The sequence below is a fragment of the Rhinoderma darwinii genome, chromosome 3 (assembly GCF_050947455.1).
Source record: "Rhinoderma darwinii isolate aRhiDar2 chromosome 3, aRhiDar2.hap1, whole genome shotgun sequence".
In the NCBI taxonomy this organism is placed as follows: domain Eukaryota; kingdom Metazoa; phylum Chordata; class Amphibia; order Anura; family Rhinodermatidae; genus Rhinoderma; species Rhinoderma darwinii.
The window spans coordinates 36,946,040-37,018,128 of NC_134689.1; the positions used below are offsets into that span (position 1 = coordinate 36,946,040).

The 72,089-nt window shown below is 38.3% G+C and overlaps 2 protein-coding genes across 2 annotated transcripts; both read right to left on the reverse strand.

Moving 5' to 3' along the window:
- Nucleotides 1–1,107: 1,107 nt before the first annotated feature.
- Nucleotides 1,108–24,936, reverse strand: LOC142748893 (protocadherin alpha-2-like). The gene is made up of 2 exons (XM_075856267.1): nt 22,917–24,936; nt 1,108–2,200 (listed from the first exon to the last, which is right to left on the reverse strand). Exons 1-2 carry the CDS (start codon nt 24,849–24,851, stop codon nt 2,192–2,194), a joined length of 1,944 nt encoding a protein of 647 aa, XP_075712382.1. The 5' UTR covers nt 24,852–24,936; the 3' UTR covers nt 1,108–2,191.
- A 199-nt stretch (nt 24,937–25,135) lies between these two features.
- LOC142748892 (protocadherin alpha-13-like) lies at nt 25,136–32,799 on the reverse strand. Its single transcript, XM_075856266.1, has 2 exons — nt 30,335–32,799; nt 25,136–25,315 (listed from the first exon to the last, which is right to left on the reverse strand). Exons 1-2 carry the CDS (start codon nt 32,705–32,707, stop codon nt 25,220–25,222), a joined length of 2,469 nt encoding a protein of 822 aa, XP_075712381.1. The 5' UTR covers nt 32,708–32,799; the 3' UTR covers nt 25,136–25,219.
- Nucleotides 32,800–72,089: the final 39,290 nt, after the last annotated feature.

Sequence of the window (72,089 nt, forward strand, 5' to 3'; positions counted from 1 at the left end):
CTATTGCGAGCAGCACTGGGGCAGAGATCGGTTCATATTGATAAATCAATTCAAAATTCTAGTTGGAAGTAATTCCTGTTATTCTCTACTCTGCTGAAGGAGTTTTATAGTTTCTCAAATAGAAAATGTTTTTTCTACTCTTTTATGTGTTAAATTATAGGAATAATAATAATACTAATGTTTAATAATATCATTGTTAATGATAATATGCCAATGTAATGTCTTGACTCGCTAAGACTTTCAATTGCTACAGTAATTCACTATGGTTGTGGGGATTTAATAAATATAAACTGTGAATCGAACTCATCACACAACTAGAAACAAATATATAGTTAGAATTAAAAGAAAAGTACTTAAAAGTGCTTAGAATAGATTACAGTTATGGGGTATAATTAAGACTATTTCATGTTGTATTACACTATATAGTACGAGGTCTAAACTATAATTTATAATAAATTCTAATAAACTTACATTATTTAATATTATTCACTCTTTTTGATGCTTTGATTTACATTACAAAGGTAAGTAAACTTGTCTTTACCGTCACAACCATTAAAAATATTATATACATTGTTTTTATATCTTTTTTTTAATATAAATTTTACATTTTGTCTAAAGCAAATAAAAGACCAGTTTCATATTAATGCTGAAAACTATATTTTCTTGAGTGTTTTTAACTTATTTTTTTAATTGTTCTACAGGATTTTACATCCAGTGTCATTTATTTTCAGCTATAAAAAATCCGGGCCCTTTTTTTTAGTGGGCCCTTTAAAGATCAAATAAAATATTTGATATTATATCAAACATATTACATGTGTCTTTTACAAACTAGCATAAAAAAAATGACAATTAATTGGAATCTATTATTATAAAAGCAGAAAAAATTATAAAACAGAAAAAAGTATAACATTTTACTAATGCTAACATTTATATATGCTTATTGATCATTTTTCTGTTAATATTAACTGGTTTATTTGTAGAATAAACATAAATAAACATAGATAAACATAAAAAAACGATATAGTTAGTAAAAATCTGTGTGTGTGTATATATATATATAAATAAAGAAATCATGCAGCACTCCGGTATGGCAAAAAAAAGGTGGTTTATTTCAACAACAAACAGGATGCAACGTTTCTGTCCAACCTTAGGACCTTTTTCAAGCATAGTGATACATTGATGACAGTGGTATAAATAGCATGTGTATCATTTACATAATGCACCAGCAATAAAGAATTGTACAAGCTTTGAAATCCATAAGAGCACATAATAAACACAGTTCATTAAATGTGTAAGCAATAGAAGTGTATATGTGACAACTACATAGTGTAAAAAACACAATTCAACATTAAATTAAAAACATATACGCTTGATTATTGTCTAATCAAACATGCAAAAACATGCGTTTGAGTTAGGATTCTAGGGCCACTCACCAATCAGGGCTGCAATATGTAAATCCGTAGCGGTGTACTATCAATATCAAAAGACCCTGCTCTAGTTAATTCCATGGCGTTCCTGGCGCATGTCAGTAGTCTCAACCGGAAGTAGGTAGTTGCTATGCAACCACATGAAACACATCCTACTGCACAGGCACCGGAAGTGGTATGTATCATGGTACACGACTTCCCATAATCTCAAAAGGTGATGAATCTCATACATTCACTAAATGAAAAATTTGGCTGTAATGGGAAGGATAATCATCCTAATGTCTATTATATCTGTTTATCAATAGAAAGGGAAGAAATATAAACAGTTCTCTTCTGAGCTTATGTGCGCAGATTGCATTCTCCTAAGGCATAATTGTACCAACTGTCCCACACGTGGACCCGGGATTCCCGATTCACCATTACGTGTATCGTGGTAACCAAAGTCAGGACCTGTATTCTATCCATTTTCATGTATCAGGTCTACTATACAGTACCCTATACAACGTGTATCGGAACAGAGGGTCCACTTACAAAGCGATTAAACTTATATATAGCTCATAATGTATGATAAAACTGACATCTAAGTCAATATTTGTTCTTTCATTTTCTAGAGAATATACAGAATTAGAAAAAGATGTTTATAAACAATACTATAAGAACCCCTGACAGTCGAATTAATATATACAGGAACTATATAGTATGTAAACCACATTTAATATGATGTATAGAAGTATCCATCGTTGCTAAGTGGTCCCGAATTCCCACTATTCTCTCTACAACAAGAAAAGAACAGTAAGTTAAAAAAAATTCAGAGATAAACATTACAATCACATAAGCAATGAATCACATTAATCATATGTGTATGAAAACATTACCCTTACACATAGGGAGTATAAAATTAAACACTTCCTGACGTGTTTCTCCGACTGGGTTATTTACGTGCAGTGGTGTCCCTGCCTTCTGCTTTATGTGGGAGAAACCACTTGCGACTTCAAGTGTAAGGGGATGTATGAAAACATTACCCTTACACATAAGACGACAATTAATACATCGAAGACAGGGGAAGTTGCACAATTTTTTGGGTCCAAATATTGTCTGTTGTCCTGTACTGTTAGCTTTTTTGATCTGTGTTTTCACGAGTTTGTCACACAAATTTTGTGGGCGTCTATATGACATAAGGGGCACATCTTTAAATTCCTCTATCTGTTTGTAACTATTCTTAATGATGCCCCAATGTTTATTGAGTATTTTAGACACATCTCCACTGTAGTCATTATAAGTTGAAACTAATGGAATGCGTTTTCAAATTTTTGGTTCTCGTTGTTTACCAATCACATTCCCCATAGGTGTTAATTTAATTTTTTCTTCTTGTGTCTATACCAATTTTCTGGGATAACCTTTCTGTGAAAAATTAGACATCATTTGATTCAACACCTCATCCAAATTAATTTCATCATCCACGATATGCTTTGCCCTAAGCATTTGGCTACAAGGTAATGGTCGTTTCACTCTTTTAGGATGGCAACTTTCGTATCTAAGGAGAGTATTATTGTCTTTTTTTGGGGGAAAGAGAATAGTTCTATAAAACCCATCCTCAATATATATCAGGACATCCAAAAATTGAGTCTTTTCATCAGAATGAGAAATAGTGGATTGTATATCAGGATCAATTCCGTTGAGAAATGCATGGAAACTCAAGATTGACTCCTCCTTAAATGTCCAGATGAGGAAGGTGTCATCTATGTATCGCCACCACCTCAAAACATGAGCGAAGTGGTGGGATACATGGATCGACATCTCCTCCATCATGTCAACAAAAATGTTTGCATAGGTGGGCGCCATATTGGAACCCATGGCCGTTCCTCTCCGCTGTATATAAAATTTATCATCAAACGAAAAATAGTTAGAGGTCAAAATCAGTTCTAATAAAGACATGATCAGTTCACAACTTGTTGTATTATAATTTGATGTCAATAATTTTAGTTTAACTGCCTCAATGCCCCTTTCATGCTTTATAGACGTATAAAGAGACATCATGTCAAATGAAACAAGTATGGAACCCTGAGGTGGTGAAACTTGTTTTAATTTATATATGAAATCTGAAGTATCTCTGATATACGATTTGGTATTTATAGCAAAGTCTCTCAGGGCTCTATCTATCAAAATAGAAGTGTTATTTAGCAATGAGCCCCTGCCCGATACAAACGGGCAACTGGGGGGATCAATAAGATCTTTGTGTATCTTAGGCAATAAATAAAAATAAGGAGTGCTGGGATATTTAATAATCACTATTCAAGAGGAAAAGATCAGCACTCCTTGTGGAATTTGGAAAATAAATCTTCTTTTTTTATTTAGATAGCCAGCGGAAGGCTGAACAGCTTAAAGTGGACACAATACATAAAACATCCGTCCTCTCTGACATGTTACTAGCTCACAAGAGCCATTACTCATAGAGTAATACACTTTAACCCCTTCAGGACCAAGCTCATTTTGGCCTTCAGGACCAGACCCATTTTTTCAAATCTGACATATTTCACTTTATGTGGTAATAACTCCGGAACACTTTTACCTATCAAAGCGATTCTGAGATTGTTTTCTCGTGACACATTGGACTTTATGATAGTGGAAAAATGTGGTCGATAAATTCAATATTTACCAGTGAAAAACACCAAAATTTGGTGAAAAATTGCAAAAATTAGCATTTTTCTAAATGTAAATGTATCTGCTTGTAAGACAGGCAGTTATACCACACAAAATTGTTGCTAATTAACATCCCCCATATGTCTACTTTAGATTGGCATCGTTTTTTGAACATCCTTTTATTTTTCTAGGACGTTACAAGGCTTAGAACTTTAGCAGCAATTTCTCACATTTTCAAGAAAATTTCAAAAGGCTATTTTTACAGGGGCCAGTTCAGTTGTGAAGCGGCTTTTAGGGCCTTATATTTTAGAAACCGCCAAAAAGTCACCCCATTTTAAAATCTTCACCCCTCAAAGTATTCAAAACAGCATTTAGAAAGTTTCTTAACCCTTTAAACGTTTCACAGGAATTAAAGCAACGTAGAGGTGAAATTTTAAAATTTCATTTTTTTTTGCAGAAATTCATTTTTATTCTATTTTTTTTGTAACACAGAAGTTTTTACCAGAGAAACGCAACTCAATATTTATTGCCAAGATTCTGCAGTTTTTAGAAATATCCCACATGTGGCCCTAGTGTGGTAATGGACTGAAGCACCGGCCTCAGAAGCAAAGGAGCACCCAGTGGATTTTGGGCCTCCTTTTTATTAGAAAATATTTTAGGCACCATGTCAGGTTTGAAGGGCTCTTTCGGTGCCAAAACAGTGGAAATCCACCAAAAGTGACCCCATTTGGGAAACTACACCCCTTGAGGAAATTATCTAGGGGTATAGTGAGCATTTTTACCCCGCAGGTTTTTTGCAGAAATTATTGGAAGTAGGCCGTGAAAATAAAAATCGTCATTCTTTCAAAGATTATGTAGGTTTAGCTAATTTTTTCTAATTTCCACGAGGACTAAAGTAGAAAAAGCACCACAACATTTGTAAAGCAATTTCTCCCGAGTAAAACAATACCCCAAATGTGGTTATAAACGGATGTTTGGACACACGGCGGAGCTTAGAAGGGAAAGAGCGCCATTTGGCTTTTGGAGCTCAAATTTAGCAGGAATGGTTTGCGCAGGCCATGTCGCATTTGCAAAGCCCCTGAGGTACCAAAACAGTGAAAACGCCAAAAAAGTGACTCCATTGAGAAAACTACACCCCTTGAGGAATCCATCTAGGGGTGTAGTGAGCATTTTGCCCCCACAGGTGTTTCATAGATTTTATTAGAATTGGGCAGTGAAAATAAAAAAAATCCTTTTTCTTCAATAAGACGTAGCTTTAGCTCCAAATTTTTAATTTTCTCAACAAATAAAGGAAAAAAAGAACCCCAACGCTTGTAAAGCAACTTCTCTGGAGTACGGCAATACCCCACACGTGGTCGTAAAATGCTGTTTGGGCACACGGCAGGGCTCAGAAGGGAAGGAGCGCCATTTGCTTTTGGTGTACAGATTTTGCTGCATTTGGTTTCTGGTCGCTATGTTGCATTTGCAAAGTCCCTGTGGGACCAAAACAGTGGATCCCCCCCAGAAGTGACCCCATTTTGGAAACAACACCCTCAAGATATTCACCTAGGGGTGTAGTGAGCATGTTAACCCCACAGGTGTTTTGCAGAAATTCGTGTGCACACGATGTGGGAGAATGAAAATGGGAATTTTTCCTTAGATACGCCAATATGTGGTGCCCGGCTTGTGCCACCATAACAAGACAGCTCTCAATTATTATGCGGTGTTTCCCTGTTTTAGAATCACCCTACATGTGGCCCTAATCTTTTGCCTGGACATTCGACAGGGCTCAGGAGTGAAAGAGTACCATGTAAAATTGAGGCCTAATTTGGCGACTTATAAAGTATTGGTTCACAATTGCAGAGGCTTTGATGTGAAATAATAAAAGAAACCCCTGAGAAGTGACCCCATTTTGGAAACTGCACCCCTCAAGGCATTTATTAAGAGGTGTAGTGAGCATTTTCACCCCACAGGTCTTTTCCATAAATGATTGCGCTGCGGAAGGTACAAATTAAAATGTTCCCTAGATATGCCAATTCAGTGTCAAATATGTCATGACCAGCTTGTGCCACTTTTTTTTTTATATACACCGTTCACCGTACGTTATAAACTACATGTTACCTTTATTCTGCGGATCAGTACGATTCCGGCGATACCAAATTTATAGAACTTTTTTATAACTTTTTGCACAATAAAATTACTTTTGGAAAGAGAATGTATTTCTTCTGTCGCAATGTTGCGAGAGCCATAACTTTTACATTTTTTCATCGATGGAGCTGTATGAGGGTTTGTTTTTTGCGAGACGAGGTATAGATTTTATCGGTACTTTTACTCGGTATTTTTGGATACATGCGACTTTTTGATCACTTTTTATTTCAATTTTTGGAAGACAGTGACCAAAAAAACAGTAATTATGGCAGTGTTTTTGAGTTGTTTTTTTACGGCGTTCACTGCGCTGGATAAATAACATAATATTTTTATAGTTCAGGTCGTTACGGTCGCTGCGATACCAAATATGTATGGCTTTATTATTTTTTTCAATAATAAATGACTTGATAAGGGAAAAAGGGCGATTGTGTTTTGTGTTATTATTTGAAACTTTTATTGTATGTTTTCCAACTTTTATTTTTACTTTTTTTACACTTTTTTTTACACTTTTCTTTAGTCCCACTAGGGGACTTGAATGTCCAACTGTTTGTTTGATGTTCTAATACATTGCACTACCTATGTAGTGCAATGTATTGGAACTGTCAGTTGTTCACTGACAGCAAGCCGATCAGGCGCCGCCTCTGGGCGGGGCCTAATCAGCTTACGTAATGGCAGACAGGAGTCCATTGTTAGGGCTCCTGTTGCCATGGTAGCAGTCGCCAGCCTTGCCATCGCATGGCAAGGCTGCCGATTTTCTACAAACCTCTAGGATGCAGCGATCACAATGGATCGCTGCATCGAAGGGGTTAATGCCAGGAATCGGAGCTAGCTCCGGTTCCTGGCGATAGATCGGGGTGTCCGCTGTTACATACAGCGGACACCCACTGCTGATGACGCCGGCTCAGCTTTTGAGCCGGAAGCTGAGCCGGCGCCATCTTGCCGATGTTACCGGAAGCCTCCTGGGCCCCGCCGACGACGGGGCACAGGAGGATTCCGTTACAGGCTGATCGGGAGGTAAGCATTAGCCCTCCGATCGCCTTTGCAGCCACCGGCAACCCAGCGTTCGCGTTGCTGGGGTGCCGGTGGCTATAAACTCCTCACATGCTGCGATCTCTATTGAACGCAGCATGTGAGGGGTTAATCGGTCGGATCGGAGGCTAGCTCCGGTCCTGGCCGATACCTTAGGGTGCCAGCTGTAACATACAGCTGTCACCCGGCGGTGATGTCGCTGGCTCAGCTCCTGAGCCAGCTTCATCTCCATGACGTACATTTACGTGAAAAGGCGGTAAGCCACCGATTTTAATGACGTATATATACGTGATCCGGCGGGAAGGGGTTAAGCTGTTCAGCCTTCCGCTGGCTATCTAAATAAATAAAGAAGATTTATTTTCCAAATTCCACAAGGAGTGCTGATCTTTTCCTCTTGAATAGTGATTATTAAATATCCCAACACTCCTTATTTGTATTTATTGCCTAAGATACACAAAGATCTTATTGATCACCCCAGTTGCCCGTTTGATCTTTTCCTCTTGCTTGAATGCTGTTCCTATAGCGTGGAGATCGCTGTCTTCTTCGTGCACCTGGGAGGGTGAGCTGACATTTCTATTCATTTATATATTCAATAATCAAAAATCTTTTTACAGACAAGTCGATGATCCCATTGTCACATGCTTGATTAACTATGTTAAATATTTTTTTTCTCTATATCAGGCTTAGGGTCACTTGGAAGTACTCTATAGACGTTAGAGTCATTCAACTGCCTATAAGCTTCTCTCATATATGTTCATGTGTCCATAACCACGACCGCCCCACCTCACTAGTAGCAACTCTAGGGTTAATATCAGAAGCATGTATATCAAACCATATTTTCACACTTCTAATGAAGTAAATCAGGTCTAACGCTATTTTGAACCAGTCCATTTTTTGACTAGGACAAAAAGAAAGTCCTTTAGAAAGGACTTGTAATTGTGGAGGTGTCAAACTAGTGGAGGAAATATTTACCACAATTTCTGGGGCACTTTCCCTTTGTTGTAAGGATTCCTCATTGTTTGTTGACTCTAGTTCCTTTGAAAGCGTGTTCTTCCTTGTTCTGTGTCGTTTCCGACCTCCTCTCCTGGTATTCTTTCCTGTTGTGGGATATGTGTTTCGCTGTTCCCTAAAAAATTCTCCATGTGTGGATTCTGTCTTTGATGCGATTCCTCATCATTATTTGCTCTACCAAAATCGCGTCTCTTGTGTTCCTTTTTTGGAAAATTCGTAATGGACTCAGAAATATTCAACTAGGAGTAAACACGTCCCATTTTATAATCACTCTGGTCTCTATACCATTTTCTCTTTTTAGCTTCTTCTATTTCTGTCTTAAGCTTCATCATAGATATGCGTAGCTTATCCATATGTACGTTAAATTTAGCAATGGACATTAATGTTTTCAGTGTGGTCTCGAGCTCTTGTATCCTGGTTTTTAAAGCCAGGGAGCCTCTATGGGGAAAGTCCATGTAAAGCAAGATAACTTCTAAAGCATATCTGTTAGAGGGTTGTTCATATTTAAGATGAAATTCTTTGTGATTTATATGCATAGAGGGTCTGAGCTGAGATCTCATCCCCCTTGGGACCATCTGATTCCTGTAATATTGACCCAAAGTCAAGAGATGTAACTCTACATTCACCAGTCTTTTCGACTCCATTTCCATGTTTTGCGTTTCACATCCAATATTGAAGGAACACTTAAAAAAGACACATCACCATCTGCTCCATTTAAAATCCTTGCAATGTCCTCCTCAGTGAAGACAAAATTGTTGGTTGAAGACGTACCATGACAAGTTTTAAGATATTGGCACACTCCTCAATAGGGCTTGTGCCCTGTTGATTAATCTATTGCGAGCAGCACTGGGGCAGAGATTGGTTCATATTGATAAATCAATTCAAAATTCTAGTTGTAAGTAATTCCTGTTATTCTCTATTACGCTGAAGGAGCGTTTTATAGTTTTCTCAAATATAAAATGTTTTTTCTTCTCTTTTATGTCTTTTATGTTTGTTAAATTATAGGAATACTACTACTACTACTACTAATGTTTAATAATATCATTGTTAATAATAATATGCCAATGTAATGTCTTGACTCACTAAGACTTTTAATTGCTATAGTAATTCACTATGGTTGTGGGGATCTAATAAATATAAACTGTGAACAGAACTCATCGCACAACTAGAAACAAATATATAGTTAGAATTAAAAGAAAAGTACTTAAAAGTGCTTAGAATAGATTACAGTTATGGGGTATAATTAAGACTATTTCATGTTGTATTACACTATATAGTACGAGGTCTAAACTATAATTTATAATCAATTCTAATAAACTTATATTATTTTATATTATTCACACTTTTTGATGCTTTGATTTACATTACAAAGGTAAGTAAATTTGGCTTTACCGTCAAAACCATTAAAAATATTATATACATTGTTTTTATATATATTTTTTTATATAAATTTTAGATTTTGTCTAAAGCAAATAAAAGACCAGTTTCATATCAATGCTGAAAACGATATTTTCTTGATTGTTTTTATTTCATTTTTTTAATTGTGCTACAGGATTTTACGTTCAGTGTCATTTATTTTCAGCTATAAAAATCCAGGCCCTTTTTTTTAGTGGGCCCATTAAAGATCAAATAAAATATTTGATATTATATCAAACATATTACATGTGTCTTTTACAAACTAGCATAAAAAAATAAATTACAATTAATTGAAACTATTATTATAAAAGCAGAAAAAATTCTAAAACAGAAAAATGTGTAACATTTTACTAATGCTGAAATTTTGATAATTTTGATAATTTTTCTGTTAATATTCACTGGTCTATTTGTAGAATAAACATAAATAAACGTTAAAAAACGATATAGTTAGTAAAAATACTCATAATTAATGTATATATATATATATATATATATATATATATATATATGTGTATTTAATACGTTAAGTAATTATAGTAATATTTTTTTAATTTATACAATTAAATTGATGTACTGTTTTTTTACTGAATAACTAATTATATCTAGAATTAATTGAGATGTGACTCCAAAATGCTCTTCTTCTATTATCAGAAATGTAAGTTTTTATATTAATATATCCAAATGATGATGATGACGATTCTTACAATTAATCTAGTTTAAAATGCTGCTTGTTGTCTGTGTTTTACTTTATCTCTCAATTAATTTTTATTGTTAGTGCTTTATTTTTAAATGTTAAAATAAATTCCTTTACCAATTCCCATAATAGCATTAACATATTAGAAATAATATCAAGAACATATGAAATAAATCAGAAAATAACATAATCATTGCTAGCAGCATATGCTACACTACAGCATGAAATCCTTACTTAAATAGATGGTTTGTTTTAAAGGTAATAATAGAATGGACAGTTATAATATATTATATTTTCATTAGGATAGACAGATTGTGACGTTCTAAAACAGTGTTTCTCAAACTGTCTCAGTCAAGTTCCTCTAGTTACAAGAGGTTGCAACCGAGTACTCCCAAGGAAGCGATCAGTTGTAAATGTGAACTAAATAACATATAAATCATAAAATTAATAGATCATTGTCATTGTAGCACTTTTAGAACAAAAAAAATATTATTCAACTGTTAAAACATAATTCTGATGCCTGCTCTACCACTATATTGTAGCGGTGGAGCGGGCAAGCCATTTTATGTATACCGCTTATATTATTTTCATATAGTGTTAAAGCAGGTAGCCTTTTCATGTAATCCCCATAAATATTTCATATGGTGACTTTATTAACCCCTTAACCACTTCAGGACCCGACCTGTTTTGGCCTTCCAGACACAGACGATTTTTTTAAAATCTGACATGTGTCACTTTATGTGGTAATAACTTCGGAATGCTTTTACCTATCCAAGCGATTCTGAGATTGTTTTCTCGTGACATGTTGTACTTTATGTTAGTGAAAAAATGTGGTCGTTATTTATTTCTGAAAAACACCAAAATGTAGAAATAATTTGCAAAAATTAGCATTTTTCTAAATTTGAACGTGTCTGCTTGTAAAACAGATAGTAATACCACACAAAATAGTTACTCGTTAACATTACCCATATGTCTACTTGATGTTGGCATCGTTTTTTGAACGTATATTTTATTTTTCTAGGACGTTACAAGGCTTAGAACTTTAGCAGCAATTTCTCATATTTTAAAGAAAATTTCAAAAGGCCATTTTTTCAGGGACCAGTTCAGTTCTGAAGTGGCTTTGAGGGCCTTATATATTAGAAATCCCCATAAGTCACCCCATTTTGAAAACTACACCCCTCAATGTATGCGAATCTTCATTCACAAAGTGTTTTAAACCTTCAGGCATTTCACAGGAATTAAAGCAAAGTGAAATTTAACAATTTAATTTTTTTGGCCGAAAGTCATTTCTAATACATTTTGTCTTGTAACACAGAAGGTTTTACACGAGAAATGCAACTCAATATTTTATTGCCAAGATTCTGTAGTTTTTAGAAATATCCCACATGTGGCCCTAGTGTGGTAATGGACTGAAACACAGGCCTCAGAAGCAAAGGAGCACCCAGTGGATTTTGGGCCTCCTTTTGTTTAGAATATATTTTAGGCACCTTGTCAGGATTGAAGAGGTCTTGTGGCGCCAAAACAGTGGAAACACCCCAAAAGTTACCCCATTTTGAAAACTACAGCACTCAAGGAATTTATCTAGGGGTATAGTGAGCATTTTGACCACACAGGTTTTTCAGTAAATATATTGGAAATAGTCTTTAAAAATGAAAATCTACTGTTTTTCTGAAAAAACATAGAAATTTTTAATATTTACAAGGAATAATGAAGTAAATGCACCTTAACATTTGTAAAGCAATGTCTCCCGATTGCAGGAATATCCCATATGTGGTAATAAACAGCTGTTCGGACCCACAGAAGGGCTCGGAAGGGAAGGAGCGCCATTTGGATTTTGGAGCACAGATTTTGCTGGAATGGTTTTCGGTGCCATGTCGCGTTTGAAACACCCAGGAAGGACCAAAACAGCTGAAACCCCCCAAAAGTTACCCCATTTTGGAAAATACACCCCTCAAGGAATTTATCTAGGGGTATAGTGAGCATTTCGACTACACGGGTCTTTTGCAGAATTTATTAGAATTAGGGCGCGAAAATGAATATCACAATTTTTTTCCACTAAAATGTTGAATTTTCTAATTTTCACAAGGGATAAAGGAGAAAAAAAACAACCAATTTTTGTAAAGCAATTTCTCACGAGTACGGAAAAACCCCACATGTGGTCATAAATTTTTTTCAGTAGAAATTAATTAACCCTTTCAAGACTGATCCATTTTTTGCTTTCTTGTTTTAGTTTTTCACTCCCCGCCTTCCGAGAACCATAACTTTTTTATTTTTCGGTCAGTAGAGCGGTGTGAGGGCTTATTTCTTGCGAGAGGAGTTGTAGTTTCTATTGACACCATTTAAAGTACCATAAAATGTACTGGGAAACTGAATTTTTTTTAATGTATTGCAGTATATTGTTATTTTTACAGGCTTCTGTAACCGCACGATCGATGTTCCTGTCCGTTAGTCCTGGGTGTCAGCTGCAATACACAGGACACCTGCAGCGTATTGAGCGGGTTCAGCACGTGAGCCCGCTCCATACATCAAACCCCGCACCATTACGTGCTATTAAGTCATAGTGTGCAAAGGGGTTAATGCACGGTGGATGGTGTGAATATTGCAATTTTCCACTGGTATGCCATTTTAGTGCATAATATGTTGTGCCCAGTTTGTGCCAATGAAAACAAATACCACATAAAACGTTAAGCGGGTTCTCCCGGGTATGGCAATGCCATATATGTGGGCACAAACTGCTGTTTGGGCACGCTGCAGGGCTCAGAAGGGAGGGAGCGCCATTTTGCTTTTGGAGCGCAGATTTTGCTTGGTAGTTTGGGGTTTTACTGGTATTTCAGTTTATAATGTGGGGGCACATGTAGGCTGGGCAGAGTACATTAGGGCATAATAAGAGGGCATAATAAAGTGGTAAATAAAGAATAATTCATAGATGTGTGGCTGGTGTCGCACTGATAAATGGCACCGGATCTTATCCGCTTTTGGAACACTCTGCACATTTTGCATCGTCATATTCTGAGAGCTAGAACTTTTCTATTTTTTCACCACCAGAGCCGTGTGTTATTTGTTGCGGGACAATCTCTAGTTTTCATTGGTGCCATTTTGGAGTACATGCAATTTTTTTGATTACTCTTTATAAATTTTTTTTGCAAGCTGGGTGACCAAAAACAAGCAGTTCTGCCAATGTTTTTTAGTTTATTTTTTGCGGCTTTCACAGTGTGCTATAAATGACAGTTTTACTTTATTTTGCGGGTCGGTGCGATTACGGCGATACCATATGTATATCTTTTTTTTACGTTTTGTAGCGTTTGCGCGATAAAATCACTTTTTATAAAATAATTTATTTTCTGTGTCACCATATTATTATTATTAGAGCCATAACTTTTTTATTTTTTAGTAAAAAAAAAGCTGTGTAAGGGCTTGTTTTTTGCGGGACAGGTTGTAGTTTTTATTGGTACTATTTTCGGGTACATGCAAATTTTTGATCACTTTTTATTCTTTATTTTGGGAGGGGTGGTGACTAAAATATAGCGATTCTGGTGTCGTTTTTATTGATTTTTTGGGGTTTTCATTGTGCGGGAAAAATAACATTATAGTTTTATAGTTGGGGTCATTATGAACGTGGTGATACCAAATATATGTACTTTTTTTTAACGTGTTGATTTTTTTTCCTATAATGAAAGTCTTATTAAAGGAAAGAAAGAATTTTTTGTTTATATAAATTATAACTTTTATTTTTACACTTTTTTTTAAATATTTTTATAGCTTTTTATGACTTTTTTTTACTTGTTCCACTAGGGGACATTTAGGCTTGAAGCTTTGATCACTGCTAGAGTACATTACACGTAGTGTAATGTATTCTAACTGTCATTGTGACGTGACAGTCACACTGACAGGAAGTCTAGGAGGACCGGCCGGAGGCTGCTCCTCCGAGGCTTTCATACATGGCAACCCGGAGGCCATTGTCTGGCCTCTGATTGCCATGACAAGCATCGGCAGCCCCCACAATCACTTTTTGGGGGCTGCCGATGTGCTTCAAACCCCGTAAATGCGGCGATCGCAATCTGTCATTACGTATGTGGCGATACCAATTATGTTAGGTTTGTTTATTTATTTTTATTAATAATAATAGGACTGATAAGGGAAAAAGGGGGATTTTAACTTTTTTTTACTTTTAAAACTTTTTTTTTATTTTTACTTTATTTTTTATTTTTACACAACGTTTGTTTTACTTTATTACTCTGTCCCGCTAGGAGACTAGAGGCCAGGAGGCCCTGGCCACAATTCTAATACACGGCACTACATGCGTAGTGCCGTTTATTAGAGCTGTCATCTACTCGCTGACAGCAAGCATAGTGGGTCCTGACTTGGTCAGGACCCACTAGGCTTCTGTAGATGGCATAGCCGGAGGCCATTATTTGGCTTCCGGTTTCCATAGCCACCATCGCCACCCGCCATCATGTAGCGGGCCGTCGATGGTGGTTTAACCCCTAAGAAGCCGCAATAGCTATTGAACGCGGCTTCTTAGGGGTTAATCAGCGGGGACACCGCGATCGGTATGAGACAGCAGCTGTCACAGCTCCTGTATGTGTTGGGAGGATGGCCGAAATGGCCATTCCTCACGTGACGTACTATTAGGTAATGGAGCACGAACGATGCAGATACCATGACCTAATAGTACATCCAGGAGCGGGAACGGGTTACATAGTTTATGGTGGAAACACACAGGAAGTCCGTCTGCTTTAAAAGGGGTTATACAAGATTATGAAAAATATGTGTCTGAATGGGCAACAGGTGATGCCACCATATTTCAGGAGTAATTATTTTTCATTTTTATTATGTTACCCAGCTGTGCAGTACTGCTCTATTGATGCTGGCAAGATGCTGTGGGTGAGATTATCAAGTAAAGGACTACAGTTCCTATGATTCCTCTCTCCTCTCCCAAACATTGCCTTTATTTACAGCTGCCTACAGATGTAGCCGTCCTTACCTTGACTTTTAATATATTAAATAAACATCTTGACATTTCAATGACTTTTCAATGGCTTTTGTTGTGTGATATCACCCTGCAGCAAGTTATCAGAATCAAGTTAAAGATGGCTACATCTGTATATGCCCCTCTATTACAAGGTGTAAGGTAGTGCTGTAATTACTCACTGTATTCACACACAACACAGCTCTGCTACTGATACTGCACGATCTGCCCAGAATGTGAAATACAACAGGGAGTAAGGGGGTAGAGCATGGAGCAGAAGAGATAAGAGTCATGTGATGTGTGACATTAGGTTATTCAGAGGTAGGGTAGGGAAGGGAGGGGGAGACAACCGCATGTTCAGAATAGGAAACCTCACATAAGAAGGAGATAAGAACCACTGGTCATGTGACTGCATTTAAGATTGCTACCAGAGAAATTTCACGTACAGACAGTACATTAGCAAGTTATAGATCTATCGTCATGTATACACAATCTGCACATAATTTTTTTAAACTGGACAACCCTATTTGAAATTTATATGGAGGGAATACATAGAATGCCTGCTCCACCGCTACGATAGAGTGGTAGAGCAGGTCACCATTTCATATATTCCTTATTAAACACAGTGGTAGAGGGAACAAAGCCTTCAATAACCCCCACCTAGGTAATTTATGCACAAAGCTAAAACCCAATTTGTACTCTGCCCCTATATCCCCCTCCCCTTGTAAAATGTGATCAGAAAGGTCCAATCCTCACTCCACCCTTGATGGGCTTCTAAAATAGTTAAATCCTCATTATTACCCACCCCACAAATATACATAAGGGTCACTTCAAGCAGCAAAGCTCAATGGCTGCCTTAAATTTATAATCTCCTATAACCCCACTACCCACCACTAGAATTAAGCTGCAAAGCTCATACTAGCCCCTTGCAAATGACCATACCGACCCGACCATCTTCCCTGGAATGACCTGTATAACAGCAGGAGAATTTTGATGATGGCTGTTAGACGCGAGCAGCAGAGGCAGTGACAGGAGGTGCAAAAGAAAAGCGGACTTTAAGAGCTGTCATGCTTACTTTGTAAGCACATTAGCTTGCATGTCAGTGCCATAGCATTCAGTAATGAAACATTGCTGGTTACTGGGGCAGTCTTAGATTTTTTAATCTTACTTTTATACTCTTGGCTTACCCCCTGAGGCTGCGGTGATTACCCCCTGGGTTACGTGTACCACAGTTTGGGAAAAGCTGTTCTAAACTTTAGTTGTAACACAATTGACTAGAAGATTGCATGAGGCATATAAGCATTTCTCTGTGTGTGAGTAATCACAGTTGAAATACCTGAAATTGTTTTTTGTAAGTGTTTAACTTTTTAATTGGAAGGTTACAGTTGGATAGTTTAAACTGTTAAACAAGATTAATATAGGACTATTATTTACCACGTTGGGTTAAAAATGTGTGTTATTTGCTATCTAAATTCCTGTTTTATATGAATAATCATGCCTTAAATTAAAATATAAATTATCATATATAACAATCCTATATAACAATTATATTGTTGTGTTAATGGAATGTGCAAAAATTATCCCCATCTCTAATCTCAAACAATATCAAACCATAATCATTATTAAACACATTCTTAACCCCTTCCCGCTCCTTGACGTACTATTACGTCATGGCAGCTGTATCGTTCGCGCTCCATGCCGTAATAGTACGTCTCGGGAGTAACGGCCGTTTCGGCCGTCCTCCCGACACATACAGGAGCTGTGACAGCTGCTGTCTTGTTCAGCAGCTGTCACAGCTCCTACAGCGGGGACCGATCGCTGTGTCCCCGCTGATTAACCCCTTAAAAGCCGCGTTCTATAGAGATCGCGGCTTTTTAGGGGTTAAGCTGCCATCGCCGGCCTGCTACGCGATAGCGGCCGGCGATGGTGACTATGGCAACCGGACACCAAACAATGGCGTCCGGCTATGCCATAGACGGAAGCCTAGTGGGTCCTGACAACGTCAGGACCCACTATGCTTGCTGTCAGTGAGTAGCTGACAGTTCTAATACACTGCACTACGCATGTAGTGCAGTGTATTAGAATAGCGATCAGGGCCTCCTGCCCTCATGTCCCCTAGTGGGACAAAGTAATAAAGTAAAAAAAAAGTTAAAAAAAGATGTGTAAAAATAAGAAAATAAAAGTTTTAAAAGTAATAAAAGTAAAAGTCCCACTTTTTCCCTTATCAGGCCTTTATTATTAATAAAAATATATAAACAAACAAATAAACTATACATAATTGGTATCGCCGCGTCCGTAACGGCCTGAACTACAAAATTATTTTGTTATTTATCCCGCACGGTGAACGCCGTAAAAAAAAATATTAATAAACCGTACCACAATCACAATTGTTTGGTCACTTCACCTCCCAAAAAATGGAATAAAAAGAGATCAAAAAGTCGCATGTACCTAAAAATGGTACTGATGGAAAATACAGTTCGTTACGCAAAAAATAAATCCTCGCACGGATTTATTGATTGAAAAATAAAAACGTTATGGCTCTTAGAATAAGGTAACACAAAAAGTGAATGATTGTTTACAAAACGTATTTTATTGTGCAAACGCCATAAGACATAAAAAAAACTATAAACATCTGGTATCGCCGTAATCGTATCGCCCCGCAGAATAAAGTGAATATATCATTTATAGCGCACGGTGAACGCTGTAAAAAAAAAAGTATACAAAAACAATAGTAGAATTGCTGTTTATTAGTCACCACGCCACCTAAAAATGGAATAAAAACTGATCAAAAAGCCGCATGCACCCCATGAAAACTACAATGGATTCCTCAAGGGGTCTAGTTTCCAAATTGGGGTCACTTTTGGGGGGTTTCCAATGTTTTGGCACCACAAGACCTCTTCAAACCGGACATGGTGCCTAATAAAAAAGAGGGCTCAAAATCCGCTAGGTGCTCCTTTGCTTCGGAGGCCGGTGCTTCAGTCCATTACCGCCCGAGGGCCACATGTGGGATATTTCTCTAAACTGCAGAATCTGGGCAATACGTATTAAGTTGCGTTTCTCTGATAAATCCTTTTGTGTTATAAAAAAAATGGTATAAAAAGAGTAAATTTCACCTCTACTTTGCTCTAAATTTCTGTGAAACACCTAAAGGGTTCATAAACTTTCTAAATGCTGTTGTGAATACTTTGAGGGGTCTAGTTTCTAAAATGGGGTGTTTGATAGGGGTTTCTAATATATGGGCCCCTCAAAGCAACTTCAGAAATGAACTGGAACCTAAAAAAATAAATAAATGAGGCAATACTTCGCTTCTTACATTATACTGATAATGAGCCGTGCCCACTCCGAGATGACCCCAGTTTTGACCGTTTGTATAAACGGAGACCCCTATTAGACCGTTCCAGTGCCCGGTTTTCCCAAGCATACACCCCCGAGAAGTGTTTTTCTATTGATGAGTCCCTGGTACATTTTAAAGGGAGGGTTCAATTCCGCCAGTACCTGCCAGGTAAGAGGGCAAGGTATGGCGTGAAGATGTATAAGCTGTGCGAGAGTGCATCAGGGTATACCTACAGGTTTAGGATATATGAAGGAAAGGCCACCCCCAAACCAGACTGCATCCTGGACTACAATAGGTACATGGGAGGGATGGACTTGTCAAATCAAGTCCTGAAGCCCTACAGCGCCATGCGGTGTGGTATAAGAAGCTGGCCGGGCACATCATACAGAAGGCTTTGTACAATGCGTACGTGCTACATCGATGTGCAGGCCAGAGGGGAACTTTCCTGGAATTTCAAGATCTAATCTTTAGGGACCAGGAAGGGGGGGCGCATCGTACCAGGGCAACACTTTCCAGGAGAAGGTCCCCAAACCGGTGGAAAGGGAAAGAGTCAAAAGAGGTGCAGAGTCTGCTATAAGAGGGGGATAAGGAAGAACACAATATACCAATGTGACACGTGTCCCGAAAAACCAGGGCTCTGTATAAAAGATTGTTTTAAAATGTATCATACATCCCTTGATTTTCAATTTACCCTGATGCACTCCGCACAGCTTACCCCCCTCATCTTTCCCTTCTGAGCCCCGCCGTATGCCCAGGCAGCTGATAACAGCCACATGTAGGGTATTGTCGTACCCAGGAGAACCCACATTACAATTTAAGGGGTGTATATCTCCGGTGGCGCATGCTGGGCACACTATATTGGACACTGAAATGGCATATACATATATAAAATTGCAAATCTCACACTGCACCATCTGCTGCGCATTATCTTTTACACAGTACCTGTGGGGTCAAAATGCTCACTACACCTCTAGATGAATGTCTTAAGGGGTGTAGTTTTTAAAATGGGGTCACTTCTCGGGGGTTTCAACTGTACTGGTACCTCAGGGGCTTCTGCACACATGACTTAGCACCAGAAAAGCTCCAGTAGGCCAAATGGTGGTCCTTTCCTTCTGAGCCCTCCCATGGGCCCAAAGGGCAGTTTATCACCACAAATGGGGTATTGCCGCACTAAGGACAAATTGGGCAACAAAATGGGGTATGTTGTTCCTTGTGAAATTAAGAAATTTTGATCAAAAATGACATCTTATTGGAAAAAATATCATTTTTTTCATTTCACAGCCCAATTCAAATAGGTGCTGTGAAAAAACTGTGCGGTCAAAATGATAACAAAAACCATAAATGAATTCCTTGAGGGGTGTAGTTTCCAAAATGGGGTCACTTCTGGTGGGTTTCCATTGCTTTGATACCTCTGGGGCTCTGCAAATGCAACATGGCACCCGAAAACCAATCCAGCAAAATCTGGACTCCAACAAACACATAGCGCTCCTTTCCGTCTGAGCCCTCCCATGGGCCCAAACGGCAGTTTATCACCACAAATGGGGTATTGCCGCACTAAGGACAAATTGGGCAACAAAATGGGGTATGTTGTTCCCTGTGAAAATAAGAAATTTTGATCAAAAATGACATCTTATTGGAAAAAATATCATTTTTTTCATTTCACAGCCCAATTCAAATAGGTGCTGTGAAAAAACTGTGCGGTCAAAATGATAACAAAAACCATAAATGAATTCCTTGAGGGGTGTAATTTCCAAAATGGGGTCACTTCTGGTGGGTTTCCATTGTTTTGATACCTCAACGCCTCTTCAAACCTGGCATGCTGCCTAAAATATATTCTAATAAAAAAGAGGCCTCAAAATGCACTAGGTGCTTCTTTGCTTCTAGGGCTTGTGTTTTAGTCCACGAGCGCAGTAGGGCCACATGTGGGACATTTCTAAAAACTGCAGAATCTGGACAATACATATTTAGTAGTGTTTCTCTGGTAAAACCTTCTCTGTTACTAAAAAAAAATTGAATAAAATTGAAATTCAGCAGAAAAAATGAAATTTGCAAATTTAATTTCCACTTTGCTTTAATTCCTGTGAAATGCCTGAAGGGTTAAAAAACTTTCTATATGCTGTTTTGAATACTTTGAGGGGTCTAGTTTTTAAAATGGGGTGTTTTATGGGGGTTTCTAATACATAGGCCCCTCAAATCCACTTCAGAACTGAACTGGCACCTTCAAAAAAAGGCTTTTGAAATTTTCTTAAGAATATGAGAAATTGCTGTTTATGTTCTAAGCCTTGTAACGTCCAAGAAAAATAAAAGAATGTTCAAAAAACGATGCCAATCTAAAGTAGACATATGGGAAATGTGAACTAGTAACTATTTTGGGTGGTATAACCGTCTGTTTTTCAAGCAGATGCCTTTAAATTCTGAAAAATGCTATTTTTTGTAAATTTTCTCTAAATTTTGCAATTTTTCACAAATAAAGACTGAATATATCGACCAAATTTTACCACGAACATGAAGCCCAAAGTGTCACGAGAAAACAATCTCAGAATCGCTTGGATAGGTTTAAGCATTCCGACGTTATTACCACATAAAGTGAAATATGTCAGATTTGAAAAATGGGCTCTGAGCCTTAAGGCCCAAACTAGGCTGCGTCCTTAAGGGGTTAAAGATCAACCTATCATAAAAAACAAACAAATAATTACTGACTATATCAAAAAGAAAGCACAGTGATATGATACTGGTCAAGTAAACGGATAACAACGAGATACTAGGTAAATGTCCTGAGAAAAACAGCAATATAAAAGCAAATCTAGCAAAGATGCAATAGCATTTCTTAGGGGATGCCAGAGTAGAACATGTCACAATAGTCATGCACTGTTTGGTTAGGTGGGGAAAACAGGAAGATGTCTTCCATTAACAGCAGCAGCCATCTTCGTTAAGGGAAAAATAATGACAGAATAGCAGCCTCGAGTGGTCAAGTATAGAAGTTCAACATAGCATTCTTTATGAGCAAACCACAGTTAATAGTGGTCAGATATCAAACATCAACACGAAAAAGTCCTTAAACTCTCATTTCAAAACACCTTTTAAATTAATATGTAGATGTTCAGATAGCACCAGATCCGGTAGGTGCTCGAAATACGGGCCCAACCCAATCAAGATAACTAAAAAAGTATTCGGCACACTCTTTGGAGATGAACAATTTTATTTTTTGTAATGCCAGTGGCTAAGTGCAACGTTTCAGTCAGAAGACCTTCATCAGGCACTGAGCCATGCTGGGGACTGACTTGTGGAGAACTGGCGCTTTGTAAATGAGTGCCAGATTCAGCGGCCAGCTGCCATTTACAAAGCGCCAGTACTCCACAAATCAGTCCCCAGCACGGCACAGTGCCTGATGAAGGTCTTCTGATCGAAACTTTGTACTTAGCCCCAGGCATTCCAAAAAATTAAAATAAAACTTTTCACCTGCAAAGAGTGTGCTGAATACTTTTTTAGTTACCTTTTAAATTAAAGCAGAGCCTGGTGATCAGGTGATCACAGCGAGAAACCACCTGCTATCAGCTGTTAAGGCTGACCATGTAATGGCTTTGCACTTTGTTAGTGTCGCTCAGATATAGTTAATAGAGTCAACTCCTTAAAAGAAGTTATTTGATATTATAAAAATATTTAATGAAAACAAAGCTACTCTAGTTCATTTGATATCTCGTACTAAAATCGAATGCACACCAGGCAACCTCTTCAATTAAAATATGGTGCTATTAAAGTAATTGAAAATGTAGATATACAGATATAGCAGTGTTAAGTGACATAACTCATTGTGATACATGGTTTTCTTTAGAAATACTTAAATACTAAATACGGTAACAATATCTCAAATCTGTAAGTTATTATAGTGCACAAGAATACTGTTAAATGACACAACTGCTATTAGGACCAGAAATGTAGGGGGCCCAATAATATAGTTAAAACAAAAACATCAAAAGTAAAGGACAGTTAAGAATCTTTGTGGATGATGAAGGGGGAAGAGAATGAATGAATGAATGAATGAATGAATGAACAGAAGTAGAAAAATGCTAAGAATCGACGGAATGACACAGTGGAGACCATAAGAATAACATTTTCCTTTCTTTCCAATTCACAAGTTGATGATGATTGATGATGATGATGATGATGATGGTAAATGCAAAGCAGGGTCCCATTCCGAATCTTACTTGTTTTTCCCCTGCGTCTTTTACATATGAAAATAACAAATTTGTAAGTGTATTGCTTACTTACCATTGCAGAAATATTTGATGCGAAGCTACCAGTATTAGAATGTGCATTACACAATGATGATTGATGAAAGTTTGGTGTAAAAAGAATCAAGTCATTTTTGGGTGGAACGCCATTCAAGTGGACTTTATACTGACGTTGCTGGGAATAAGTCCAGCTGCCTGCAATACTAGGGCACATTGTATTTTGTTTCAGTTCATCTATTTCCTGGGTACATTTCTTCCATCTCAATACTGTGTATGTGATCAATGTAACAAGGAATACACCAGATATTATGCAGATAGACAGGATCAAGTAAATGTTCTCATCTGGGAGTTCAACTTCTTTCCTTTTATCTTTCATTCTTTCTGCTGGCAAATCTTGACCGGGTTCCACCAGTATTAGGACAAGAGTGACTGTTGCAGACATCGCTGGGTCTCCATGATCTTTTATTACAATGGACAATCTGTGTTCATCATCATCTGACTCCAAAAGTTGACGCATCAGAATAACATCCCCACTGTGCCTTCCAACAGTAAAAGGAACATTTCTTCCAAAATTCCTAAGTTCATAAGAAACCCAAGCATTGTAGCCTGAATCTGCATCCATGGCTCTGACTTTAGTCACTAAATACCCCGCTTTAGCAGATCTTGGGACAATTTCTGTAATTTCAGACTCAACATTTGGTAAAGGAGCAATAACTCTTGGGCCATTATCATTAATATCTTCAATGAAAATGTAGAGCGTCACATCACTACTCAGTGGTGGTAATCCAGCATCGGTGGCTTTTATTTCACAATGAAATTGAGCAACCTGCTCATGGTCAAAAGATAAAAGTGCAAATAATTTCCCATTCTCTGGATTAATGGATATAAATGAAGATATAGGTATCCCATCAATGGTACTGTCAACGATTGAGTACGTAATGAATGAATTCTGGCTTATATCTGGATCAAATGCTGACAAAGTGTAGATAAGGGAGCCTGGTGGATTATTTTCCTTGATAGACACTGATTCAGATATTTTGGAAAAAGTTGGTGGATTATCATTCACATCATTTACTTGAATTTTAAGTGATTTTGTTACTGAAAGTGGAGGAGAACCTTCATCTATAGCTGTAATTTCAATGTCATATTCTGACATAGTTTCCCTATCAAGCTGTCCATTTACAGTCAATGAAAAATATTCCCTTAAAGTTGGAGTTATTATAAATGGAAGATTTTTAGATATCTGGCAACTGACTCTCCCATTTTCGCCAGAGTCTTTATCATAGGCCCGGATAACTGCAACGACTGATCCTTTTAAGGCATCTTCAGGAACAGGGACGTTGAGTGATGTCACTATAATCTCTGGAGTATTATCATTCATATCTATAATATTGACTAATATCTTACAGTGTCCCGTCATTGCTATTTGTCCTTTGTCAATAGCCGCTACCTGAATTTCATAAACATTTCTCTTCTCACAATCAATTTCACCCGCAACTCGAATAATTCCAGTTTCTGGTTCTATTATAAAAGCTGATGACACCTGCTGGGAAACTGGTTCATTGAATTTATAAAATACTTCACCATTTTGTCCTTGGTCAGAGTCGGTTGCATTCAGTTTGATGACAACAGTCCCATTAAGAGCATTTTCTAACAAGTTGACTCTGTAAAATTGCTGATTAAACAATGGCGCATTATCATTAACATCTTGCACTGTAATAAGAAGTTGCACTGCGCCACTTAATCTCGGTTTACCTCGATCGTATGCAATCAGTGTTAAATTGTGAAAAGGAATCTGTTCTCTATCCAAAGGTTTCTTTAACACCAGCTGAACAGACTTACTTTCATGTGTGTATGTTTGTATATCAATTGCAAAGTATTCACTTGTACTGAGTTCATAATTTGTTATTGAATTTGTACCAATATCTGGGTCAATAGCTCCCTCTAGTGGAAAGTGAGATCCAAGTAGCATCACTTCAGATATAGACAGTTTGAATTCATTTGCAGAGAAAACTGGATAGTTATCATTGATATCTTCAATTTCTACATCAACATGATGAATCTGCACAGGTTTATCTACTATTATTTCAAGCTGTACAGTGCAGATGCTAATCTCAGGACACAACTGCTCCCTGTCTATAATCCTATTCACAAATAATATACCATTCTGCAGGTTTACCTGAAAATAATCTGTGCCATCTTTTGAAACAATTCTCAGTCTCCTGGAGTTGATATCACTGATGTGTATTCCCAGATCTTGAGCTAATCTTCCAACAAAGGTTCCATGTTTGGATTCTTCAGGTACAATGTAGTGGAGCTGGCACAGCACTAGATCAGCAGTCATTTGTATAATGAAAACAAATCCCAGCCCTTGTCTAAATAAGGACTTATATAAATGGAGAAACATTTCTGCACCTGAGTATTAGGAAAATCTTCCTGTGAAGAAAAAAAAATCTGACGCAGTAAAGAAATGGATTGGAAGCTGTGAATTTTTTTTTTTCTCACAAAAATTGTATAACAGTGACATCTGGTGAAAAGATGTTGAACTGCAACAAGATTACTTATTTATTTATTTATGGTTTTTCTACTTGTAAAAATGACCAAATTTAACATTTTATGCAAGAAAAATAAATTAAGCAACTGATATATTTATACAGCACAGGTTTTTGTTATTTTCTATATTGATGATGCATTCTACAATGAAAATAAAAAAATATATATATTTGATGCAAATATGAGTAAATAATATACATAATACAAGATTTTTTATTTTTTTTTAAATAATATGCAGAAATTAGATCATTGTAATCAGGGAATTATCTGTTTATAAATATTATTTGCAATGACACCTTCCTAAATATCCTTCTATTTAGAATTGTAAAGCAAGTCAATCATCATCATCAACTGAATTCTTCTTAATGGAAAGAAACAATCCAAGATTGAATGTTCAACTTCTGATCTTCATTTTTTATGTTTTTAAACAAAAAATACAGTTCTATTTATTAATACATAAATCTTTTTTTTTCTATTATCACATTTTATTTAATGCCTAATATATAAAATATATTGTTTTTAATTTTATTTTGTATACTTGTTTTATTGCTTTGGTTGTATTTTGATTTAACTCACAAATGCATGATCGAAATAATTTTAAAATGAATATTTATTAAAATATGAATAAAAAAGTGTATTTAAAATATATTGGAAAATTGTATTTTGTTTCAGATTATCCAAAAATAATAGTGATGAACACAACTGTATAAGAAGCAAATCTGCAAATACATATTGTGTTACCATCATTATATTTATGTTTTGTTATCTTTTTATTTTTTTTCTACTTTTATTTCACTTGTATATATAATAAGCAGATTTGTGGGAAAATAAAATAAAAACTCACAAAAGACCCTCAAAAGTTGCTGTAATTTCAAGGTTAACTTCTAAAGTCACTTCATCTAGTTATCCAATCTAGTTTCCAAAATTTTCAGTGCCCAACCATGAAATAACCCCAACTTCATAAAGGCCTGCGATTTGCTTCTTTTCTTTTTCTTTTATGTTCTGCCAATAATATATCTTACATATGTTTTACATATTCTCGGTAATCACAAAGCTTGCAAAAACATTCAAATATGACAAATGTAGATTTGTCAATGTTTTTAAAATGACAAACTCCCACAACCCAACAATATTTGAAGATAATAGATGTGCTTTTTGTTTTGATTTGATTTTTGCTTTATTTTTTAAAGAAAATTCACACATTTCAAAAGATTAATTATATTGAAGTACATGAACAGCTGTCTTGATTGTATAAAACATTGTGGAAAAAGATTATATTATTTTACCACACATTTAAAGGGATTGACTGGTTAAAAAAACAAAACATTAAATACCCTATTATGGAATTCTAAGTTAATAGATGAGGATTCCCCATTCAAATCCTTCATCTATTAGCAAAAAAGCAACTACAAATAGTATCTTTCAACTAGGAGGACTCAGCATGTTCATGCACTAAACAGCTAGTCCATTGTGTAATGCTTCTTTTCCCCTGCAGTGATGCTGCAGTGAAATGAAACACTTGCTGCTAAGTTCCCCCACAAATTACAGCAATGATCACTTCATATTTTTTAAAGAACTATATCACAAGGACAGTACATTTTTACTGAAGGCATTAGAAGCCCCCAAGAGAAACAAACCACCAGATACCCGGTGAATGGACCCTGAAGAAAATTCTGGACATCACTAGAAAGCTTGCCCTGGGTGTTGATGGTCCCTTTACATATTAAAGTGCTTGCATTTATTCATCTGGTCAGTCCTGCTTGGCCAATCAGCCAATTGGGATGCTCAATTAGCACACAGGGCACATTTGAGGGAGTTTTTGGAAAGGCCACTTAGTGCATGCGGGAGCATGCTGATTTGTTTTTCTTAAGACAACTGTTGGATGTCCTGAGTTAAAGGCGTATACCCTGGTGATATTATATTAGTATATGGCGTATCTGAAATTTTCATCAAGCAATGAAAAGCATTTAGTAGAAAAGTCCTAATTTTCTCGGCCTTCTTTGCCAATGCCGTGTGTATAATTGTCATACTGGTGGCTATCATTTTACATAATATTACTAGTCTTTCCGTATCCGTCAATTTTCCCATATTTTGAATTCTCTAAGCCTATTACTAGTTTCATTAATTAATTAAAATTGAAGAAATATATTGATTCCATAAATTCACATTTAACCCAATTATTTTGATCTTGCTACTGATATATAAAAGTGGTTAACATTTGTTTGAACTAGTTGCAAAAATATGAAATAATTTTGTTACATATTAATAAGCCATTAACCATTAATTATTTAAGATTCACTTAAGGTGAGTCATTTAAGAGGTGGTCCAGTTCCAGCACAGATACTGAGATCATTAGAAGACACAGCTCTGATACACATACTGTAACAAGCCATACACCTGCTTGTCTATCACACCACCATGGACAGAATTTTATCTACTCAAAGTAAATTTGAATGTTCCTACCTAATAACAACAAGCATAGATCTTGAAAACGGCAAGGAATTCATGCAGAATGTACATTAGAAAATTTTATGATTTGTAATTATACAAAAAAAAATTACATTCATTTGCTAAAACTGGACAATCCATTGAAAAAATATTTTATTAACTAGATTAAAATGAAATATTTTTTGTTCACCTTGCAAATGTGACTTAAACAAATATTGACAAACCTTTTATATGCCAAGAATAAAATATTATTATTTTGTTAACAATAATATGATATTTAATATTTAAAAAAACAATTGTATTTAAAGTCTACAATTCTTTCCAAATATTTCTGGTTAGGCTGTGTTTGCATGGGCGTCTTTGCCTTTCCGTCAAGTGTATTGGTATTTTTAATGGCAAGAATATCATAATCTGCAGCATTTTTCTTGATGTAAAAAAATATAGAAACCCCAACAGAAACCCATTATAAGTCAATAGGATCTGTTACGTTTTATTGGGATTTGTTGAAAAACAGTCATAGCTGCCATGATTCTGCTCTGAACATAAGCGTTAAGTGTAAACTTATATGAAACAGAACTGAAAACGTCTCAGCACCATCGATATAATTATATAGCAAGTTTTTCATTGATGTTACCAGCAACCAAAATGGTGTATGTAACAGAAAGTGTTAGTGCAATCTTAACCTTTTAATCCCTTAACTCATCATGAAATTACTGTAGCCCTTTACATCTCAGTTGTCAACTATTTATTACAGCTGACACCCTTGTCTAACAGCAGGGATAAGAGATAACTCCGACCCTGACTGTTTAGCCACTTAGATGCCACGGTCAATAGCCACTGCAACATCTAAGTCCTTAGACAGAGGGGTACTCTCTGTCATCCCATTGCCAACCCGCGGTGCAATAGCCGTTTGCCAATGGTTGTTATGGCAGGCTGGGGCCTAATGAAGGTCCCAGGTCTGCCATGTTTCTTCTCCTATTAAGCCCTGACAGAGGCAGGTCTAAATAGAAGAGCATTCGAAGTACCATACACTGCTATACATAAGTTGCAGTGTATTGTACCAGCAATCTATTTAACACATGTTCAAGTCCCCTAGGGGAACTAAAAAAAATAATTAAATAAGCTTTTAACACTATTAACAAAAAGTAAAAAAATAATATTTTCTAATTTTTTATATAAAATAATGAAAAAAAATGAAACATAAATGGTTTTGCTGCTCAAAATTAAAATATAACGTTATTTATCCCACATAGTGAACATTGTAAAAAAATTTATTATTGTATTTTGGTTACCTGATCTATCCCCCAAAAAAATTAGATTCATTTAATTTAGAATAAAATGTGATAAAAAACAGATATATACCCCAAAATGGTACAAATAAAAACCTACAAAATAAAGTTAACATATTTTTTAGTGCTAAAGGAAAAACAAAGGGAGGGAATGCTTTTTTCTCCCATTCCACACCAAAAAATACTTTAAAAAAATTCAGAACATTGTATAGTTCATTAAATAGTGCCATTAGAAAATACAACTTTTCCTGCAAAAAAAACAAGCTCTCATACGACTATTTTGAAGGAAAAATAGCAAATTTATGGCTTCTGGAAGGCGAGGAAGGAAAATCGAAAACAAAAAAACTAAAATAGGCTTCGCACTTAAGTGGTTAAGGTTCATATTCTGTTCAATTTTACTCATTGTCTTTGTGTATGTTGCTGCTGGTGTTTTTTTTTTTTAGTTTTCGCATATTTAAAGATTTATTCTTATTTTAAAGCCTTCTTTTATAAATAAAGTGGTCTTGACATGAAGTAAAAATAAATAAAGATCAGCAGTGAATAAAGGATATGTGCATTTTTGTTGTCCCAACCACATCAAAGCACATGCATATATCTCTACTGTAATTGTTTTATTAATTAGGGGGTTTCCTTGGCTATAAAAACCCATCCTTAAATACCCTATTAGGGAAACCTTAGTTAATAGCAATGAGTCTGCAGTATCGGACCTCCCTCTATTAGCCGAAGCAAAGAGCAGCTACAAAGAGTGTCTCTAATACTGGAGGACCTGACCTGTCTGTGCTTCACACTCACAATCCATTGGTTTCACTGAGTACAGTGTAATGCTTTATTTCCCCTGTGGTGGCGCTGCAAAGAAATTAAACACTTGCTGCCAGATATTACAGCTCATTGCAGGGTGTCTAATGTCAATGGACAATTAAACCAGAAGGAAAACATCCAATTTCCTACATTTTGAATACTAAAAATGATGCCCAATAGACAAAATACTACATATTACAAAGTAATTTCATTATTGTTTAGCTATCAAAGTATTAAGACATTATATTTATAAAAACATATCACCGGCTATACTTATTAATAGCAGTAATGGGCTAAAACTAGCCAGTTAATGCAAGTACAAGAGATTATTTAAGGTGAAAGTTGATCAACTTTTAGATGGTCTTACCTCTGACCATGGACCTGTCATGATTCCTGGCTGATTATAGTTTCCTTCAGTATCCAACGCTTGAGGCAAATTTTGAGCAAATAAAATAAGGTCATTTTTGTGTGAAATCCCATTCATACATAATTTGTGTTGACGTTGCATGGAATAAGTCCATCTTCTAGCAATAGATCCCATATTGTTCTGCCTCAGTTCATCTATTTCCTGAGTGCACTGTTGCCACCATATCCCTGTGTACACAACAAGAGTAACTAAAAAAATTCCTGAAATCAAGCAGATTGCCATTATTAAGTAAATATTGGAATTTGAAAAATCATCGGATTTTATTCCCTTTTGGTTTTGTTCAACATTAATTTCTTGCATATATTCTGTTATTACAATTGTGATTGTCACTGTGGTAGACATTGCTGGTTCTCCATGATCTTTCACTACAATAAATAGTTTGTATTCATCATGATCTAAATCAAAAAGGGGGCGAATGACCGTTATATCTCCACTATGACGTCCGATTCCAAATGGGATTTTCTCAGTCGGGTCTTTAAAGTCATATGAGAGCCAAGCATTATACCCAGAATCAGCATCTGTTGCTTTTACCTTAGTCACAACGCTTCCTATTTTTGCTGACTTAGGGACAATCTCTGCAGCTTTTGAATCAATATTAAAAAATGTTGTGTATTCACTTGGCGCATTGTCATTGATATCAATAATAAAGATACTTAAAGTCAAATTACCACTTAGTGTTGGAAATCCAGCATCCGTTGCTCTGATAGAACATTGAAAATAACTGACTTGTTCTTGATCAAAGGATAACAATGCAAAGATCTTTCCATTTTCTGGATTTATCGAGAGATATGAGATAACTGGTATTCCATCTATCAGGCTTTCGGTAAGAGAATATGTTATAAAGGAATTCTGTTTTTTGTCACCATCAGTGGCTGAAACAGTATAGACATGAGAACCTGGTGGATTGTTTTCTGTAATGAAAATAGTGTCCGAATGTTGATTAAATGTTGGAACATTGTCATTAACATCACTAATTTCCACCAGAATAGTGTCCGATGTGGATAGCGCCGGTATTCCCTCATCCTTTGCAATAATTTCAATGTGATACATATCGGTAGCCTCACGATCCAGATGTCCATCCACTGTTAGTGAATAGTAGTCACGTAGTGAGAGTTTCAGTTTGAAGGGGACATTTTCAGTAATTTGACATTTTACTTTACCATTAGAACCTGAATCTTTATCTTGTATTCTAATAATTGCTACAGTTGTCCCCATGGTGGAATCTTCCGGAACTGGCAAAGAAAGAGACGTCACTAACATCTCAGGTGGATTATCATTCACATCTATTATATTGACCAGTACTTTGCAATGTCCCGCCATTGGATTTTCACCTCCGTCAAATGCAACAATACGGATTTCAAAGTGACTGTATTGTTCAAAATCCACTTCACCAGTGACTTTGATCTCACCAGAAATCTTGTCTAAATCAAACAGTAACTTTACAAATGGTGGAACCTGGTTGCTAAACTCATAAACAACTTCTCCATTTTCTCCATGATCTGCATCAGTAGCATTCAGCTTCACAACAACAGTTCCCTCCAGTGCATTTTCCAACAAATACGTTTCGTAGATGGACTGGGAAAAAGTTGGTGCATTATCATTGACATCTTGTATAGATATAATAAGCTGAGCTGTACCACTTAATTTTGGCTTTCCACCATCAAAAGCCGTAAGAATCAAATTGAATAGAGGCTCTTTCTCCCTGTCAAGTGATTTCTTCAGAATGACTTCAAGTGATTCACTTTGATGCTTGTCTTTTTGTATTTCTACTGAAAAGTAGTCATTGGGGCTAAGCTCATAATTCTTCACAGAATTTAAACCTACGTCATCATCTACAGCGCCCTCTAGTGGAAACCTAGTTCCAGCTACTCTTGATTCTGCTATAGCAATGTTATACTGTTTCGATGAAAAAATAGGATAATTATCATTTATATCTTCTATTTCAACATCTACATGATATATTTGGACAGGTTTATCCACAATTATTTCAAGGTGAATGACACAAACACTAATCCTTTGGCATATTTCTTCTCTATCTATAATATTGTTGACAAATAATATTCCATTTTGGAGATTTACCTGAAAATAGTCCTTATCATCTCTTGAGACAATTCGTAACATTCTGGAATTAATCTCCCAGATCTCTAGACCCAGATCTCGTGCTATCCTTCCAACAAAGGTGCCGTGTTTGGATTCTTCAGGAATCATGTAGTGAAGCTGACAAAACACCAGATCCAAAACCATCTGCAGCAAAAATATACCTCTGAATGGCCTCACTGCACAGTTCATCCAGGTTAATGATGAGATCTCCATTGCAGGACCAATATTCAGTTCTGCGGATTCATTAAGGTTCAGATGCACTAGTTAAATACTAGAAAAATATATGAAGATCAGCAGCCATTACATCTCCTAGTACACAGAAGGAGCTTATTTTACTCCCCTTATTTGGAAAAATGAAGATATAGTGACACCTAGTGTACAAAATAAGAATGTCATCCTATATAAATAGATTGTATCCTATAAACTGCATTACATGACAAAATGTAACATTTGTATCTAACATCGTCCTTTTTTCAGATTAGATATAATGCAGCTTTGAAGAATTAAGCATAGAATACATATAAATGGCTTTTTAATGGTAGGAGGTATTTATCAATTTTAATTGATTTTGTTTTAAGATTTGTACATCATAAAAAAATATATAGTCTTCTATAAATGTATGGTAACCCTGTCTATGAGAAAGGCAGGTGAATTAGGTTAAACATACCAACAACTTTATGAGGACAGGTCTTTATTGAAATAATAATAACTTACACAAAATCCTAATAAGAAATTCATATTTTAACCCCTTAAGTATAAGTTGTATTTATGTGTGTGGGGAGGTGTGTGTGTGTGTGTGCGTGCGTGCGTGCGTGCGTGCGTGTGTGTGTGTGTGTGTGTGTGTGTGTGTGTGTGTGTGTGTGTGTGTGTGGAGGTGTGTGTGGGGAGGTGTGTGTGTGTGTCTGCGTGTGTGTGGAGGTGTGTGTGTGGAGGTGTGTGTGCGTGTGTGTGTCTGTGTGTGTGTGTGTGTGCACACTTATATTCAGATGGATGACTTGATGACCAAAACAATAATATCCAGCTCTGGAGCACAACGTGCTGCAATTAATCAAAGTGAAACAAGATCAACATTCACAAGCCCATGTTTAATTTTTTTCAGTGGATATTGAAAGTTGATCAAATAACTTAAGATTTGTATTGTCTTAATACTTTATATATAATAATATCATACAATTTATATCCATAACAACAATTATTTTCAACAAAATTTTTTTAGTTGACATTTGTGAGTGCAGTACTCACTACTCACAGTCTTATGCAATGTTGGCATCAAAATGAATATCCTACTATAACTGACAGACTAAATGGTTAATTACATTTTATTATAAACATATTTCATCAACATTTTACAGATTAATTAATGTCTTATTATTCACTTGTATTACTTTATGTAAGTAGCAATATAATAGGTAACAATATAAAGACATTGTACTAAACTAATTCAATACCTGACTTTGTATTTGATTCATTTAAATGCATTCTTAGGCCTGATTTACACGAGCGTGTGCGTTTTGCGCACGCAAAAAAACGCAGCGTTTTGCGTGCGCAAAAAAACGCAGCGTTTTGTACCTTGTATTTATGTTATCATGCTGCACTATCTGGTGGTCTTAAGCAAAATTGCATTATAAGGGAAATATCATCATTGTCCTAACTGTTTTCATAGCTTACCCTATCAATTCACAAATAGTAATTCTACTGTTTATGAACCAGGTTCTGGAATGAAATATTATTTGACTTGTTTAATGTGTAACCATGTAAACCTTCATCTAAATATTTTATTTTCTAAATAAATTCTTCATTAGAGATACATAAGAAGTTGTATTATTTTTCTATTATTATTGTATCTGTTACACTTATTTAGCTAATGCAATAGTTATAAAAAGGTATTATTTTCTGGATTTGTCTCTTTTCATCATCACTAATATTCTACAGTATTATGACAGCTCAATCACAGTGCAGAGTCACATGAAATGACAGATCAATTTATAGATGGTGTTTCCTTGATGTCCTTTGCAGCAGCACTCATGGGGATCTTATATCCTCCGAAAAGACAGGACAGGTGGTATCAATTACTTAAGTCAATTAACAGTCCTATAATAGCTAGCATCACAGTAGGCATCTTGTGTGTTTATTCTGTCCTTTCTATGAAAGGGAAGGTTGTGTCTGCAGTGTGGGAGACTGGTTAGGATTAAGTGCTGTTGCATTGGGAAGTATAATCAAATTTGTTCTCTCCCTGTTAAATTAATGTAACGGACTGTTGTATAGAATTAAAGGCGTATTAGCTTCTACCTTCCATGCTTTATATAGCTACTTTCCAGCAGATTTTGATGGATATTACGTTTTATTTTCTCCTGTTTGGTACTTACAAGGGTGGTGTCCTCCTGCTGGCAAGGAGAGAGCGTATCTGAGCATGCGCAGGATGGCCGCGTGACATCTTCATGTGACCGGCGCCATTTTGTTGTAGCTTTTTTAAGCCACCATGCATGGCTGCCGCGCATGCGTGGATTAGCACTCACCGCGCATGTGCGATTCAATGTTCTCCGCGCGTGCGCAGATTAGCGGCCGCGCATGCGTGATTTATTTTTCGCTGATAGGGTAAAACACTAGTGCACTTTCCAATTAGTGCATGGTGTTAACTGAGGAGGGATATTTAAATCAGTCAGTGACTGTCCAACCAAAGACGGCACTGGCCTCCTCCACTGTGGCAAAAAATGTAATATCTTGGCTCCTGCAGATGGATAATTAAAAGTATTGATATTTATTAAATTCTTGATATTAAAACTGGCTAATAAGCCCATAAGTGTCTATGTATAGGCAAAAGTAAGCGGTCAGAGAATGAGACGTGTCAGCAGGAAATGAAGTTGCATTCACCCACAGAACACTTACTCTCCTTATGGTATACACTTTCTCTTAGACCCTTGCCACTAGTGCAGTAATCCTACACGTTTCTGTGTCCCCTAGTTTGTGGGGTATGTCATCAGGGATTATAATGCGATCACTTAGGCCGGTTAGCACTGTTTCTGTGCTTATTCCATCTCCCAGTGTGTGCAAGCTCTGATATATTGGCCGCACACATGCCGAGGAGACGCCGGATATTTATAGACCTCAGTCCTCCCAACGACTGACGTCAGGAAGACCGCCTACCAATCCGAATTCGACAAGTCATTGCTGACGTCCCGGATTGTGACGAGCCTTCAAATGCATAAGCCAAACTGTGTTCCCGGACAATCAAGTGTCCGTAGTAACCATGGGGAGCTCCCGGCGGTTAGGGATTCACGGCGCATTATACACAGTACTGCAGGTAAGTGAAGCGGAAGTAGCAACAGATCAATTCATATTTAATCTCTAAAATTCTCCAAAGGTCAGGGGGCATACTCCATAACCGCACCCAACTACAAATACAGGGAAAGTTGCATATTTCATCTCGTATGTTCTAAGAGGTCAAGGGGCATCCTTCATAGCCACACACCTGTCCAAATACAGATACAATAAAAAAGAGTGGATGAGATATGGCCATGTAACAGACAGCATGATGAAGTGAGAGGGGAAAGGGGAAATAGAGACCATAAACCCACCATAAGGGATAGGGGTGGAGCCAACGGCAAGAACAAGGCATGTAGAAGGTGCTAAAATAGTGGCAAGGTGGCACTAAGAAACATTAAATGAAACAGGTATATCAAATAAGTTCATTCAGACCAGACGGATACATAATCTGCAGACAAAATATCCATTGCGCTTCTTTCTGTAATATTTTCTTATCTGTGTCTCCGCCCCTCACTGATGGTCTAATATGTAGTACTGTGTATAATGCGACGTGAATCTCTAACCGCCGGGAGCTCCCCATGGTTACTAGGGATGATTGGTTGCCCGGGAACACTGATTGGCTTATGCATTTGAAGGCTCGTCACAATCCGGGACGTCAGCAATGACCGGCCTAAGTGATCGCACTATAATCCCTGATGACGTACCCCACAAACTAGGGGACACAGAAACGCGTAGGATTACTGTACTAGTGGCAAGGGTCTAAGAGAAAGTGTATACCATAAGGAGAGCTAGTGTTCTGTGGGTGAATGCAACTTCATTCTCTGACCGCTGGCTTTTGCCTATACATAGACACTTATGGGCTTATTAGCCAGATTTAATGTCAAGAATTTAATAAATATCAATACTTTTAATCGTTCTTCTAGGCTGTATATAACTTTCTATATCATTGAACGTAACATTGTATCATAAAATATAGTGAATCATACTCCTGGAGATGGAGGAGGATTTAATAATGTGGTCTCATTCTGAAATCTTTCAGACAAGTCTCATTAGCATCCGATTTTCTCTGCGATTTCATGGTTCAAGCAGGCCAGATTCGCAGCTTGTACAATGGCCCTATCAACAGCTGGGAGAAGATCTCTCTGGATAAAACCATGGGGTGCAGATGTCCACTCCAAGAACACACTCTGTTCCATGGAGTTTCAGCCTGACAGGATTTACGGGGCAGAACTAGATTCCCTAATGGAAAATCTATCCAACAAGTAAGGGAAATCTCTCAGGAAAACGCAAATAGAAGTCTTCTTTTCATGGCCAATCCAGCGTCCAGAACAGAGCAGTGAGACAAGATAGAGAGGAAAATTCTACCTCAACCGGTATACAAAGGTTCCAGGAAGGGGGCTATAAACACCAGAGAGGTAGAGTAAGAAACCCTCCACCCGCTGGTAGAAGATTGGAGTTCTGATATCAGATGTATACCAGTAGGAGGAAGGTTGACTTTTTTCTATCCCCAATGAGAAAAGTACATAAAAGACCATTGGGTGCTAAAAATAATAAAAAAATGGTTACAAAATAGAATAAAGTTCGCACCCACCAGAAAAATTCCTCACTGCTTCGATATTCTCCAGCACAAAAAACAGGCTCTCTTAGAGAAAGCTATCTTAGAATATATGGAAATGAAGGTCTCAAAGAAAGTCCCCAGTTCAGAGACTCAGAGAGGAGTCTAGTCCAAGGTATTCCTGGTTCCCAAACCAGGAGGGAAGTGGAGAACAATACTAGATCTCCGATATCTGAACAAATTTATATGCAAAAACAGGTTCAGGATGGAGACCATTCGTTCTGTACTCTCTCTACTGGACGATTTGTTTTTGTTTGCCACAATAGGTTTAAAGGATGCATACCTTCACATACGAATTCATCTTAGGTACAGTAAATTCCTATGCATTGCTATTGGGATACAGGGGGAGCTAATCCATCTACAATTCACATCACTGCCGGTCGGGATATCGTCGGCCCCATACATATTTACCAAGGTGATTGTGGCGGTGGTAGCCAGCTTTAGGAAAGAAGTTATTGCGATCTGGACGATTCGTTGGTGAAGGCTGAGTCAGCACAGACCCTCAAGTTCCATCTGCAGCTCATTCTATCACGAATTCAAACCCTGTGATGGCTCATCAACTGGGGAAAATCCCATATTCAGCCATCAAGAGAAACAATTTCTGGGGTTCCTCTTAGATACACGACGGATGATGATTTATCTTCCTCAGGAGGCTGCACGACATCTCATCTCATATATATATATATATATATATATATATGTATATACAGTATATGCTTTTCACAGATACCCATTTGCATAAATGAATATACCGATTGCTGTCTCAATACGCAACACACAGCGTCCCATGGTGCAAGGATACTTTACAGTCACTGTTCTGAGATTAAATATACTAGTGATTCACGATCCACAATTAGAAAAACGGTTCCAGTATATTGCACATCTAATAAGGCAACAAATATTATTTTCCTGTACTACTGATACATAATACTCAAATGATATCATTATTAGTCAACCTATTAAAAATATTTTTTTTATGATTGGTTCTTGAACCTCAGAACATTAAAAACGCAACCAGGTTTTTGTATAGAAAATCATAGAGATCTCAACAAATATTATTTTCCTGCACTACTAGAAAATCATAGAGATCTCAAAGATCTCAATCTCTGCATGTAGCAGTTGAAGCATAGCAATAGCAGCATTCACTACTGTGTAAATGTATTAACTTTAGGCACCAACTGCAGAACGCAACCCTATGATAACACAAAACTGCTGGGTGTATTTAAAAACAATAGATTCGGCGTCCTCAGGGGTATCATTAATTAGGAATAAATGCATGTGACTGTTACAGATAGTAGATTCCATTCATATTAGGAAATAGAACAATGTCCTCACTGTCACATATTAGTCATTATGTGGTAGTGTACCAATACTGTAGATCTATCACAAGTCCTTAAATGGTTCTGTCAGGTCCGTATTTCACACCGAATAACCACCTCTGTAAATTGAAAGCTGAAGGCATGCCTGGAGAGAAGTACACCACACAGAGATGTTTGGTACACAGCTTCCCTCTGTCAGCCAGGAGGAAGACTGAAAACTTTTTATTCAGAACAAAGAAACACAGAAAGAGACACATGCCTCCTCCCCAGAGATGTGGGAGTGCCCAAGCCCCCACCGGTTTCTCAGCTGTAACTTCTCAGACTCACTCTTCTTGCATTCCAGGGGGCGGTGTCTTCCATAGGTATGTCCGACATGAACAAAGAACTTATTATATATCAGTATATTACACAATGAACTGAAATGTATATACATATGTGTGATGATAAAAATTTTCAAACAATATACATGATAATGATCCCTGACAGTCCCCCCTAAAAATATTATTACTCTATCCCTGAGTCTTGCCTAGCAACCTACCACTGACCACTCGAACCAGGCGGGTAGGGGTTTTGGATTTCTTCACCAGCTTGAGACGAGCTACTCCTGATGAGTAACCCCCCTTTGTACCTGGACTTCCAAGGTGTTGGAGTGGTCCTAACTTTCCCTATTCTCCTCTGGATACAGGATGGTTGTCTTGATATAATCTACAAACCGCTGCTGGTTGTAATATATATATATAATTAATCCAGTCTACATTTTATTAATGGTAACAATTGTCACACTGTCACTTACTGTCCTAATGGGACTTTTACCCCTGCAGATATAACAGGTCATGGGCAGCACAGTGACCTTCACCTCACACCTTCACATAAAACTCCTCAGATTCTAATTTGCAGCACCGTGGCATATTTACACATATTATAATTATAAACCTCAGACAATATAAACAATAGGGCCTCAACTAATAATCATAATGCTATCACCAATCTCATGCTATCACCCTCAGGTTTCGGGTCCCATCAGTTCATTGCCAGTTCATTGCCAGTCCTGTACACCATCGTCTTCTTCTTCTCCTGTCTTCTGCTCTTCACTGACTGTCACCCTCAGGGTAACCCACACAATTGTGGAGTCAGACTACGTTGGTGTCCAGTGGGGGAGTTATTATTACACCCTCCTAGCCACTTACTTATCAAAACACTTGATCCTGCTGACGGATTCACTCAGGTCTTTGGTCTTTACTTTGATCTTTGCTGATGTCATCAGGACTTGGTTTGGTCCTTCTCATCTGTCCGACACCGTCTCCTTTAGTTTACGTCACCGGGCTGTACATAGCACCTCATGCTGTGAGCCTGGGGTGAGATCCCACGTAGGCGGATTAGTGGAGTTGTATTGTGACTATCACAAACCCTCCGCATCTGTACTCTTTTGTACTCTTCCTCTGGCAAGTTACTTGTCTGGGCGGCCGCTTAGAATTGTGACACTGCAGTCAGTTCATGATAAACGCGTTGTAGTGGCTCAGGCTGCGCCTGCCGCATCTCAGTGATGGAGTTCATCGTGTTAAAAGTCTTTTAGTTCATATTTACTGCCACTTGCTGGGGACCCCCAACTCTTGTCAATTGTTAAAATAAATACTAATCTGGTGATAACATCATCCGCATACATTATAAACGTTGTTCTAAGTACATACAATAATGTCAGGCCCTTAAATGACATCAAACACCTTTATATATATATATATATATATATATATATATATATATATAAGGAAAAACTTCTCTGTTACAATGTACAGTGCACCTAGAATATGTGTGATTACTGGGTACATTTCATTTGCACTTGGTGATACTCTTTCAGCAGGATTTGTACCTTGATCTCAGCTGATTGCCTAGAACATCTCCACCTCACAGAAATATACACAGATTCCACATGTTTATCTGACAAGTGTCTTAAACCTATTTTTCTTACTCTAATCTGGTTCGTTCTACCTGGGAAGGCCTCTCAAGGTCTGTTCTCTTTGTGGGAGGCGGGTATGATAAGGTTGGCACCGGTCTGCCAGGACTGTTCTGTAGGCAAATCAAACAGCTCTAACAGAATTTAGCAGCAACAGCCTGGGACATACCAATTAGGTCTTACCAAATCAATTCTTGCCGTCTTGGGGCATATGTGAGGTCATATACCATCAATGCAAGTGCCATCAAGAGTGCCTTGGGTGTTACCGGTTCACCTTCCCTTATCCGTCCACATTCTGTTAGAATCTGGTTCTCACGCCTTCCTCTCCCTGTGGGAGATAATTAACTTGAAGAAAAACATTAACAATGACAGATTTATTTTAAACGTTCACACTGGTCAGTAACTAAAACTTACAAACTGATTCTTCTTCTTTATATATATCTATACATACACATATATACTGCACAGAATTCTCTGCTCTAAAATTTTCCTTTCACAATAACAACAAAAATAAACAAATAAAAATGTTTTCGAATGGGAATATTCCGCTTCTGTACCTTTTATCTGACGCATGACTCTAATAGTCCAATGCTAAGGCTGGTCTAGAACTTTACATAAAACTTAACCTCAGTATTTAATATTCCCACAACACTTCTTAAATACAATTATTAAACAAACTAACCTTGGGACAACGTCTAGAGAACTGCTAACATCTTATCATTGTACAAACATCAGGTCAATACTTGGGATAAGCACTGTTCCCCTGTCACTTGTCTGCAGTGGGGGAAGATACTGGCCGAGCTTCAGGCCCCCCTGAGAACAGATCTACACACACGAGCACATTGTCATACACTTCTACCTCGGGTAGTTGTATGTTCTGCAGTCGTTGGGACGGGTAATCTGGCCGGGCTGCTCTTTTCACAGGTACCTTTGCTGTTTTACCTATGTCATGCAGTGAGCACATCATGCCGGCTGCTACAAACCTAGTGGTGGCATTATTGTATCCAGGGACAAGCCAATTTACTGACACCTGGCCGCACATACTCTTGTTGTCAGGTCTGTCTTGTCTTGCTCTCTCAATTGTCTTACCCGATGATCCAATAAAGTTCCTACTACCAATGGGCCCATAATTGAGGGCGATGCCAAAAGCGTACCTAGAGTCTGCAGTCTTACCTTCTGCCAGGTTACAGCTTCAGCGAGCACCTCCAGCTCCGCTCCTTGAGATGAACAAGAAGGTGAGAGTGGTTTCTGGATGATTTACCTGGTGCCTCGTATCCTGTCTTGTACATACTGTATAATAAAATCTCTTTATTACAAATTTACATTAAAAACCCATGTCACATATAGATAGAACATTTAAAAGGGGTGCGTCTTCATCCTCTAAAATAAAACCAAATGTTATGCACTTCTCCACACTCATCTGATAATCCAGAATACTTTGAGAATCTCACTTTTATCAGGTTCTGCAAATACTTGATTAATACAAAAACAAATAAAAAATAAAAAAATTCCTAAAAACTTGACATCAAATTAACAATGTCCAGACATTTTTTGTTTTGCCTTCTCCCCCATCTAAATCCATAAAGACTCGTGTGGGTGACGTCACCTCTGCCTCCTGTGTAAATTTGCTGGAGGGGGATGGTCTCTTACACAATACCTCATATTGGGTGGAGACTACAGCACAGCTTACCCAGTGCCATATTCACCGTTCTGGAAAGATCTGGAACCATCTACACAGAAAAACCTCAACATTTAGGTTACTCTCATACACATTTAATCTGGATTACTCATTGGGGTCTCTTACACATTTTTAGATCTCCTGAAACCAAATTAATTAACTCAAAACAAACCAAAATTGTACATGATCAGTTCCTTGACCATTCCCCCCTTTGTGGACTCTGCGAAAGTAATGTAGCAGAGTTCAAAACTACATCTCAACATAAAGTCGGGCACTCTATCTGACATAACTCATGTGTGAAATCAAAAACAAAACAATTGTAGTTAGTTATTCAATAAAACAGAAAATATTATATCTGATAACATTAATTACTGCAAACCAATAAACTGTATATGAAAATAGGGAACGGTGGGGGCACATACATTTTCAAAACCCCGTGTCTCACAGTATCTATAGTTTAATACATCTGAATTAACATCAAAACACATTAAATCTGATCACATCATAATACATAAATATCGTAACTTTTATAAACAACAGCGCATGCGCAAAGAGAAGAAATTTATTTAGGTTTGTAGACATTACTGATATATATATATATATCTCTAAAAGCAGTGCATATTGAAATCCTTTGTCTCATCAGCCCTGCAGACTGCACCCAGTCAGCCCCCCCTCCTCCTCCCAAACACAGCACACTACAGGGGGAGGGAGAGGGGTCACACACTCATTTCTCACAGCTTCTAGTCTCACAATCTTAACACTTTCAATGCCGGCAAAACAACATACGTATCGGCAATCATTCATCACACCATTGTATAGGAATTATCTACGTTCAAAACATCAAACACATAATCTGTAACTGTGTCCAATCTGTCGGCCACCATCTCTATATTATGATGACGTGTTGCTTCATCAGTGAACAGCGTTCTGCACACTAGAATGGAACTTCTGTAACTAGAAAAGACACTACAAATGACAAAATGAACAAGGCGATTATTTCATACTGATTTGGTTGGGCCGGGCGTGGCCACATCAGGGGCAGGGGGGGGCAGCCTCTCCCATTGGAAACATAGTGTGCAGCTGTGAGGGGGGGGGGTTTCCCACCCAAAATGAGGACACACTCAACATGAGGTACGGACGCCATTACCGGGCGTCGGCTGGTCCTGTTTTCTAATACATACAATACCTTTCTTATTCCTAACTTCCTCTTCTGCAAATCCCTCTAAAGCACTTTCCATCAACTTACTATCTTCTAACTTCCCTTTGTTCTCACGAATCCCTCTTGCCCAATCTGCGGCTTGGAGCCTACCTCCTCTATGGATCCCACACACATCCATCAATTTCTTCATTTTACTCACATACTGCTTCCCTTCCCTTCGCTTCACTAAATCATACGAATAGGACTGTCCGGAAACGGACGATCCTGGAGATTTGAATATGGACCGTAAACCATCCATTCTAACAGTCTATGTTATACATGTAATTTATATATAAATTTTTCAGTCTACAATGTATCCCTGTACATCTCACTGGAATATAACAATATTTATCTAGACTCTCCGGCCTCGCTGGAAATATTAAAATCCCAGTCGATAGCTCTCCGGTCTATTATATAATTTTTATTTAGACTCTCCGGCCTCGCTGGAAATATTAAAATTTCACAGTCTATAGCTCTCCGGTCAATTATATAATCCTTTATTTAGACTCTACTTACCCAGAGGATGGTTAGTCGGGCGCGACTAAGGTCACACAGGTTTTCAACCTCACAGCGGAAAATATCACCTCTGTCGCCTGAGATAATCCAGGAAATCAACAAAAGGGTTCTACAGATCGCCACAAGACTGTCCACTAACACAGATAAGACAAAGATTTATAAAATCAATTCGCTTACCGTGTTATTGCGGAGGTGATCAAATTCCTTCAGTGGGCAACTTTGAGTCCTCTGTTTCACCCTGTGATTGTCGATTGTCCGGATTTTGATATTTCCTCGAGTGAGGCCCCACGTTCGGGCGCCAAAAATATAAGGTCCGTATTTCACACCGAATAACCACCTCTGTAAATTGAAAGCTGAAGGCATGCCTGGAGAGAAGTACACCACACAGAGATGTTTGGTACACAGCTTCCCTCTGTCAGCCAGGAGGAAGACTGAAAACTTTTTATTCAGAACAAAGAAACACAGAAAGAGACACATGCCTCCTCCCCAGAGATGTGGAAGGGCCCAAGCCCCCACCGGTTTCTCAGCTGTAACTTCTCAGACTCACTCTTCTTGCATTCCAGGGGGCGGTGTCTTCCATAGGTGTGTCCGACATGAACAAAGAACTTATTATATATCAGTACATTACACAAAGAACTGAAATGTATATACATATGTGTGAGGATAATATTTTTCAAACAATATACATGGTAATGATCCCTGACAGTTCCTCATTCCTTGTCTGGGAAGAGAAGGAAGAGAAGAGATGGAAGGAAGGGAAGAGAAGGGGGGAATGAATCCTTAAATGTATGAAACCAGAATATAAGCATGTGTACCCGTCCTGTAAAGGGCAACCATTTATTCTGGTACAGGGCTACTATGGATACACTCACAATCCAGTTAGGTAAGTAGAAGATAAATAAATAATGCCCAGATTTTAGATAAAAAACGCAAATAAAATCTGTTCATTGAGACCACTGAGTGCAAGCGGAAAACCAACTCCTCTTCCATTCCAGTATCCCACTCACACCAAGCTATAAAGTGCTTCAATGCCCAAAATGTAATGGCATGTATGGAATTTGCAGAGTGGTCTTACTTATAATTTATGAAATCTTTTCTCTTCATGGCACAGGGACTGAATCTTCCTGTATTGTTTCCTTACTACTATCTATAACAATGAAATAGGGTAAGAGAAAGAAAGTTAAAGAGTATATATCTCTGAAAATAAGTGTACCCTTGTTGACAGAATCCATTCTGTTTCAATACTAGTGAGCAGTGAAAAAAATACTACTCAGTCTAGAATAGATGAGCGAATGCTGACAGTTTATTATTGTAATCCGCTAGTACGTTATATTTTCATTGTATATGAATTAAAAGTTGTATTTTAGGTCACTTTTTAGGCAAACACCAGTATCAGTACTATATATGCTGCAGTGAGTTACCTTCACAGTAAGAAGTTGCAAACTATACACTACAGTATCTGAAACGTTCCAAAAATTCACGTACAAGGTTACCCGCAATTTATAACAGGCATGGTAGGAAGAAGTTGGCACCACTCGTCAGTCTCTTTTGTATGAAGCAGACATGTAAAGCAAAAAGTGGGGCAGGAGTTTCTTAGCCAACACTGTGCGGGGTGCTCAGCAAAGAGAAGTGTCAGTAATCTGTGAACAACATGCAGTGCGAGAGATGAAAATACGGCACTCACCCGTTTTGGCTCGTATTCTTTCCTTTATTGTGGCATCAAGCAAAAATAAAAATAAAAGCGTACAAGCGAGGACATAGCAGATTGCAGGCTACAGCCTGTTTCGCGCCAAGAGCAGTGCTTCTTCTGACCTGAAAAATCATTGCTGGCGGCGTTCTTTTAAACTGCCGTCAGCTGTAGCTTCCTTGGTAACGCGTGTAGCAACAATGGACAACCCCTGTCACACACACCTTTATGCTAATTAATCTCAAGAGAAGTAAAACATTACGTCAAAAGAGGGGTGGATAATAAGAAGTTCGATGATTCTATTATGTCAGCCGCTGGAGAGAGGTCTTCTCTATTTGAAAAATATTCCAGCCTATATAAAAGACACTAATGAGTTTTTAAATGCTATTGAGAATTTCACTTGGAAAGAAAATTTCTACCTTACCTCTATCGATGTTGAGAGCCTTTACACCAGAATTTCCCATGACATTGGTGTTGATACGGTTAGAAAAGTCCTCTCGTCAGCAACTAAGAGTAAAAATTAAATTTCCTTTGTGTGTGATGCACACAATTTCATTCTTACCCGGAGTGTGGACCAAAAGGGGGATAAGAAATTACACCATTTATCAGTGCGACACTGGCCTGTGCGGAAAGGATTGCTTCACAGCGTAACATACATTTATGGATTATTTTTATTTTTTTATACCACCTGACTATGCCCCTTATATACTCCGCCCCGCTTACATGTACCCCCACATTATAAATGGAAACAGCAGCATTACTCAAACAAATATAGTACCAAGCAAAATCCGCTCTCCAAAAGCCAAATGGTGCTCCCTCGGCTCTGAACCCTACAGTGTGCCCAAACAGCAGTTTCCTTCAACATATATGGCATCGTCATACCCGGGAGAACCCTTTTAACAATTGTTGGGGTGTGTGTCTCCAGCGTCATAAGCTTGGCATGACATATTTGCCACTAAATGGCATATCTAGGGAAAAATATAAATTTTTAATTTGCACCATCCGCAGCGTATTCATTTATGGAAAAGACCTGTGGGGTGAAAATGCTCACTACACCCCTTAATAAATGCCTTGAGGGGTGCAGTTTCCATAATGGGGGTCACTTCTCAGGGGTTTATTTTTATTATTTCACATCTGAGCCTCTGCAGTTGTGAACCAATACTTTGTAAATCGCCAAATTAGGCCTCCACTTTGCATGGTACTCTTCACTCCTGAGCCCTGTCATATGTCCAGGCAAAAGATTAGGGCCACATGTAGGGTGTTTCTAAAACTGGGAAACACCACATAATAATTAGAGAGCTGTCTTGTTATGGTGGCACAAGCCGGGCACCACATATTGGCATATCTATGGAAAAAAATCCCATTTTCACTCTGCAACATCGAGTGAACACTAATTTCTACAAAACACCTGCAGGGTTAAAATGCTTACTACACCCCTTGGTAAATGCATTGAGGGGTGTAGTTTCCAAAATGGGGTCACTTCTGGGGGGTTTCCACTGTTTTGGGCCCACAGGCGCCCAGAAACCAATCCAGCAACATCTGCACTCCAAATGGCGGTCCTTCCCTTCTGAGCCCTGCCGTTTGCGCAAACAGCAGTTTATGACCACATATGGGGTATTGCCGTACTCGGGAGAAATTGCTTTACAAATGTTGGGTTCTTTTTTTCCTTTATTTGTTGAGAAAACGAAAAAATTTGCGCTAAAGCTACGTCTTATTGAAGAAAAAGGACTGTTTTTATTTTCACTGCCTAATTCTAATAAATTCTATGAAACATCTGTGGGGTCAAAATGCTCACTACACCCCTAGATGAATTCCTCAAGAGGTGTAGTTTCCTAAATGGAGTCCCTTATTGGGCTTTTTCATTGTTTTGTCCCCTCAGGGGCTTTGCAAATGTGACCTGGCCTCCGCAAACCATTCCTGCTAAATGTGATCTCAAAAAGCCAAATAGTGCTCTTTCCCTTCTAAGCCCTGCCGTGTGTCCAAACAGCCGTTTATTACCACATGTGGGGTATTGTTTTACTCGGGAGAAATTGCTTTACAAATTTTGTGGTGCTTTTTCTCTTTCAGTCATTCTGAAAATGAGAAAAAATTAGCTAAACCTAGATTTTTTTTTAAAAAATGTAGATTATTATTTTCAGGGCCTACTTCCAATAATTTCGGCAAAAAAACTGTGGTGTCAAATCGCTCACTATACCCCTAGATAATTTCCTCAATGGGTGTAGTCTCCAAAATGGGGTCACTTGTGGGGGGTTTCCACTGTTTTGTCCCCTCAGGGGCTTCGTAAATGTGACATGGCCTCCGCAAACCATTCCTGCTAAATGTGGACTCCAAAAGCCAAATGGCACTCCATCCCTTCTAAGCCCTGCCGTGTGTCCAAATATCCGTTTATTACCACATGTGGGGTATTGTTTTACTCGGGAGAAATTGCTTTACAAATTTTGCGGTGCTTTTTCTCCTTCAGTCCTTGTGGAAATGAGAAAAAAATTAGCTAAACCTACATTTTCTTTGAAAAAATTTAGATTAGAATTTTAACAGCCTACTTCTAATAATTTATGCAAAAACCCTGTGGGGTCAAAACGCTCACTATACCCCTAGATAATTTCCTCAATGGGTGTAGTTTCCGAAATGGGGTCACTTGTGGGGGGTTTCTACTGTTTTGTCCCCTCAGGGGCTTTGTAAATGTGACATGGCCTCTTAAACCATTCCTGCTAAATTTGAGCTCCAAAAGCCAAATGGCGCTCTTTCCCTTCTAAGCCCTGCCGTGTGTCCAAATATCCATTTATTACCACATGTTGGGTATTGTTTTACTCGGGAGAAATTGCTTTACAAATTTTGCGGTGCTTTTTCTCCTTTAGTCCTTGTGGAAATGAGAAAAAAAATCGCTAACCCTACATTTTCTTTGAAAAAATTTTGATTTTCATTTTTCCGGGGTACTTCCAATAATTTCTGTAAAAAACCTGTGCGGTAAAAATGCTCACTACACCCCTAGATAATTTCCTTGAGGTGTCTAGTTTCCCAGATGGGGTCACTTTTGGGGGATTTTTACTGTTTTGTCACTGCAAGAGCCCTTCAAACCTGACATGGTGCCTAAAATATATTCTAACAAAAATAAGGCCCCAAAATCCCCTAGGTGTTCCTTTGCTTCTGAGGCTGGTGCTTCATTCCAGTAGCACGCTACGACCACATGTGGGATATTTCCTAAAACTGCAGAAACCGGGCAACAAACATTGAGTTGCATTTCTCTGGTAAAAGCTTCTGTGTTATAAAAAAAATTGTACTAAAAATTTATTTCTGCAAAAAAATATGACATTTTTAAATTTCACCTCTACTTTGCTTTAATTCCTGTGAAATGTGTAAAGGGTTAAGACATTTTCTAAATGCTGTTTTGAATAGTTTGAGGGGTGAAGTTTTTAAAATGGGGTGACTTTTTGTGGGTTTCTAATATATAAGGCCCTCAAAACCACTTCACAACTGAACTGGCCCCTGTAAAAATAGCCTTTTGAAATTTTCTTGAAAATGTGAGAAATTGCTGCTAAAGTTCTAAGCCTTGTGAGGTCATAGAAAAATAAAAGGATGTTCAAAAAACGATGCCAATCTAAAGTAGACATATGGGTGATGTTAATTAGCAACAATTTTGTTTGGTATAACTGCCTGTCTAACAAGCAGATACATTCAAATTGAGAAAAATTCTAATTTTTGCAATTTTTCGCTAATTTTTGGTGTTTTTCACAATTAAATACTGAACATATCGAGCAAATTTTGCTAGTAACTTAAAGTGCAATGTGTCACAAGAAAACAATCTCAGAATCGCTTGGATAGGTGAAAGCATTCCGGAGTTATTACCACATAAAGTGAAACATGTCAGATTTGAAAAATGAGGCTCTGTCAGGAAGGTCAAAAGTAGCTAAAGAGGGAAGGGGTTAAAGATAAAATGTATTTTTGTCATGAGAAAGTCATTTTTGTTCCAGGCTGTTGTGTATTACAGGGGGCCAAACTAGTGCCCCCCTGAAAGAGTGCCCAACCTTATTATTAGAGATGTGCGAACCGGGACAACCGAACCCGGTTTCGGTCCGAACATCGGGAAAAGTTCGGTTCGCAGCGAATCCGAACTTCACCGGGTTCGGCCGAACACGTTTTGACCGAACCCGGTCAAAAATATTATACAAATTGGCAGCCACTTGTCTCTATCAATCACTGATAGAGAAAAGAGGCTGCTGATTAAAAATAAAATAAAAAGCATTTCATACGTACCCGGTCGTTTCTTTTAAATGCTGCACTGTAGCGCAGCCTTATATAGTGGATCGAGCGGGTTCCCCAGCAGCATTTAAAAGAAACAGGATCCTGACCTGTCCACAGAGTTTAAGGCAGCACATAGTATTTCAGGAGATGAGCATGGCCGGCCACGGGCAGCCGGTCGTTTTTCCGAGCCGTGCTCCCATTATAAAGTATAGGAGCATGGCCCGTAATATAAAAAAAATAGAACATGTTCTATCTTTTTAACGGCACGGGCACCTTCCCGTGAGAAAACGGGAAGGTACCCGTGGCTAACAGAAGTCTATGGGCCCGCTATTTCGGGTCGTAATTACGACCCGTAATAACGGGTGTTTTTACGGTCATGTGCATGACGGGTGGCTACATGTGTGCACCCGTCATTACGGCAGCGTTGCTAGGCAACGTCAGTAAATAGTCACTGTCCAGGGTGCTGAAAGAGTTAACTGATCGGCAGTAACTGTTTCAGCACCCTGGACAGTGAATTCCGATCAGAATATAGAGTAACTGTCAAGGTTGCTGAAAGAGTTAGTGCAGCCCATTAACTCTTTCAGCACCCTGGACAGTACCATGCTCGGCGCACGGAAATTACAGGTTCGGTCAGAACTAGTTCAGTCCGAATCAAACTTTTTCGTGAAATTCGGCGAATTAGCCGAACCGAACTTTTCATAAGTTCGCTCATCTCTACTTATTATGTTGACATGTAGTTTTGAACCCTGCTACATTACTTTTGCAGAGTCCACAAAGGGGGGAATGGTGAAGGGACTGATCAGGTACAATTTTGGTTTGTTTTAAATGAATGAATTTGGTTCCAGGAGATCTACAAAATGTGTAAGAGACCATCCCCCTCCAGCAAATTTACACAAGAGGCCGAGGTCACTCACAGATGAGTCTTTACAGATTTAGTAGGGAAGGAGGTGAAAATTATCTGAACATTGTTAATTTTATGTAAAGATTTTAGTAATTTTTATTTGTTTTTGTATTAATCAAGTGATAAAAGTGAGATTCTCAAAGTGTTCTGGATTATCAGATGAGTGTGGAGAAGTGTATAATATTTGTTTTTATTTTAGAGAATGAAGACGCCACCCCTTTGAAATGTTCTATCTATATATGACATGGGTTTTTAATGTAAATTTGTAATGTAGAAATACTTCATCATATACAGTATGTACAAGACAGGATACGAGGCACCAGGTAAATCATCCAGAAACCACTCTCACCTTCTTGCTCATCTCAAGGAGCGGAGCAGGAGGTGCTCGCTGAGGCTTGTAACCTGGCAGAAGGTAAGACGGCCGACATTTACACTGACTCTAGGTACGCTTTTGGCATTACCCACAATTATGGGCCCATTGGTAGAAGGAACTTTATTGGATCATCGGGTAAGCCAATTGAGAGAGCAAGAGAAGACAGAACTGACAACAAGAGTATGTGCAGCTAGGTGTCAGTAAATTAGCTTGTCCCTGGATACAATAAAGCCACCGCTAGGTTTGTAGCAGCCGGCATGATGTGCGCACGGCATGACATAGGTAAAACAGCAAAGGTACCTGTGAAAAGTGCAGCCCGGCCAGATTACCCATCCCAGCGACTGCAGAACATACAGCTACCCAAGGTAGAAGTGTATGACAATGTGCTCGTGTGTGTAGACCTGTTATCAGGGTGGCCTGAAGCCCGGCCGGTATCTTCCCCACTGCAGACGTTGTGTGTAGTGACAGGGGAACAGTGTTATCCCAAGTATTGACCTGGTGTTTGTACAATGATAAGATGTCAGCAGTTCTCCAGATGTTGTCCCAAAGTTAGTTTGTTTAATAACGATATTCAAAAAGTGTTGTGGGAATATTAAATACTGAGATTAAGTTTTATGTAAAGTTCTGGACCAGCCTTAGGCTATGTTCACACGGAGTATTTTGGGGGAGGAATATCTGCCTCAAAGCTCCAAACGGAATTTTGAGGCAGATATTCCTCCCCCAAAATACTCCGTGTGAATAGCAATGATCGTGCCGTTTTTCGCCCGCGGCCATTGAGCGCCGCGGGCAGAAAACACGCTTTCTCCTGCCTCCCATTGAAGTCAATGGGAGGTCGGAGGCGGAAGCGCCCGAAGATAGGGCATGTCGCTTCTTTTTCCCGCGAGGCAGTTTTACTGCTCGCGGGAAAAAGACGCCGACGCCTCCCATTGAAATCAATGGGAGGCGTTCTCGGGCCGTTTCTGCCGAGTTTTGCGACGCGGTTTCCGCATCAAAAAACTCGGCAAAAGACCCCGTGTGAACATAGCCTTAGCATTGGACTATTGGAGGCGTCAGTATTAATTTGTGTAAGTGAGAACTTCTCAGTGCAAGTAGATTCCCATTTGAAAATATTTTTGTTGTGAAAAGAAAATTTTAGAGCAGAGAATTCCGTGCAGTGTTTATCTGTATGTATAGATATATATATATATATATATATATATATATATATATATATATATATATATATATATATATAAAGGGAAGGAGAATCAGTTTGTAGGTATCAGTTTTAGTTACTGCCCAGTGTGAACGTTTAACATAAATCTGTCATTGTTAATGTTTTTCCTCAACTCAATTATCTGATTAAGATCAATTACTGATTATGGGATGAAAAGCTTGTTCTCCACAGGAAGTGTCCAACTGGGAGCGAAAGGCGTGAGAACCAGATTCTGACAGAATGTGGACGGATAAAGGAAGGTAAACTGGTAGCACCCAAGGCACTCTTGATGGCACTTGCATTGATGGTGTATGACCTCACATATGCCCCAAGACTGCAAGAATCGATGTGGTAATATCTAATTGGTATGTCCCAGGCTTTACAGCTGATGCTGGTAAATTCTGTTAGAGCTGTTTGATTTGCCTACAGAACGGTCCTGGCAGACCGGTGCCATCCTTATCATACCCGCCTCCCACGTAGAGAACAGACCTTGAGAGGCCTTCCCAGGTAGAACGAACCAGAGTTGGGGGAGAAAAATTGGTTTGAGACACTTGTCAGATTAACATGTGGAATCTGTGTATATTTCTGTGAATAGGAGATGTTCCAGGTAATCAGCTGAGAATAAGGTATAACTCCTGCTGGAAAGTGTAACACCAAGTTGAAATACAATGTACCCAGTAATTACACGTCTTCTAGGTGCCCTGTCCAGTAGAACAGAGAAATTTTTTTTACATGAAGGTGTTTGTTTGATGTAGTTTAAGGGCCTGACATTATTATTGTATGTACTTAGAACAACGTTTATAGTGTATGCGGATGATGTTATCACCAGATTAGTATTTATTTTAACAATTGACAAGGTTTGGGTCCCCAGCAAGTGCCAGTAAACATGAACTAAAAGACTTTTAATATGATGAACTCCATCACTGAGATGCGGCAGGCGCAGCCTGAGCCGGTACAACGCGTTTGTCATGAACTGCCGGCAGTGTCACAATTCTAAGCAGCCGCCCAGACAAGTAACTTACTGGAGGAAGAGGACAGATGCGGAGGGTTTGTGGTAGTCACAATAAAACTCCACTAAACCGTCTACGTGGGAACTCACCCCAGGCTCACAGCATGAGGTGCTATGTACAGCCTAGTGACGTTTACTAAAAGAGACGGTGTCTGACAGATGAGAAGGACCAAACCAAGTCCTGATGACATCAGCAAAGTAAAGTAAAGACCAAAGACCTGAGTGAATCTGTCAGCAGTATCAAGTGTTTTAATAAGTAAGTGACCAGGTGGAGGATAATAATAAATCCCCACTGGACACCAATGTGCAGTCTGACTCCACAGAAGAGCAGAAGACAGAAGACAGGGGAAGAAGAGGACGATGATGTACAGGACTTGCAATGAACTGATGGGACCCAAAACCTTAGGGTGATAGCATGAGATTGGTGATAGCATTATATTATTAGTTGAGGCCCTATTGTTTATATTGTCTGAGGTTTATAATTATAATGTGTGTAAATATGCCGCGGTGCTGTAAATTACAATCTGAGGAGTTTTATGTGGAGGTGTGAGGTGAAGGTCACTGGTTGTTGTCACTCATATGTAAGAAGTACATGGCAGCAATGAGAGCCCGGAGGTTATGTGTCCTGGTTGTCTTTAGGTTTGGGGAAGATGCTGCCCATGACCTGTTATATCTGCAGGGGTAAAAGTCCCATCAGGACAGTAAGTGACAGTGCGACAATTATTACCGTTAATAAAAATGAAGACTGGATTAATTATATATATATATATATTACAACTAGCAGCGGTTTGTAGATTATACAAAGACAACCATCCTGTATCCTGAGGAGAATAGGGAAAGTTAGGACCACTCCGAAAACCTTGGAAGTCCAGGTACAAAAGGGGGTTACTGATAAGGAGTAGCTCGTCTCAAGCTGGTGAAGAAATCCAAAACCCCTACCCGCCTCGTTCGAGTGGTCAGTAGTAGGTTGCTAGGTAAGACTCAGGGATAGAGTAATAATATTTTTAGGGGGGACTGTCAGGGGATCATTACCATGTATATTGTTTGCAAAAATATTATCCTTATATATATATATATATATATATATATATATATATATATCAGTATATTACACAAAGAAATCTAATCTATGGAATAATGGAGCATGTATCAGAAACACGCCTATGGAGACACCGCCCCCGGAATGCAAGAGGAGTGTACAGATGGACTTACAGCTGAGGAGCCAATGGGGCTTAAGCCCGTCCCACATCTCTAGGGAGGAAACTTGTGATTCTTTCTTTGTTCAATAAAAAGTTTAGTTCTTACTTCCTACTTGACGGAGGGAGGATCTGTACCAACTTGTCTTCTGGTATATTTTCGCCACGCATGCCCTCAGATTCCAACTTACGGAGGTGGTTATTCGGTGTGAAATAACAGGGAAAAGGAAGTTACCCTGACAGGTGTATATAGGTAAAACTATTAGATGTCTATACCTTAGATTCAGGGAACATTGTAAATCAAGTGCAACAGGAGAAGGCACTCCAAGATTGATCGATCACATGAGAAAGGCACATGGAGGAGATTTCTCCTCACTTAGGTTCTCGGGTATCGAACAAGTCCAAATAACAGTAAATAGAGGCGATAGACATAAGATCGTACTTAGAAAAGAGGCAGGATGGATTATACGTGCCAATGCAATGGGGCCTGCCGGTCTAAACGATAAAAATTACATGGCAGTTTTCTTGTAAAAATGCCTGTGCTTATGTTTTTGTTTTTAATCTGCTGCATATTGATATATGTTATGCATTTTAAGTTCACTTTTAATTTCATTTGTATGTTGCAACAATGTACCCCTGTGCCCTGTAAAAGGACAATGAACAGTCTATATGTATAAAAACAAAAACAAAATAAGGGTAATTTAACATGATGGTTGTACCAAATAGTTATGTGCTGTTCCGATTTCACTGCCCCATGCTATTCTAGGTATTCAGCACCTTTCTCTATAGAGAAATCTACTTTTTTCGTCATGTACGTCTGGGCTATGGCTTTTATGCCGCCGCAAATAGAAAAGACCTCACTCCAGCGGCTGACATAATAGAATCATGAAAATTCTTATTATCCAGCCCTATTTTGACGTAATGTTTTACTTCTCTTGAGATTAGTTAGCATAAAGGTGTGTGTGACAGGGGTTGTCCATTGTTGCTACACGCGTTACCAAGAAAGCTACAGCTGACGGCAGTTTAAAAGAACGCCGCCAGCAATGAATTTTCAGGTCAGAAGAAGCGCTGCTCTTAGCATGAAACAGGCTGTAACCTGCAATCTGTTATATTTTTGCCTGATGCCACAATAAAGGAAAGAATACGAGCCAAACGGGTGAGTGCCGTAATTTCCTCTCTCTCACTATATGTTGTTACCAGCAATTTACTTTAGAATTCATGGCAATTTGTTGACCAAGAGAATTGTTCAAATGACTTGTTTTGGGTTAAAAGTTTTCCTTTAGTAAACTTAATTAACTGGCTTGTTTTTTATTCTAACAATCTATCTAACTTTTATATTTTCAGCACCAAGGGAAGAAGAAAAAAATATTACATGTTTCTGTCAAGGTGGAAATCAACCATAAACTAATAAGCCAGATGGAATAGAAGTGAAGCAAAGAGGGAAAAGTGCTTAAAAAGCAAACTTTTCTGTTTTACACACACACAAAAAAAAAAATATTGTTATGGTATCAGGTTGTACAGATAAATAAAGTACATGTAATTGGAACACTACATAATTTCATCTACAATATATTCAATCAATTTCAAAGCAAAGGGACAGCCCTATGTAGCTTTTCTTGTGTATATTCACAACACCAGTGCCTCTCCCCTCTGTGTACTCCAGGGATTTTGTGTTTAGAATGTTTTTATAATAAATGTGAGATGCTCTAAAGGCCAAACAGTGAGTATTTGTATGTAGAGGTAAGAGAATGCATATAGACTGGACTAAACTGGACTAAGAAATAAAGATAAGCAATACTAGGTAATGCATGCCTCCCAACTGTCCAGGATCCAGTGGGACAGCCTGGATTCTGGGAAATGTCCCGCTGTGCCGGGAGGCTGGCATCATGTCCCGGTTTCAAATGTATCTGCGCCCTGCCTATGCTGCCTTCATGTCTTGCACATTCGGTACTTGTTCAGGGGACTTAGGCTGAAAAAGTAGATTCCTAAACAGCGCACACCCATGGACTTAAATAGATGGGGAGGCTAAAAAATGTCAGATAACCAAAGGTCCAGGTAGATTAAGTTCCTAAAGTAGTTCCAAATATTTCCTCAAACAACATATAGCACACACTGAAATATGTTGCATTTCCAGAAAAGTTTAAATGATGGACAACTTTTCCCCCTCCATCTATATTTGGTAATACTCAGTGCCCATTTACACTACCTATTTAATGTGGCAAAATGTAATGACATGGCCATTAAAGGAAGGGTGTCGCGAAAAAAAATATTTTTAGATCAATTTGCTTTAAGTGTTTTATTTAAAAAAAAATTATTTATTTGTGTGTTTGTGTTTTACTTTTTTTTTCTAACTTTTTATTCACTATGGGGGCTGCCATTTTTTTTTCATCTCTGTATGTGTCGATTAACGACACATACAGAGATGGAATACGGCACATACATCCCCATAGAGAATGCGAACGGGAGCGGTTTGCATTCACTATGATGTACGTCGTCTGTGTGGAAACGGCGCATGCGCCGCTCCCACACAGTCCAAATGGAAGGTCTTCGGCCGAGCGACATCCGGCGCCATTTTCTAGTGGACCGGAAGCCGCGGCCGGACAGTAAGATGACTACTTCCGGTCGTGGCTTACGGACATGTGTTCTGAAGCAAGCACTAGGAACGGAGGGAGCAGAGGGAGCAGACGGAGCGGACGGACTGGAGGCGGCAGGAGCAGGTAAGTTATGTCTGTGTATGTTCGTGTTTTAGTGTGTGATTACCACTGTATGTAAGCCTACTACACTGTGTATTCGCTCAAAAAATGGCGGCACACATTGTAGGAGGTTTGAACGTTCAATCCCCTCCTTTCTCCTGGCACTAGCCAGGATAAGGGAGGGGGGATTCTGTGAGCTCACTAGAGCGTGTGTGTTTACACCAAATTTGCAGCATAAAGCAATGTGGTTGCTTTACCACATGCCAATGCTGCAATTTTGGGAATTGCTCCCTCTAGTGACCAGCACAGGGAAATGTTATAAATTTCTAATATTTCCTGACTTGTGAAAAAAATAAAAAAATTCTAACAATGTCTAATCATGTATACACTAACTGTTTAGCTAAAAAAAATATTATAGCGACACATTCCCTTTAAATAAATACTTGTTTAGATATTTTGTATGATGCTAGTCATAATTTGACAATCATTTAGAAACATTATTTATTCAAGAATAGAAATTAGTTTATGTTGACTCAAGAAGCAAAGTGGTCCACCCCCCGAGATCTCTATGGTTACTACCTTTCTAACCTGGACACAGTAGGATACACGTCTTTTATCCTCAATTGTCCAGCTGTGACTGTACTTTGTTTAGGATCTATAATGTGGTTTATTTTGAGAGAATTCATCTGCATTTTGATCCAAATTTGTTACCACTTTCCCCCACCTCAATTCCGCTCTATCACCAACATGAGTTTATGCACACTAATAATACTAAAATGTCTAGTATAAAGCTTGCCTCATTCAACATTAAGGGCATTAGCATTCCTCAAAAAAGATCACAGATCCTATCTTTTTTATAGAAAGAGAAAGTGGATATTATTCTATTTCAAGAAACCCATTTAAAAAAAAAAAACTATACTCCCATATGAAAGCAAGGTTTTTATAAAAACCTTGTTCAATGATTCATCGCCGACGGGAAAACATAAGGGAGTCACAATTGCATTAAGCAAACATATTCAATTTACTCTGAAAGAGTCAGTTATAGATGTAGAGGGCAGATTCATTTTTATTAAAGGACACCTGGGAGGCGAGCTTTTCATGATTGTTAACATTTATGCCCCAACAACGGTCAATATGCATTCATTAAGGAGGTCTTAGAGAAATTAGATGCTGTTAAAGGTGGTACACTTATAGTGGGAGGTTATCTTAATATTTTGCTGGAACCCTAAATCAATACCACGAGAGGTACTTCTTCTATAGCCTATAAGACTTTAAAGAAAACGAAAAAACTGCTACACTGGTGGATGTATGGAGAGTCACCTTCCCAAACGGTAAAGACTACTCAATCTATTCCAATGTACATAAACATTACTCTCGTATAGATTATTTTTTAGACCACAATAACACACTTCAACATGTCAACAAGATAACATATGCTGATATCTACTTATTAGATCATGCACCTTTGTTCATGGAATTGAATATACCTGAATGCAACGGAGCTATAATTGGAAACTGAATGACAGTTTACTGAAAACTAAAGAAGATATAGAATATGTTTCCAAACACATTGAATATTTTTTTAAAGCAAATCTAATAGACAAATGCAGCCCTAATATATGGGAAACCCATAAAGGTGTTATTAGAGGCATACTGATAGAAATGGGTTCCAGAAAAAAGACAGAAAAAGAAAAGGAGATTAATGATATATACAATAAAATTAAAAATATTGAAACAACACATAAGTTGTCCTTGGCATTAACACTTGAAAAAGAACTGACTACTCTAAGATTGTCTCTGAGAGACCTCCTTAATGAAAATCAGAAAAGTTACAGTTTTTTCATAAATATAATAACTATGTCCACGCAGATAAGTGTGGCAAACAATTAGCTTATTTAACTAAACAACAAAAAAATATGACTTATATTTCCAAAGTCAATGATAAGAGCAATATCACTAAGACCAAAACGAAAGACATATTAGAATGCTTCAGACAATTCTATAATTCATTATATCATTTAGAAGAACCTACTCTCAAACAAAAATGGGATTCGACAACAAAAGAGGTTTTAAACTCTATTAACCTTCCTTCTTTAAATTCAGAACAACAATCTTTTTTAGAAACACCCTTTACAACTGTAGAAATTGAGAAAGCCATAGACTCAACTCCAAATGGCAAAAGCATAGGTCCAGGTTGCTTCTCGATAACATACTATAAAAAACTTAAAGATACTATTTCACCTTTCATGAAACAATATTTTAATAACATCTCCTCAACAGGTCCATTTAAAAAAGAAGCACTGCTGGCTCATATAGCTATCATCCCGAAAGAAGGTAAATATAGTACTTTATGTGCTAATTATAGACCTATTTCACTTTAAAATAATGACACTAAACTCTTTTCAAAAATAATTGCTAATAGAATTCGATCCATACTCCCAGAACTAATTAACCTTGAATAGTAGGCTTCACTCCTAAAAGGGAAGCCAAAGATAACACAATGAAGATACTACATTTAATATAACTAGCAAAGAAACAAAATATTCAAACTATGTTCATGATAACCGATGCTGAAAAATCATTCGATAGAGTGAACTGGTCATTTCTTCATAGAGTATTAATTAAATATGGTTTCCCTTTGGTTTTCATAGAATTTTTTTTGCCTCTTTAGGCTGGGTTCACACGACCTATCTTCAGACGTAAACGAGGCATATTATGCCTCAATTTACGCCTGAAAATACGGCTCCAATACGTCGGCAAACATCTGCCCATTCATTTAAATGGGTTTGCCGACGTACTGTGCCAACGACCTGTAATTTACGCGTCGTCGTTTGAAAGCTGTCAAACGACGACGCGTAAAATGACTGCCTCGTCAAAGAAGTGCAGGACACTTCTTTGGACGTTTTTGGAGCCGTTTTCTCATAGACTCCAATGAAAACAGCTCCAAAAACGGACGTAAAAAAACGCAGCGAAAACGCAGCGAAAAACGCGAGTTGCTCAAAAAACGTCTGAAAATCTGGGGCTATTTTCTCTTTTCAGACGTTTTTGGTTACTACGTGTGCACATACCCTTATAGTAATCCGTCTGCTATAGTTAAAATAAATAAATATATCAAACGGAATGACACAGAGATGTCCCCTTTCACCTCTTCTTTTCATCCTATCATTAGAGGTATTATTAGAGAGAGTCAGAATAAATAAAGACATTCATGGACTTAGAAACCAAGAAAAATCTCATAAATCGGCTGCATATGCAGATGACATTAACTTTGTTTTGTCGACTCCTAACAAATCCATCCCGACTTCATTAAAAGAATTAGATATTTATGGCTGAATCTCCAACTTTAAGATTAAAATAACAAAATCAGAACTATATAACATAAACATTCCCAATGAGAAATGTGAAATTTATTCACCCAGCAATGCAACATTTCACTTCCTCAATGGAAGCATTTTCATGAAAATGCTTCCATTGAGGAAGTGAAACGTTGCATTGCTGGGTGAATAAATTTCACATTTTTTGCTATTGAGTGCTGCTTCCGTGCTCTATTTTTTCTATACATTACATGGTGAGACGTCACTCCTCAATATCAGAAGCATAGCACCAGCCTAATTTGGTTTGGACACAGTGCTGCTCCTATTTTATGCTTCATCTTGCATTCCCAATGAGAGTTGGTCTAATTTAATCAGCAAATACCCCTTTAGAATCGCTAAAGATTCCTTCACTTACTTACTAGTAAAAATTTGCTCAGATTATAAGGAATTATTCAATCTTAACTACCCTCCCTTACTACAAAAGATAGAAAAATATATTAATAGCTGGGAAACCCTTCCACTTTCCTGGTTTGGGAGATGTAACTTAGTTATAATGTCCAGCCTTCCGAAAATTTTATATCTCCTACAGACTCTCCCGATTGATATGCCAAGTAGTTTCTTTAAACGAATTTAAAAAAATCATAAACCAATTTGTCGGAAAAAAAACTAAACAATGCATCAAATATGATACATAGATCAAACACAAAAGGGGAGGTGGTATAGGGCTTCCAGACTTTTTAAGCTACAGGAATTCAACACATGTTTGTCGGATCACTGAATGGCTCGTTAACCCCCCCCCCCCCCTCTCCCCCAAGGAAATTATGGCTAGAGATAGAAAAAGAGACAAATCTATGTAATATTATACATGGTACTTGGAAGACTAAATACAATAAAATCTGCTATAAAAAAATATCTTATCCTTACATGTTGACATCGCTTAAAATATGGCACAGTCTTAATAAGAATTTTAAATTCCTAATGCAACACAGTGAAGAAAATCCTATAATAACAATAATACCAAACAAATATAGAAGTATTAGGAATAAGATTGCTTTGTCTGATAAGAATCATACACTTACCATTAAAATGATGAAAGCCAAAGGGAGTTCAACCCCATTGAATGAACATAATATAAACCATCCAAACTATACCCTGTTAGAGAAGGAGTTTGAAATCATCACAAACGCAATTAATAGTATAGAAATAAATACTTTGAAAGCCTATGAATGTAATACAATACAGAAAGCATTTATTAACAAATCCCCCCTCCAAACTCCATTTCACCTTATTATAAGCTTCTCACGAATGGTACTCTTCGTCCATCCTATATAAACAAATGGGAAATAGAACTAGACACCTCCTTTAGTGATAACCAAGTTACTAAGATTCTCAATAAAGTTCTCTATACATCTGTTAACACTAGAATACAAGAACTCAACTATAAAATATTGTCGAGATGGTATAAAACACCAGAACTATTACATAGAATTAACCCATCATACCCCTCCTTATGCTGGAGGTATGGTACAGAAATAGGGAACTTTTCATTATGGAATACTATAGAAAACATTATAAACACTATTTACTCAACATCTATAAAATTGACACCTAATCTTATTCTCACGAACCTTTTTGACACTAAAAATTGTGACATCAACACTGAACTTACATTACATTTATTAAATGCTGCAAAACTGCTTATTCCTCGCCTATGGATGGAAAAATCCGTAGTGTCCGGCAGAAAAATAACACTGTCCAGGATTTCTGCTAATTTTCCCGAAACATTGATCTGCGCATGGGCCAAAATATACATGCGCAGTGCAAACAAGGGAAGAGTAGGCCGCTATCTGCTCTGGGGGCTGTGTGGCACTATGTACAAGGGGGACTGTGTGTAGCGCTATCTACAAGGGGGGCTGTGAGGTACTTTCTAGAAGGGAAGGCTGTGTGGCATGCCACCAACATGAGGGGCTGTGTCGCACTATGTACATGGGGGGCGTGTGGCACTATCTACAAGGGGAGGGGACTGTGTGGCACTATGTACAAGGGGGGCTGTGTGGCACTATGTACAAGGGGGTGCTGTGTGGCACTGTACAAGTGGGGTGTGGCACTATGTACAAGGTGGGCTGTGTGGCACTATGTACAAGGGGGACTGTGTGGCAATACATACAAGGGGGCTGTGTGTCACTATCTACAAGGGGGGGTTGTGTGGCACTAACTACGAGGGGGTGTGTGGCACTATCTACACAGGGGGCTGTGTGCCACTATCTACAAGAGGGGTGTGTGGCACTATCTACAAGGGGGACTGAGTGGCACTATCTACAAGGGGGCTGTGTGGCACTATCTGCAAGGGAGGGCTGTGTGGCATTGTCTACAGGGGTCTGTGTGTGGCACTATTTACAGAGGGCTATGTGTGTGGCACTATCTACAGGGAACTGTGTGTGGCACTATCTACAGGGGTCACAAAGGGGGCATTATTACTGTGTGGGCCACAAAGAGGGAACGGTTACTGATGGGGCACTTTTATTGTGTCGAGCACTAAGGGATCATTATTACCATCTGGGGCACTGTGGATTACAAGATTGTTTAGGGGATAGGGTATAGGAGTGGGTGGTGCTGGAAAAACGAGAAACCAACATGTCTGTGTGTCAAATTCTGCAGAGACGAGTCGTGACTGGAATAAGTCATCACAGTGGTCTAGGCCAGATAGAGAAGAAAAGGGAAAGTGAACGACTCTAATCGAGAAAACATCACCTGTGAGTCACTGGATATAAATGACCTTACATAATCTGCAGGGCTCCTGTGTATAACTGCCATCTAACACTATATGGTCACTATATGGTTGTAATATTAGCCTTTGTTTAGTGGTTTTTATTCAGTAACAGTATGGGGGTATTATTCAGTCACTACGTAGTTATGGTGTGATGGTATTATTTGGACCTTATATTGTGTTATTATTGGTCATATTGGTCTTATAATCGTGAGTTGTGTTCAGTAACAGTATTGAGGTAATATTTAATCTGGTATAGTGGTATGATTTGAAAATTGTATATGTATATAGATCATTTTTTTGTGAGAGGGGAGACATATGCTTTGGGGCTTGCAGCACTCCTGGATGCGCTAGAAATCATCGATGCAGTACTCTGCACACCGTGCTCTGAATTGACTGCATCATTGATACAATAATTCAGCATTTGTGTGCCCTACTTTTAACTTTGCCCAGGGCCACACTTTGTTTAAAACAGGCTCTGTCAGTAGCGGCGGTGGTGGTGGGGGTGGAGTGAGTCTGACTCACCAATCACAGCCCCGCTTGCAGCTTTCCCGTGCTAATTTAGCATGGGAAAACTACAAGCGGGGCTGTGATTGGTGAGTAACTCCTAGCACACTGCACAGTACACAGGCAATGATTATTTAATGTGTCCTTAAAATTTTGATCTGTCTGATTTTTAGCTCAGTTGTCCAGAAATTACTGAAGTGGAGGTTGGCAACCCTGCTTGAAAAGCGTAAGCATGTCTGTCTGACAGATTACAATACATGTATGGGGGTGTGTAGATTTTTTGCATCAGGTGCTTCAACCTTATTTGGTGACATGTCAGAAGTTTGGATTGGTGGGGGTCTGAGCTTGGAGACCCCCACCAATCGCTAGAACGAAGCAGCTGAAGCGCTCGTGTGAGCGCTCAGCGGCTTCGTGTCTGTTCGGCTTTTTCCGGAAATGAATGTATCGGTGTACGGACTCAATAGAAAGTCTATTAGCCTATACTTCAATACATTGGCTTTCCGGAAAAAGCCGAACAGACGAGCTTTGTTCTAGCCATTAGCTACACTTTACCCCTTTACCCAAAGACATAGCTTAGCATTATTCCCTTCATTAACCCCCTTTCTATTCACTCCCGAAAGTAATTGCTGATCCTGTCTGCAGTGACGGATCCTGTGACGGGGGGCTACCCGGGGCCCAAGGCTCCCAGGAGGCCCATGGCTGCCCAAACCGCACATAAGTTTAAAAAAAATCTATGCAGGGCTGCTGCCTGCCGCATTCTCATGGTCATCGGTCCCACCTGCCGATGAAGAGGTGGGGGGGTCATGTGAAGGGGGAGTCAATTGCGGCCAGGGAACAGGGTGCCGGTGGCACAGCACATCAGCTGTAGAGAGCAGACTGTCAGACATAGTGATGGGAGGTGCTGGAGTCTCTATGACAGTCTGCTCCTCTGTGCTGCTGTGCACTGTCACTACTGTCTACACCTCCAGCAGCTGCTCGATAATGGCAAGACTGCAACTAGAGGGTGAAGGACCTGTGGTGACATCACAGTCACATGATTAAGGTCCTGGAGGCTGTAACCAAGCAGAAGCACCGCAGATGAAGAGGTTCTGGTAAGTGTTGTGTGTGTATAGTGAACATAGTGTAAGTCTATATAGTGAGTAGTGTGTGTATAGTGTATATAGTGTAAGTCTATATAGTGTATAGTGTCTATAGTGTAAGTATATATAGTGAGTTGTGTGTGTATAGTGTATATAGTGTAAGTCTATATAGTGTGTGTGTGTGTGTGTGTGTGTGTGTAGTGTATCTAGTGTAAGTCTATAGCGATTAGTGTTTGTATAGTGTATATAGTATAAGTATATATAGTGTGTAGTGTGTATATAATGTAATTCTATAGTGAGTAGTGTGTATAGTGTATATAGTGTAAGTCTATATAGTGTGTAGTGTGTATATAGTGTAAGTCTATATAGTGAGTAGTGTGTGTATAGTGTATATAGTGTAAGTCTATATAGTGTGTATAGTGTATATAGTGTAAGTCTATATAGTGCGTAGTGTGGGTATAGTGTATATAGTGTAAGTCTATATAGTGTGTTCTGTGTGTGTATATAGTGTTTATAGTGTAAGTCTATATAGTGTGTTGTATGTATAATGTAAGTCTATATAGTGTGTGCATCGTGTTTATAATGTAAGTCTATATAGTGTGTGTATAGTGTGTATAATCTAAGTCTACATAGTGTGTGTGTATAGTGTGTATAACGTAAGTTTATATAGTGTGTGGTGTGTTTATAGTGTGTATAATGTAAGTCTATATAGTGTGTGTATATGGTGTAAGTCTATATACAGTAGTTTGTGTATATAGTGTAAGTCTATATAGTGTGTGTGGTATAGTGTATATAGTGTGTCTATACAGTGTGTGTGTGTGTGTGTGTGTGTGTGTGTGTGTGTGTGTGTGTGTGTGTGTGTGTATAGTGTATATAGTGTAAGTCTATAAAGTGTTTGCTGTGTCTATAGAGTTTGTAGTATGTATAATGTAATTCTTTATAGTGTAAGTGTGTGCTTGGAGTGTGTGTATATAGTGTGTGTGTATAATGTAACAATTTGGGGTGTTTAGTTTCTGAATTTTTGTGTTGCTATAGACACTGAAAATGGCTGCAGAATCAGGAGCAAAGATTTCTCATCAGGAAACTCTGCAGTCATCAGGAGAAGTCGCCATAACTGTCTGTGTCAAATGGAGAAGAGAAAAAAAGAGAACGACTCCCATCAGAGAAGACATCACTTGTGAGTCACTCGATCTATAGAGGATCTGTCCCCTTTCCTGTCTGTTATAGTAAATCCTTGTATTCCACATAAAGCCAAAAAAAAGTCAATTTATTAATGTTTTCTCAGCAGATTTTTTACACAGCGTGTGGATGAGATTTATTCAAATCTCATCCACTTTGCTGCTACTGTAATACACTGATTATTTTACGCAGCTAATCTGCTAAGTATGAACATACCCATACCATAACTGAATAATTAAATATTTTAGAAGCGCACTAAAGCTGCACTTTAGATAGCATCAGGGCCAGCTTGATTTAAGACAATGTTCTTCTGGCCCTATTATATCCTGATTTAGGATATAATAGGGCCAGAAGAACACCACACTGTGATTTATTGCGAACCAAAACTCATCCAACTGTTGATAACAATATTCGCTTCATTACAACATACAATAATCAATGGGATAAAATGAGGTCAATTCTTGGGCAACACTGGTGAATTTTAAGATCAGAACCAGTGTCTGTCTCAAAAGCCTATGATGACAGCCAAGAGGAGTAGAAACCTCAAGGATATTTTGACTAGAAGCCACTATGTAACAAAATATGCCAATCCCTTCAGTTCATGGGAACCAAAAGTTGGATGCTACCCATGCGGCGATTGTATTGCATGCTCCAATATTAGCAGAGCAAATGACTTCACAACAGTAGATGGAACAAGAACTTTTAAAATCAGAGACTACATTTCCTGTAGCACCACACATGTAGTGTATTATGGTGTCGTATGTAGTGGGTGCACTAAGGTTTATGTAGGCTTGACATCCAGATAGTTGAGGATACGTACTAGAGAGCATGTACGTGATATTATTGGAGCAAATGCAATAGACGATTTCAGAAAACTTAAAACATTGCCAAGACACTTTAAACAATATCATGGCTGCAATCCAAATTCTCGCAGGATCCGCGGAATTGATCGCATACATTGTGGCATCAGAGGGGGTAATTTGAGGAAGGTCCTGGCCCAAAAAGAATGCATGTGGATTGTGAAACTGGGTTCTATGACGCCTGGTGGCCTTAATGAACAACTGAACTTTGCCCCATTTCTCTAAGCATAGCACCCTACCAACATATATTTTTAATTTATTTTTAATTTTGTGTCTTTCATTATGTCATATAGGTATTTGATGTACTACCTTTCCTGACAGCCTTTCTTGATAGGAATTTGCAACCCTGACTTGGATTCTTTTTGAAATATGGATGGAGAAGAAGTGATTGCTATCTATGTATCTATATCCCAATATGTGTCTTTATGGGTTAATAGCCTTTAATTATGTCTTTTCCCTACTTAAATTATTAACCTTTTTAATCACTTTTTGGTATTACTTTTACAGTTGGACATGGGCTGAGAATTGCTCCATGCCCCACAGCAATCTTATATCTTTATCACCATTTACATTGTTTAAACATTGTGCACGTTTTTCTTCATGTAATTCAATATGTCACTATAATTATTTATTTTGATTTTCTATGGGAGACGAGTTCTTCCTCGTATTTAAATGTAGGGATTGCACTGTAATATTAGCTTTTTAAGTAATTATAGCTCACACTACTATTACCATGTGGAGCCAAAAAATTGTTGACTGACATATCTTCTTTTAACAATATACTCCTATCACATATAAACAATTCTATTTACCATTATATGCTTACACATTTGAATCGTTTTTAGATTGATTTTAAGTTATGGGGAAAACTCTGGATATCAGCATTTAACTTAGACTGTAAGTGACGATTAAGACATAAACACTCACTTTCTCCTCCCCTCTTTTTTGTTGTCCAATGAGGTGCACTGTCTTGCTGTGCGTTGCCGGCCCAATTCCCGCCCCCCATAGCGCAATGCGCATGTCCGGGATCCCTGTACGCGTCGGGGGTCTTGGATGTGCGCTATGTCGCTGTGGGCTGGAAGAGGGGCATGCCTCACTTCCGGTTTCGTCAGGAAGACATGCGCCACGATCTCCTCGGACAAACAAACTAAGTCAGTACACCTGTGGTTCACCCTATTTAAAGTTGCCAGTAACCAGACACTATATACCCCTTGAGGAAGCATACCGCGAAACGCGCGTTGGGGTTCTCCGCATGCTTGACAGACTCTCCTACATACATCAATATGGGTAAGACTTTTCGAAAGTAAGGGGGAATGGTGGATTCATCAGTCCTTGACTGATCATTACCTATCATAAGCACTTGATCTTAGTTTCTTTTACTTCCATGTACCACATGTATAACGATACTGTATGATGTATTGGTGCTTATCATAATTCTTACCACCCATACCCCATACTCACTTTCTAGATTGCATGATACATTCCCCCATATGTTATAGGGAGTCCGCCTTTCATGTTCACACTGGAACACTATAGATTCGTCTTGTCCTTTCTGTACCTTTTTAAAAAATACTTTTTGGTGTATGTAATTATGTGAATAATAAAGCTGTTTGTTTTTACTACATGGCTTCTATGCTCCTTTTCTTCTCTTCTGTTTAAATGTATACATAGGAGTTGCCTTTTATGTTACTAAGGGAGTATGCTTTACCTTAACAGCATCTAGCCCTTTACCTGAATTGCTATAGGAGTTTTTTCATATATAATATTGATTTAAGACAATGCCTGAGGTACCCCAGTCCGACACTGGGTAAGATTGTGGTTATACACAGGGAAGTCGTGGAAAAAGATGAAATGAAGCAGGAAGTCAGAGTGCCAAACTTGAAACTTTACTTTGCACTTAAAATTACATACACTACGTTTGCCGGCGCTGATGGTGCACATGCCCACAGATATTACTGTATATACAGTTATTCCCACCATTCCGGGAGACACAATATTAGTTATGGTATATACATCTCACTTTTTAGGGGCACAGACTGAGTAAAGGCTCAGGCTGGCAAGATGGATTGCTTATTCTGATGTGACCGGCAGACACTGGGTCAAGGGCACCCCTCTTTGATACAAGGGATTTTTTTTCTGGGCCTAGCAGGCCTATTGATGGTGGCTGCTACTGTGTACCTTGGGTCTAGTGACCCTTTTTCGTGGTGGTTGCAGGTTGCACTGTAAACAGGCCCTATAAGTCTCTGCATGGACAGACTCTTCCTTTAGCCATGTACTGTTGCTGGCCACTGCCGATAAAGCTCTCACTGGCTATCTTGGGTCACATCTCTTCTACGTACCCTTCACTGCCCAGTCTAGCTATCCCTACAATAAGCCTAACACACCACCTCTGCTCGCTCTTCAGGATTTGTCGCCACTCTAGGCCCAATGATGAATACTGACTAGATTGGTCCTCACTCAGGCTCCTCAGTACCAGCTCTCCAGCAGTCAGTCCCTCCTATTCTTCCCACCTTCATTGCAGCTTTTACAACTTGCCCTCTAGCAACGACACCTTTTCTTGATAACAGTATGAGGAGCTGAGGTCATTCGAACTTCCTCCATTGAGAGAAAAATTGCATCAGGAATTGTACCAGATGATCTATGGTTTGCTCAATTGAAACTTTAAATGCAAGTCCATCCCAATGGGTTTGCTCTTACCCATGCAAAAGACAAAGCGGAAAAAAAGATTGGATATCAGCATTGCATCAAAATGTTCCAAATTTATTCCATGCAAAGTACACCTACATGGAATAAATGTTGAACTTTTTGCAGTAGTTCTGACACCCAATCTTTATTTTATGCCAACTTCCTTCCAACACTGAATACCACTTGTTGAGCTAACTACAGTGTTATACTCTAAGCGCTACCCCCAGACGCAATATCTTTGAGATATATGTTTATACCTTTCTGTTTTTTGCCATATTGGCGCATGCGCCATTATGTCATCTATTGTTCCATATATTGATAAATTCCTTCGTTTGATAGATTATCCACGCGTGCGCGGACAATATTTCTGTTCTGCGCATGCGCGATTTATCATGGCTTGCCTTGCGGTCCAAAGATGCGTTCTAATGACACATTTGCGGTGCTTGCGCCATCATGCACATGCGCATTATGGATTACAGGACGCTGGTGTTTGTTCCATGCACTTTAACGATATGGCATTGTAAGTTTCTCTATCATTTTTTTATATTCATGCATTTAAATATAAGATTGGCCTCTGCCCTCCCCCCTTCATTAAGAGTGATTGATATAATTGAATATAATAAGTTTTTTTTATCTATATTATACATGTTTGTTTGCATGTTTGAGTGATGTTATGTTTAAACATATTATTCATGTAATACCGGTTCACATGAATCCGCTTTTTATATAAGTATGTTTTTTTATATGGTTATTTATTATGTATTATGAATTTATTGCATTTAAAATTATATACCATATGTACTTCCTACATATACTTGGCACTTTGCACTTTTGGATTAGGGCCGTTCTCCGCTATTGATTTAGTCGGAAAACCGGAAAGCTGCCGAAATGGTGACGAATGGAAACCATTAGCGATGTTTCCGTCACCATTGAGATCAATGGTGACTGAAACGGAAGCTGTGCTTTCACTTTCACTTTCCGTTGCGGGGTTCACCCGACGGAAACCTCCGACGGAACCCCGGAACGGAAAGCAAACGGTGATGTGAACAGGCCCTTAGCTTGAGAAAGGTTCAGGTGTGAACCGAAACGTTGCTCACTCTGTTCACTCTGTGGTGAACAAACCAACATCTCTCTATCATTGGAGTCCTTGTGAAGTTACTTGTCTTCTACCATTGCCGTTTGTTCTACATATATATATATATATATATATATATATATATATATATATATATATATATATGTATGTATATATATATGTATATATATATATGATACCCCTTTAGTTTGGCTCTGACAAAATTACACACATGAACAACAGTCTGGACCTGTTGTAGACGCTTCATACACAAAAGTTGTGTGCACTATATTCGGGAAGTAAAGAATAGATACAGACAGGTACTGACTGTTAGCACTCATATTGGAAGCAGAATCCAGAAAAATGTACTGGATCTGCCGACAGAAATCGAATATATATGGCCAGCTTAAGAGTGACAATATTGACACACACCCCAATATTCGTATCGTTTTGTTAAAGGGGTTGTCTAGTTTGGAAATTTAAATCCATAAGGGTGTTTGAGAGGGTTCCCCATTCAAATCCGTCATCTATAAGGCCCCATGCACTTGTCCGTAGTTCACCAACACATTAATTTGTATCGGCCACGGACACCTTTCCGTATATTTATGGGTGTGTAACCGGGCCGTAGAAATGAGCCGCAAAAATTAGGACATGTCCTATTTTTCGCATTTACAGACCGTGCTCCTATACTTATTACTGACCATAAATACTGCACGGACGTGTGCATGTTTAATGTGTGCATGTGTGCATGTTTAATGTGTGCATGTGTGCTCCCTAAGTCAGAGTGGAGAGTGGCTACAAAGTGCATATTTCTCTCTGAAAGACCGGGCACATCTGTACATTACACATACGTACAGACCATATATTTTAATGGAAGCTGGGTAATGCATCATTTTCCATGTGGTGGCACTGCCATGTGCTGATGAGTGTTGATATGTTGTTACATTGTGGCTATTATTCATTTTTCTGTTATTTATTTTGATTTTGTTATTAATCTTCAATACTGTTTATATTATTATATTACTCAGGAACGCAATACAATGATATCATAATAGGCTTTTCCTCTATGCTAATAAAAAAAAAATCTTTCGATTTAAAAAAGGAAAACTTATTTTTTATGATTTTTTTTCTCGCATTGTTACATTTTGAAAATATTAACTTTTTGGGGGACTTGGTAATGATTTTGAGTATTCCATGTTTACCTAATACTAACTGGACAACTGATTGGCACTATTAAGTAGCCCTGGTGGCAACCAGTTAAAGCCACATTAAATTATTTCAGTAGAGATTAGAAA

Coding starts and splice junctions, on each gene's coding strand:
- LOC142748893 (XM_075856267.1), bottom strand. CDS start 24,851: ATGCTACTTGGATCTCACTTTCCACTAGAGGGAGCTATTGACCCAGAT.
- LOC142748892 (XM_075856266.1), bottom strand. CDS start 32,707: ATGGAGATCTCATCATTAACCTGGATGAACTGTGCAGTGAGGCCATTC. Junction 25,316..30,334: donor TGACAGGTCCATGGTCAGAG/GTAAGACCATCT, acceptor TTTTCTTCACAG/GAAGATTTTCCTAATACTCA.